Here is a 72,089-nt window from a genome sequence, read left to right on the forward strand (position 1 = left end):
TTCTTTGAGTAACTTACTTCCAACTAATAGAGTATCTTGTTGTTGAGGGGATGTCATGTCTGTCTCTTAAATTATAAAGATTCTCATTGGTCCTGCTAGCAATCTCTCAACAACCAGTTGAGCAGCACTGCAAAGAACAAACATGAACTGGCCATGTCAGGGAGGTCCACAACGCAAAAAGTTGATGGCAGCCTCTGGCCAACAGCCAGCTAGGAATTGAAGTCCTTAATTAAAAAGAACTGAACACTGTGCAAGTGAGCTTAAAACATACATCTTTCCTCAGTCCAGCCTTCAGATGAAACCCCAGCCGTGGTGGGCTCCTTGACTGAAGTCTCATGTGAAATAAAGCAGCAGAGGAACTAGCTAAGTTGTGGCAGGATTCTTCACTCACAGAAAATTTGAGATAACAAATGTGTGTTATTTTAAGCCACTCAGTACTGGAGTAATTTGTTAATAAGGAATAGAGGGTTATAAGATTTTTTTTTTAAACAAATTGGGACTTCCCTGGTGGTCCAGTGGCTAAGCTTCTGAGTTCCCAGTGCAGGGGGCCCGGGTAGGATCTCACAAGCCACAACTAAGACTCAGTGCAGTCAAATAAATATATCCTTTTTAAATAACATTTTTTACTAATATAAAACAGGTGTACGTCACATTCTGGATTGGCCAACACACTTTAAAGTTAATTACATAAAAAAGAAGAGGAAGAAAAAAAAAAAGGAGGGCTTCCCGGGTGGTCCAGTGGTTAACAATTTGCCGTGCAAAACAAGGGACACTGGCTAGATCCCTGGCCCTGGAAGATCCCACATGCTGTGAGGCAACTAAGCCCATGAGCCGCAGTTAATGAGCCCGTGAGCTGCGACTACTGAAGCCCATACATCTAGGAGCCTGTGCTCTGCAAGAAGGCCTCACACTGCAACTGGAAAGTAGGCCCGGCTCGCCTGTGTCAGCAACAAAGACCCACCACAGACAATAAATAAATCTTTAAAAAAAAGAGATATGCTATTGTAGACTGAGACCAAAGAGCTATATAACCAAATAACTAAATACAATACATAAACCTTGATTATTTATTAATAGATTAGAGCCTTTAGAACAAAAATTTAAAAAACATCCTTAGGACAATGAGGAAATTTGAATATGCACCAGATATTAGATATTATGAGATTATTAATTTTAAACATGTAGTATTAATAAGAATATTCTTTGCAATGTTTTTATTCTTAGAAGAAGCCTAATGAAGTATTCAGTTGATAAGTGTTCTTTGTAACTTATTTTTTAAAATGATTTCAAAAGAAAGTATTATCAAGAGAAAAAGCAAATATGGAAAACGTTAACTGCAGAAATCAGTCGGCAAGTCCGAGTGTTCACTGTACTTCAACTTTTCATTAAAAAATTGAAACACGTGGAAAAAATGTGAAAGTGTTCAAAACTGTATCTATAATGACAACTACACTATGTGTTATAGACTGAATGCACCCCCTCAAGATAAGTGAAACAATCCCCTATGTGATGGTGTTTGGAGGTGGCACTTTTGGGAGGTCATTTGATCTGGAAAGTGGAGGATGCATGAATTAGGAGTCTCAGAGAGCTCCCTCCTCCTTCAGCCATGCAAGGACACAGGAAGAAGACAACATCCAAGAGCCAGGAAGATGTCTTGCCAAACTCCAAGTATGTCAGCACCTTTATCTTGGACCACTGAGTCTCCAGAACTGTGACAAGTCACCACATCTATGGTATTTTTGTTGTAGCCGTCCAGACAGATACTGTGTATAGTTTTCTATAGAAGAATGCATTAGAAATTAGAATTATAAATTATTTTAAAAATGACTGAACGTATTTCCTACTCTCAGGTGCAGGTGGATGATTTCTATCTTAAAATCTCTAAGAAGAATGATTATGTCACAATCCTCTATACAGTTTATCATTTTTTCACAAGATAACCATAATACAGTGATAACTGTGAAGGAAGCTACAACCCAGTCTTTTCTTCAGAATTATCTTTGTGAAGAATGTTTTTAGCTATGCCTCTTCAATCATTTAAGATTACAAGATACATAAAAAATTTTTTTGTATTGTTTATAAATTCAGCTAGTCGTGAAGTCATAATAACATACCTATTTATTTTTTTGGCTGCACCATGCGGCATGTGGAATCTTAGTTCCCCTAGATCAAACCCAGTCCCCCTGCAGTGGAAGCATGGAGTCCTAACCACTGGACCAAATGTTAGGGAATTTCCTAACATGTTCTTTTAAAAAAGGTAATGTGAGAATATCCTGCATGCTACAACTAAGATCTAGTGCAGCTAAATAAATAAATGAAATTAAAAAAAATCTAATGCTAGAGGCACTGTAATAGTTATAAACTAGAGGCAAAGATAACTTAGATCTTTTGCAGGCAACTACTTCTAATGCAATATGAAGGACATTAACCACAAGACTTTTATCACTGGAAGTGATTTGACAGCATTTATCAAAGTTTAAAAAATGTGCACTGTCTTGACCCACCCACCACTGTATCCAAGTATACAATGTATCCTAAGGAATTTGCAGGAACTTTGTATTGTCATAGCATTGCTTAATAGTTGGAAATTGGAAACAATGTTAGATAATAGGAAATGGGCACATGGATATAAAATAATATTTATTAAGATGGAAATATGTGTACTAAATGTCAAGTTAAAAAATCAGGTTATTGAACAATGTGTATCATACAATCCTTTTTAAAAAAATAAAACATGTTTACATACCAACTAATATGGCACAAGATGTTAAATAAGAATGGTTTTTCTCCAGGTAGTGGAATTATAGGCAATTATTATTTGATGTGTGAATGTGTATTTTTCTGTTTAGAAAAAAAATAAGGGAATCATGGGAAAAAGTAATTTAGTAATCTATTCTTAACCAAAACTCTACATCCTACAATTATACAAAGGTGCCTAGTATTTCAAAATATTGCAGATAAACTGTACTTAAAATTGCATGTTAAACAAGATATGTTAAAAACAAAGCACTGTATAGTAAACGAACCAGGCTGACCCAGGTTATACTCTTAATGTATACTCTTAATGTCATTTAACCTGGACTTAACCCCTTAAATCCCAATTAAGCAAAAAGCAAAGCATGGGTTACTAACGGAACCAGCAAACAATATTTAAACTCTGGGTACACACCAGAAAATGGCAATTTAATACTTAGCAAAATATATGTCCCTTCAATTTACATTTTACCCATTCTGATATTCCAGAAGTTTTTCCTTGAATTAATCTAGATAATCAAAATGGTTTCCTTCCTTATCTGAGGAAAAATTGTTCTTCTTAGACTACAATGTGGCATTAAGCCAGGAAATTCATGGTTCTATATACCATAAATGTTGACAATAAAGCTCATTATTTTAGATTAGGAATAGTCAAACTTCTCTCAAGAAATTGAAGTCCTCTTAAACAATAAATTAGTAATTAACGGATTGGTTCCTGCTGGCTGTTAGTTGCAAGGATGTTCACAAACTTGTGATATGCTCCTCTCCCCCACTCATTCTCTAGGAAGTATAGAACGGTATGTACTTTTCCCTTTTTCCAATCATGATTCATCCTACCATCTTTACTTCTGAAAACAGAGATAACATTATCCTACACTTAAGGAGATTTGGGGATTAAATATCGAAGTACTGGTCCCAACACAGTACTGGGACCATGTTTAGGGGCTCAAAAATACTAATTTCCAATGACAGTCTCTGGACTTGCAAATAACAGTTTGATGTACTCTTGCTTGCACAACTGTCTGATAATATTCAACACATTCCAAACTCCCTCTGATATATAGAAATAACCAAAAATAAACAATCAGATTATTTTTGAAACTGGAATAATGAAGTTATCCCAAATAGTGAAGGGGAAAAGAAACTGGGTCATGAACTTGTAGTCAATTTGGGGCTTCATATGACTGAATTGATACCTAACAAATTTGCTTTCAAATACCTAACAAATTAGTAACTTGCTCTCAATCATCTAAAAATAAGCCATTAAACAAACTTTCTATTTACAAAGGACTTAAATGAAGAAATTATTTTACATCTCAATATATGGAATAATTTGTAACAAACTTAATTTTAATTCTAAAGCATTTGTCCTAAAACAAGACTTTGAAATCATTCAGTGCTGTTGAATCAAGCAATGAAAATGAGTAGAGTGGAAATTAAATAAAAGACAACCACCAACAAATAACAATCTGGTGTATACAAGTATAATAGCAAAAGCAGATTACATAAATAAAAGCCCTTTTCTTCTAGGTGGCTAATGTAAGGGAATTCTGCCACTGTAGTTGTGTTGTTGGTGGTCATAGCTCATTCTTAATTTATCTCTAAAGCTCTTAAAAACCTGCCCGCATTACACAGGAAAATTTCACAGTTCATCAGTGCAAAAATTTTATTTCCCCTCTCCCCACTACCCCACTTTACAGGATCTGAAATTTTACTTAATCCACAGCATTTGTTTCATCATCTGTTATCAGTCATGTGAAATGTGAAAGAAAAAAACACTCATCAATTTAAAATCTCAGTCCCCTAACCCACTGTTACAGTAAATTTAGGATAAGTCTACAGCATTCACTTACTTTAGCTGGCTCTGATACTGAGGCATACTTTTTTATTTGAGAATCAACACCTAAAGACTTGGCTAATTGTACAGCATTGGAATCATCACTGATAAGTGTCCCAAGAGCCACAAGAAGTCTAAAAGTGGCTTCGAGGTCTTGTACAACTTCTAAGACTGTGCTAATTACTGACAAGCACTGAGCTTTCCCTTCAATGTTATGGTCTTTATGAAAACACACAGAATAGTTCAGGGTCAACGTAGCCAGAGCAATGTGAATGTTCTTATTGCTCCCTGATTTCAGTTCTATTGCATGGGACAACAGTGATTCCCTCTGGGACATCATGAGCTTTTGTCCTGCCTGGCCAACAAAACAATTGCAAAAAGTCCTCAGAGCAAGCAGCTGGTTTGCTGGCTTTCCTCTGGGGTTCAGAAGACTGACGAGATGGCTGCTGAACCGAGTCCCTTCTTTTTCGTTGCAGAAGTTCTCATTCACACTGGGATGTTTAATTGACAGCCGAAGAATGTCAAGGGCAGGAAAGACAATATCTGTGAAAAAGAAAAATTTATTTTTAAAAAATTAAACATGTTAAAAATCATTTGCCTGCTTTACAAATGTGTAATTTCTAAATTTTGTGTTAACTGATTTTTCATATTTATAGAGGCTGTAATTATTGCTGTAAGATCACATCTGTTTTAAAATATAGTAACTCTCCTGGGTTATTAAGATAGCTTGACATACAATGAATATTCAATAAATGTTGTGGAAAAAAATAGGATTGGGAACTCGCTTTTAAAAAAATCCTAAAACAAGACCAAAGAATTGAGGAGGGAAAGTTCTTTTTAAAAGAATTCTAGTTGACAAATGCTAATAGGATGTTTATATATGTTGGTGGAGAGATATACAGTTAAGGGACTGGATAGACACCAAGTGAATGAAAGCTCTTTTCATACTGTTGAGAGCATACTGAGCGTTGAAGAATTGATGCTTTAAAACTACGGTGTTGGAGAAGACTTTTGAGAGTCCTTTGGACTGTAAGGAGATCAAATCAGTCAATCCTAAAGGAAAGTGAAAGTCACTCAGTTGTGTCTGACTCTTTGCGACCTCATGGACTATACAGCCCATGGAACTCCCCAGGCCAGAGTACTGCAGTATTCTCTTCACTCCCTTCTCCAGGGGATCTTCCCAACCCATGGATTGAACCCAGGTCTCCCACATTGCAGGCGGATTCTTTTATCAGCTGAGCCACCACTGGAAGTTGCTGATGCTCAAGTTGAAGCTCCAAAACTTTGGCCACCTGATGTGAAGAGCTGACTCACTGGAGAAGACCCTGATGCTGGGAAATACTGAAGGCAGGAGAAGGGGAAGACAGTGGATGAGACGGCCGAATGGCACCACTGACTCAATGGACCTGACTTTGAGCAAACTGGGAGACCTGGTGAAGGACAGGGAAACCTAGCCTGCTGCAGTCGATGGGGTTGCAGAGTAGGACACAACTGAGCAACTAAACAAGAACGAATGCTCCAAATAATCTTATTATCACTGAAAGTGAGGACAGCAGAAATTATGGGCCCTGTGATATAAAGGTAGTATGCAACGTCATTTATAAAGGACATTCACCTGATAAAAACTACTGAACCAGAATCTAATTATGTCTAACATGAAAAACAAGAGACAGATGGACACATTAAGTGATCAGTCAAATTCAAAACATGGGGAATTCTGCAAGAAAAATGATTTTTTTCCTCCAATAAATCAATCATGAAAAAACAATAGGAAATAGGGTACTTCTGGAATAAAAAAGAATTAAGTAAATTAAATAAGAGGAAAAATACTTGGAGCAAATGTTTGTAGCCTATGGTTAACAGGTCACAAAGAGTTTCATGGATGACTGGCAGGGGATTCACAAATGCTCTGGAAGAGTGTATAAAATGGTCCATGTATGGGGATCATCACACTACCTTCACATTCTCATAAGGTATGTGACCAGAGAAGATTATGGACTAAAGTGGTACAGTGAATCCTGTGAAGTTTTTCTCAATGCAAATTTCAACTACCACCTTAACTTTTATTTAATCTAAAAACACCAGTAGTATGGATAGGAATAAAAAGATACACTCTCTGTTTCCTGGTTACAGTTTTAGAAGTAATTTTTGTACCTTCAGGCCAGTTAACAGCTTTCCATAAAATCTGAAGTTGCTGGGCTGTGGGTTTTTCTGAAGAATTATTACATATTAGAGACAGTATCTTTTCAAGAAGTACCAAGTCATCTTCAGTTAACTTCTTCTCTTCAGATGCAGTTCCATTAAGTTCCTTTAGTTTACCTAGAACCAAATCCAAACCATCAGTATTCTCTAACTGTAATTAGCCACATATAATATACATAAATGCCAACGTTTTCAATAAGAATATGCTACCACACACCATGGGGGAGATAAGATTTTTCACAGCAATTATCAAAGACCATAAAATAAGGCCTGTGAGTATTTTTAAGCTAAGTACAGTATACAAAAAGAAAGGTTACTGTGATAATTTGTTATCCTCTAAGATCTTCGAAGCTTTTTGAGTAAGTTTTTAGGTATACTGTATTTGTTATCATTTTAAATGCTTTTCAGAGCAGTATTAGATAGCACATACAAGTCAATCCCCTACTTTCTCACTGAGAAAATTTATAACTTTTAGCCAACTTACATCAACTTCTATGACGCCAATGATATAGTCAAAAGGCTGTTTGCATGCATGCTAAGCTGCTTCAGTTGTGTCTGACTCTTTGCGACACTACAGATAGTAGCCTGCCAGACTCCTCTGTTCATGGGATTCTCCAGGCAAGAAACCTGGAGTGGATTGCCATGCCCTCCTCCAGAGATGTTCCCAACCCAGGAATTGAACCCGTGTCTCCTGCATCTCCTGCATTGGCAGGAGAGTTCTTTACCACTGGCACCACCTGAGAAGCCCAGTCAAAAGCTAAATGTGTATTTATATTTAATTCACTGACTGAGCTCCATCTGTACATTTGACATCAAATTATTTAAACACATTTAATGGAAATGTTGCCTTTCCCACCATATTCACATTTCATGAAACAATGTCTTTCAAACTCTTCACATGCAACTTCAATATCAGCATCCTTGTCATCATTAATGTTACTTTGAGTCATCTGACATTATTTTGTCAAAAATCTTTATCTCAAAGAATAAACAAGTTAAAATTTCAAAATTTTTACCATTTGTAACTGGAAACTTGGATCTGTTTCATTATTCTTTGGCATTAAAAGCTGTTTAACAGAGTACTAAAACAAATCTTATTTAGGGAATGCAAAAAGTAAGAGGTCTTTTAGATCTCTACAAGAGTTTAAAAATGACAAGTTGCCTAAAAGTGTGTATGCACTTCTTTATTGTTGAAAAAAAAAAGGAATTAAGACCTATGATTTTTATAAAGATGTTATGAAAAATAATGACAAAAAATAAAACAAAGCAAAACAAAAGCCCCCCAGAACAGTAACACCACTGTCATATATTCAGATATGTATGTTATCTCAATAGACTTTTACCATAATCTTTGTGGCAAACAGAGTTAGTAATACTCTTAGTCAAAAGCAAAGAAAAAGAAAAACTTAGTCATTTTGTTTGGAGGAAAATAAATTAACAGAAAAAGTAATCAAAACCAACTGAGCAGTTTCAGATTTACAGACAAGATCTTTGTTTTTTAAATGCTTTGCTGATTTGTTTTCATTATTTTTTTCTGAAAACAGTAAGAATTTAGGGGATAGGATTGATATTTTCCCCTTTAATATTTTTTCTCAGTAAAGTCATTAAAAAGTATTTACTTAGATTTGTGTAAGGTTTCTTATAAAGTGTTAATGTCCATTATCAGATTGTATATCTTTAGTTGACTCAGTTGTGTAATACCAAAATACAAATCTCTATCATGTAAGCACCTGGTTCCCAGCATATGCTTAGGAGAGAAACAGCCTTGAGAGAGCATCTCAGAATCTGTGGATATGTAAGAAAAGTATTTAATTAAAACACACTTACCTAAATGTTGTGTGAAAGTCACTCAGTCCTGTCTGACTCTTTGCAACCCCATGGACTATACAGCCCATGGAATTTTCCAGGCCAGAATACTGGAGTGGGTAGCCTTTCCCTTCTCCAGGGGATCTTCACAACCCAACTGAACCCAGGTCTGCCTCATTGCAGGCAAACTCTTTAGATTTCTGGAGTGGGTAGCCTATGCCTTCCTTCCCCAAAGGATCTTTCTGACCCAGGAATTGAACGGGGGTCTCCTGCATTGCAGGCAGATTCTTTGCCAACTGAGCTATCAGGGTATATGAATGCATATATATGGAATCTAGAGAGATGGTACTAATGGACCCACTTGCAGGGCAGCAATGGAGACACAGTGGGGGAAGAAGAGGGGAGGATGAATAGAGAGAGTAGCGTTGAAACATACACATTATGATACGGGAAACAGATGGCCGCTGGGAATTTGCTGTATGATGCAGTGAGCTCAAACCTGGGTCTCTGTGACAGCCTAGAGGGGTGGGATGGGGAGGAAGGTGGGAAGGAGGTTCAAGAGGGAGGGGTCATATGTATGCCTATGGCTGATTCATGTGGATGTATGGCAGAAACCAACACAATATTGTAAAGCAGTTATCTTCCAATTAAAAATAAATAAATTTAAAAAATAAACTTACCTAATATTTGTGTAGGGTTTGCTTGGTCAAAAGTGACAGCCTCTTTTTTAGGAAAATAAATATTCACTGTCTTAGATGCAGCTGATTGGTAGGCACTGTTTCCTGTTTACAGAATAGAAGGTGAAAATCATTCAGAGTGGCCAAAAAAAAGATTTTTCTGACTTTTGTCATCAAAATTATGATATATAACTATTCAGTGCATGCAATAAAATAACAACCAACTTCAGAAAAAAAAAACAGAAAGAAAACAAATCTCTAAGATTTTATATACTACATATATTTGTTCATATAATAAATTTTAGTTTTGGGAAAGGGAGCTTAAACGAAAAACAAAGCCTTTCCATTTCATATTTTCTACTTCTCTCATATTTTTAAGATTCAATCTAAATTAGAAGTTTTTAAAAGATCAAAGAATACAGAACAATTATGAAACTGTCCAGTTCCTCCTTCTCTAGGCATACTGCTCTCTCTCTTCTCATTCCAAATGATGTAGTAGGCACTGTCATTTTCTCTAATCATTTTCATAAATCCCTCCCAGTTGTAAGTTCCTGAAGGGAATATGTATTTACTTCTTAAATATCCATTATAGTAACACTAACTCTGTATCTGATGATAAACAAAACATAGCCACCAGATGAAAACTCAGTAAATAAAGTTAAATGAAGCTAATTCAACTAAAATATAATTTAAATCTAATTTATGTCTTACTTTCATTCCAAATCTTAATTTATACAACGTTTTTGTTCTGATGCAAAATTAAGGTATTGTGCAAAAATGTGAATAAAACATTTTGATCTTCTGAGTGTATTAGAAGTAGAACGGGGGAAGGTAGATAAATGAAGAATGAGTTAAGTGCACAAAATTAATTCTAATTGCTTCCAAAGATAAAATATTTACTGACATGATCAAAGACACTGCTTGTACTCCTGGTTGTTAAGAGTCTCGTTGTGGTTGCTGCTGCTGCTGCTAAGTCACTTCAGTCGTGTCCGACTCTGTGTGACACCACAGATGGCAGCCTACCAAGCTCCCCGTCCCTGGGATTCTCCAGGCAAGAACACTGGAGTAGGTTGCCATTTCCTTCTCCAATGCATGGGAGTGAAAAGTGAAAGTGAAGTCGCTCAGTCGTGTCCAACTCTTAGTGACCCCACGTACTGCAGCCTACTAGGCTCCTCCGTCCATGGGATTTTCCAGGCAAGAGTATTGGAGTGGGGTGCCATTGCCTTCTCCACTAGATGTGGTAAGGAAATTGCAAATCAAATATCATCCAAACAATTGAGTACAATGAAAAGTTCTCTGGAGGAAAAGTACAGGATGCATTGAGAACCTATGACAGAGTAGAGAATCTAGCAAGAGGCATATATGTGTGCCCAGGAAGTTTCACTAAGGTCATTTAGGAAATACTATTTCAGTTCAGTTCAGTCCCTCAGTCGTGTCCTACTCTTTGCGATCCCATGTATCGCAGCACGCCAGGCCTCCCTGTCCATCACAAATTCCCGGAGTTCACTCAGACTCATGTCCATCGAGTCAGTGATGCCATCCAGCCATCTCATCCTCTGTCATCCCCTTCTCCTCCTGCCCCCAATCCCTCCCAGCATCAGAGTCTTTTCCAATGAGTCAGCTCTTCGCATGAGGTGGCCAAAGTACTGGAGTTTCTGCTTCAGCATCATTCCCTCTAAAGAAATCCCAGGGCTGATCTCCTTCAGAATGGACTGGTTGGATCTCCTTGCAGTCCAAGGGACTCTCAAGAGTCTTCTCCAACACCACAGTTCAAAAGCATCAATTCTCCGGCGCTCAACCTTCTTCACATCCATACATGACCACAGGAAAAACCATAGCCTTGACTAGACAGACCTTTGTTGGCAAAGTAATGTCTCTGCTTTTGAATATGCTATCTAGATTGGTCATAACTTTCCTTCCAAGGAGTAAGCGTCTTTTAATTTCATGGCTGCAGTCACCATCTGCACTGATTTTGGAGCCCCAAAAAATAAAGTCTGACACTGTTTCCACTGTTTCCCCATCTATTTGCCATGAAGTGATGTGAATGTTGAGCTTTAAGCCAACTTTTTCACTCTCCACTTTCACTTTCATCAAGAGGCTTTTTAGTTCCTCTTCACTTTCTGCCATAAGGGTGTCACCTGCATATCTGAGGTGATTGATATTTCTCCCAGCAATCTTGATTCCAGCTTGTGTTTCTTCCAGTCCAGCGTTTCTCATGATGTACTCTGTATATAAGTTAAATAAGCAGGGTGACAATATACAACCTTGATGTATTCCTTTTCCTATTTGGAATCAGTCTGTTGTTCCATGTCCAGTTCTAACCGTTGCTTCCTTACCTGCATACAGATTTCTCAAGAGGCAGATCAGGTGGTCTGGGATTCCCATCTCTTTCAGAATTGTCCACAGTTTATTGTGATCCACACAGTCAAAGGCTTTGGTATAGTCAATAAAGCAGAAAGAGGTTTTTCTGGAACTCTCTTGCTATTTCCATGATCCAACAGATATTGGCAATTTGATCTCTGGTTCCTCTGCCTTTTCTAAAACCAGCTTGAACATCAGGAAGTTCACGGTTCACATATTGCTGAAGCCTGGCTTGCAGAATTTTGAGCATTACTTTACCAGCGTGTGAGATGAGTGCAATTGTACGGTAGTTTGAGCATTCTTTGGCATTGCCTTTCTTTGGGATTGGAATGAAAACTGACCTTTTCCAGTCCTGTGGCCACTGATGAGTTTTCCAAATTTGCTGGCATACTGAGTGCAGCACTTTCACAGCATCATCTTTCAGGATTTGGAATAGCTCAACTGGAATTCCATCACCTCCACTAGCTTTGTTCGTAGTGATGCTTTCTAAGGCCCACTTAACTTCACATTCCAGGATGTCTGGCTCTAGGTCAGTGATCACACCATCGTGATTATCTGGGTCGTGAAGATCTTTTTTGTACAGTTCTTCTGTGTATTCTTGCCATCTCTTCTTAATATCTTCTGCTTCTGTTAGGTCCACACCATTTCTGTCCTTTATTGAGCCCATCTTTGCATGAAATGTTCCCTTGGTATCTCTAATTTTCTTGAAGAGATCTCTAGTCTTTCCCATTCTGTTGTTTTCCTCTATTTCTTTGCATTGATCGCTGAGGAAGGCTTTCTTATCTCTTCTTGCCATTCTTTGGAACTCTGCATTCAGATGCTTATATCTTTCCTTTTCTCCTTTGCTTTTTGCTTCTCTTCTTTCCATAGCTATTTGTACGGCCTCCCCAGACAGCCATTTCGCTTTTTGCAGTGGCCAGGAGGAGCTACCCAACGCCCCCACGCCTGAGGCCAGGGGCGGCAGCCGGGAGGACTAACCCCACCTCCAAGGAGTGGTGGCTGAGCAGGTGCAAGAGCGCCTAGAGAAGCTATCCCACGTTGAAGGTCAGGAAGGGAGGCGGTGAGGAGATACCCCTCGTCCAAAGAAATACTATTTAGGAAATACTATATAGGAAAATTAAATAAAAAGAAAAAGGAGGGGAAAAGCCAAACAACAATTAGTGCTCTAAATAGCAATGCAAAAGGTACAAATATTCCAAAGGAGAACAACATGTACCAAACTCTTGAGGTAGAAAACAGCATGCCACGCTCAAGACACTGAAGCAGGTCAGTATGGCAGAAAAGAGGCAGAAAGGAATGTGATGCAAGGCAAGAGAAAACAGTCAATGGGGAGCTATTACAGTGCTTTAATCATGGGAGGGGCATAAACAGAGGACCACTGTGAGACCAATTCAGGGGCCAGTATTTCATTAGTCTAGGTGAGAGATGACAATGGCTTAGGTAAAGGTTCAGCACCTTTATTCAGCATATAAAAACTGTTAAAAGACTTTAATTTCTGAAAAATGGGAGGAAATATTGTGAACTTTAAGACTCTTTTGTAGTATAACGGGTACAACTAACTTTACTAAGCATTTATTCTGTAGAAAATTATTTATATAAATTTTGTAATTTTAAACTCTTAACTCTAGAAAGTAGATATAATTTTGCAAATGAGAAAAAGACAGGCACAGAAACAAAATGACTTGCTTAAGGTAAAACACATAAAAAGTAGTGGAACTGAGACTTCAATCAAAGCATTCTCACTCCAGAGTCCTTAATCTTAATTAATCACTAAGTTAAACTTCAATACTGCCAGCCAATGTTACTTTTGCAATGAAAAAATAGCTTACAAAATCATATTCCAACTTAGTTCTCAAGTAGAGTGGTGGGTTTATGAATTTTGTATTATGCTTAATAACATGTCACATATATTCTCTATATTTCTCATATAAAATAATAAACAGGTAGAGAATGATACAGAATGAATAAACAAGGTCCTACTGAATGAATAGCACAGGGAACTGTATTCAATACAAAAGAATTATATTCAATAATTCCACTAGGGTGATAGAATATGAAAAAGAACATAAATTGATATATAACTGAATCACTTTGCTATACAGCAGAAGTTATACAACACTGTAAATCAACTATACTTCAATAAAATAAATTTTAAAAAATAATACATAGGGAAATATATATGCCAAGAGATCTCTCAAACTTTCAAGAGGTGAACCATAAACTCAGTTCTGGATTTTACTGGCAGCCAATACAGAGGGAAAAAGCATGCCTGCATGTATTCAACAATGATGAACAAGTAAGATTCGTTGGGGTCTATGCTAGATACTAAGAATAAAAAAAAAAAAAAACTTGCTCCAGGGAAAGCCAAATATTCCAGGCCTAAATGGTAAAAGCAAATTCTTTTCTGAGTCCTCTCAATGTGTAATATAGTAAATAACATTCTAAACACATTATGTAAGAATGAAGGGTAAGACATGGGAACAAACTAAGACTTTGTAAGGATAGTGAGGAAACCAGCCTTAACACAGAACAGCACTTTTCCATCCTGGTTGCATATGAGAAAATTATAAAACTATCCTTGCTAAGACCTCAACCCAGAGCAACGTTAGATCAAGCGAGCATCACTGAGGATGAGGCTGAAGGACTTTGTCTAAGCTACCCAGATGATTCCAGCATGCAGTAATGACACAATTCTGAGAACACTCAAAAAGTCAGGTCAAAAGTTTGGTCTTGATTTACTGTATAAAATGTTTTCCAGCAAGAAAAAGATACCAATTTTCTTAAACTTTTATTACATAAAAGTTCTAATGAATTTTAAAAATCTAAAAACAAGAAAAGGAAGTGAAAAGTGTGTACCTGTAAATGGATCAACTCCAGCCATGGTAGTTCCCATACTTGCAGAGCCTGGTACATACCGACCACCACCTAAAATGCAATAATACTCATAGTAAGCACAGGGTAATGGCAAATTATACTAAAGTTCAAACTGCTCCTTCTTTACACAGAATGACTTATTTTCATTATTAGTTACACTTTCAGAATGACATCTTAATAAATGGGCTTAATAAATGGGTAGTAAATTTAATACAGCAAAATGCTTAGAATAGTGTCAGGCATGTAGCTAGATTCCAATAAACTTAGCCAGGGAAGTTATCCTCAAGTAATTACATGCCTTATATACTATAATTATAGAAGTTTAATGAATTACAAAGGCTATTAGACTGGAGAGAAAGTCACAAGTTTCCACTATGAAAGGTGGACACTATTCTATTGAAATATAGACACAGGATTAGCTGGCATATAAGACAAATGGAAAAGAAACTAGGTAAGAGTCAGAGATACTATGATAATAGCCCAGTCTCACATTTGAGAATACTTGCAGCTGCTTTACTGACAATGGAAAGAAAGAAACAGGAAAAACAAGTATAGAGAATCAGCAGAATTTGGAGATGTTCAGAGTCCTTTTTTAGGACTTCCCACAAATTAGCTTTTGTGGGAAGAAGATGAGCTACTTATTATTCTAGCCCCTCTGATTTTAACGTTCAGGAGTTGGTATAACCAGTGCAACAGAAACAGAAAAAGCAAACAAAGCTACAAAGGTGAATGGGATTCATTAAAATAATGAAGAACACAGAATAAGTGGATTTGCTGAGTTTTCACGATATGCTGGCTAGCAAGCTAAGTATCTTATATGCAGGAATTCATTTAAATATTAATTAGGCATCATTGTTATTCATAAAAATTTAGAAAAGGAAGGCTGAATAATTTGCCCAAGGCATTATGAGGCAGAATGTAGTCCTACAGTGTGCCAAATGTGGTTTTCAGACCAATCTGAATGAGAGTCACTGGTTCAATATGCAGATTCCCAGGGCCTGCCCATAAATGCTTAGTGGTACTCCAAATTAGCTTCATTTTAAAAACCAATGGGGAGCTTTTAAAACTACCTAAACAGCAAACCACATCCAAGACCACTTAATCAGGATCTTCCCTGGTGGTCCAGTGGTTAAGAATTCATCCTGCAAGGGAGGGGATATCGATTTGATCCCTGGTCCAGGAAGATGCCATGGAGCAACTAAGCCCATGTGCCACAACTACTGGGTCTGTCTTCTAGAGCCTGAGAGCTGCTGCAACTACGAGCCCATGTGCCACAATCACTGGAGCCCCACACACCCTAGAGCCCAGCGTGATCTGCAACAGGAGAAGCCACTGCAATGAGAAGCCTGCGCACAGCAACTAGAGAGGAGCCCCCACAGCCCTGCAATTAGAAAAAGCTGATGGACAGTAATGAAGACCCAGCACAGTCAAAAATAAACAAACAAACAAAAAGACCACTTAATCAGAATTCCTGGCTAAGGGGTCAGACTACAATAAGTATTTTTAACCTCCTCACCAATGTAGTGTATCAGAATTTTTGTGGGTGGGACCTTGCAATAACTAACTTAAACAAGCATCCCATAAATAAGGAGAAAAAAAAGAATTAAGATTGACCTTAAGTTGTAAGTAAGATGCAGAAATCTTCTGACCCCAAGGCTACTGGTAAAACTGGAGGGACAATATCAACAATAATAAGAGCTAACATATATTGAGGGTTTAAATATTATTAATATATTCCAGGCATTTTGCTAAACACTTTGTATGTACTACAGGATTTTTTATAACATCTCAATATGGAAATATTGTTATCTATCTTTTGATAACTGTGGTTCAGTTAACCTATTACTTTAGAATTTTCCTGGACTTTTAGTATGCTATCTTGCATATCTCCATAATCAGTGAATCTTCTGAGTTATTGATATTGTGCAACAGTGAGACATGCTTCGGTTACGATGGCCCCAGTTGTTCTCTTGACTTTGTTGGTACTGTTTGAAGCTTGGTATAATAGTCTTTTTGTTCCAAAAAGAGGTGCTAATGAGATTCAGGAACTCTGTTGTTCTAAGTTTCAGGGCATCACTGTGCCCGAGTATGCCGACAGAGAAAGTGATCATCTGATCTACTCTTCAGATCTTTACTACCTTTTCAGGGTCACCAAAGACTTCCTTAATAGCCATCATGCTATCACAACATTTAGCTTGATAGTTGGTTTCTGTAGTACACTGGTACACTGCACAGGGTGGAGCTATTTGCATCTAGGCCACCAATGCATTCTCAGGAGAAGGGAAGCCTACTGAGAGCAGTTCACAGCTTCAGGATATGACCCAAGGTTGCATGTTGGTCCCTTCTATGGTTTAGATAGGACCATACGGTATCACTTTTAGAGCTCACAGTACTAAGTCTGCAGGACCAATAGATACCATAAATGCTATGAATCTCTTCCCAAATTTGGTACATTGTCCAGGAACTCTGGCTGAAGATCCAACAACAGCATCATAAAATACATCAAATGCTATTCTGAAAACAGAGATTTCTTCAGTTGCATTAAAGTCCAATTTTTTTCCAGTAGTGTTGATGCTGAGGCATGCATACCTTTGGTAAATAAAGTCACTTTGAAGAGCTACACCAACACTTCCAGGGCTTCATGAAGGCCATTAATAACTTAGATTAGGAAGACTAATCCTGGGTAGCGGGGTGGACTGTCTCCTTCCATGCTAAAGGCAAAATGTGCCTGGCCAAACTTCTTGACTGCACTGCTCCATCCAACATCCAGGACTCACATGGCTCCTTCTTTGCTCATGATCAGTAGCATCTCGCCAGTGACAGCACTCATGCTGTGTCTTGGGTGGTGGATTCCCCTATTATCTAATTTCACAGATAAAAAAAATAGGCTCAGATAGGTTAAGTAACTTGCCAACTTCTCACAAGTGGTAGAGCCAGATTTTGAACCAAGGTCTGTCTGACTCTAAAATCTAGGCTTTTAATGACGCTACTCTCCTTTTAGGAAGGACCACTGGAGTAAATGATGAATTTTAATAATATGTTTTTAAAAGTCAGGAGGGAAAGCTAGAAAAGTACTCAAGGAAAAAGAAAAAAAGGAAGTTAAAAAGGAGATTCATAAAAATTGGAAATACCGATAAGGGAATTACCACTTATTGGATAATATCTTCAAAATGTTAAGCTACAGAATGCAAAATATTACACATTTTAGGAAGAAAGACATATTGCTCAAAACTGTTTCCCACCTGTAAAAGGATCCGCTGCAGGAAGGGTGTTAGAAGATCCTGATGAAGAGCCTGGAACGTACCGACCGCCACCTGTGCATGTAAACAAAGGAAAATCTGAAGCACGTCAAAATTCTGACTTTCATAAATAGCACACTGCTTACATCAGAAGACTCCAAGTGTGGAGAAAAAAGAGCAAGGCAACAAAAGACAGAATAAGAGGAGTTATCTTAAGAGGGGTTATCATCAGAAGTCTTACAGTTGGTTAGTAAAAAACTAAAATTTCAGCGATTCTCTAAGTTTTGTTTTTGTTAACTTTAATACTTTTTATTATATCTTAGTTTCTGCACTTAAGTAGTAAAATGACTAGGAATTCAAATATAAAAAGATAAATTGCAGTTGGTCTCTGACCTAAATAATATACCACACAATCAGTTTCTGTTCCTATACAAATTCACTAGAATTCCTGCTGTTGTTGCTATCAAAACCACAGGCAGTAAATGTTAATCTTTTAGAGAACCTCCAGGTTCATTAGCTCATGTGTCAAATAGTACATTCAGTGTGGAGATCCAGCAGGGAACAAGATTGCTTGTATCCACTGAAGCTTACAACCTACTGGAGAAGAAAATTACAAAGGGGATGAGTGCTACAAAGGAAACAGATTTCCCATTTATTTCTTTACAAATGTGTGGTGTGTGTGAGTAGGCTTTGTTAGTATCTCTAAGGAAATAATTGGAGGCATCTACCAAAGATGTATCTGAGGATGCTGGTAAGGGTTTCGGAAGAGTAAAAAAGGGGAGACTGTTAGATTTCCAGATACAGACAGCTGCTTTAACATCTGTCCTCTATCTATCCCACAAGACAGCTTATACAATACAGTACTCTTTTGTACTGTAGGCTGATAGTCCAACCAGAAATATCCAGATATAAGCTTTGTTTTCCCTTTTTCTGTCAAGTCTATCTGCGAGGGTTCCATTATTTATAGTTCTGTAGTGATTCAGTCTGATACCTCTGTTTAAATCAACATGCAGCTGAGATTAGCTCTATGATGTGAATGAACAATAGAATTTTGAACTAGAAGGAGAGAAGATGATTTAGGAGTGTCTGTGAGGGAAGAAGGAAAAAAAAAAAAGATCTGAGACAAGAACAGAATGTGCAATGCTTGTAAAAAGGAAGAACACTAGCACATGAAAGATGGGGTCAGAAATGACAGGAACCCATTTAATAATAAAATGTCAATTTCAAAATTTTATTTAGAGCTGGCCCTGTATTTAAGAAAAGAGGGAGAACTGTATTTCCTCCCATACCATAGCCTTGGTTTCCGGGACCTAGAACTCAGGCTAACACTTCTAGAATTAAACTCCACTCAAGGACTCAAGACTAATACTACTGGGGTTATAATACTCCTGGCATGAAAACCTAATCCCATTTATAACACTTTAAACACTGTATACTATGTAATAAACAAGTGACTTAAAATGAACATGACAAATACAAATAACACATGAACTAAAATTACCCACAGTTCAGTTCTAGACTTGATGCATAACTAACCAGTTTAGCCCCATGTGAAACAGAATTTCTATTTAATAAATTTCACCAAAATAACATGAAACAGTAACATGAAGAAACTTACAAGTTTCTTTGCATTTCAAATGGCTGAATTAGTTTCTTAATTTTATTTAGTTTACAGTGTGGCTGTATTTTTGAAAGAGAACAATTTACAATTATTTCTATAAATACAAAATTACTATATAATTTGAAGCTCAAAAATATAAATCTGCTGTAGATCTTATTTTTAATTTTTTTATTTAAATAGTTAATCATAATAGGTGTTTAAATACACACACACACACACACACACAAGATAATCAACTCTGATGGGAGTATTAATATATAAGACTTAATACAAACCCTAACTTACCTGTAAAAGGATCTGAAAAACTGGTGTTTCCGAGTCCCAACATTTGACCTTTTGTGTTATCAATAATAAATTTAGCCACCTGATCCAAAAACATAGGATTCAAATCATTCTTCTGTAAGAAGTTGTATGCAGCTAACCAGGGATCATCAGTGATATTATATGGTAATTTATATGATGGTCCACCTTCATTGACATCAATTGAGAAAACATAATCAAATTCCTTAAATGGGAATATAAAAAGGAGATAAATGATTACTGTCTGTTCATATATATTAAAGGTATATATAACACAGAGTTATTTTAATAATGATAGTGTTAAACTTTCTCCAAAGCACAATGTTAAAACTTCTACTAGGCAGATAATGATTAACAGCAACCATCTGCATGTGCTGTAAGAATGGTAGTTCTCTGGGGTAGACTTAGGGGATGGATTATGACAACACATTAACTATAAAACCAAAGATTGGTTGGCAATTAGCTGATCTCAAGGCCAAAAGTATTAGCTGTTGCAAACATGTTCATAAAACACATGCCGGCATTATAAGCACAGCCTTGCAGGGTCCCTCATGGCCTGTCAAGTTAAATGCAGCTAGGCATGAAGCATGAGAGGAAGGGTAGCATAGAAGTGCCAAACCCAAAACGGTCGGGAATAGCTTATGCATCTAACTACCAAAAGGCAAATCATGGCCAGTGCATCCATCACAAGAGGAGCTCTCTCTGCATGCAAAGATACTTAAAAACAAACAAACAAAAAAAAAACTACTCAAAGACTGAGAATCTCCCCACTGAAATGTATTTTTAAATGTCAAAATACCAAAGAAAATTTTATTAGCATGGGGAAAGGGAAAAAAAACCATTAATTTGTCAAATGCTTTAAGATAATAGTAATTAGAAAGCAGAAGTTGACATACTTTCCCTTCATATAAAACTTTTCCAGACGTTTGCTGACTAGCACCAGAGGAGCCAACAACATCACCAATTTTTATCCACCTCCTTTCATTAATACTCCACTGGTAGGCTTCAACTTTCTCTCCATCTCTGATTAGACGAGTCTGTCCTTCTCTAGTACCTTAAAATAAAAATTGTGTGAGTCAGAGAAAGGCAGAGTAAAATTTACAAACATTTAGATTTAAAATTTTTTAATGTTAAAGTTTATATCTAAAATATTAAATATTTTAAAACATAATTCTACTAGAAAATGGCCAAAAAGAAAATAAGGCTTCAAAGGAAACTCTATTAAATAAAGGATGATTAAAAAGATGTGATTCTACTAAAAAAGTAGCTGGCTAATCAAAAATAAAACGAGTTTTATTAATAAATGTCTTCTGACAATACTTCATTTCAGTAAATGATTCTCCATTCTTCTAGATGATCAGGCCAAAAAGAGTAGAAGAGTGATTCCTTTATCTCAACTCTAATCCTACAGCAAATTCCATCAGCTCTATCATTAAAATATAGCTAGAACAACTAGCTCTTCTCACCATCTCCAATGCTACCTATTGGTACAAGCCACCAGTATTTCTTAGTTGGACTGATTCAATGGCCTTCTAATATAGGCCCTGGAACCCCCTAGAGTCTAAATACACTGGCTGTTTATTGTGCTTATTATATTCTCTACACAGATGTTGGCAAGATTTGCTTCCGACCCTCCTTAGGAACTTTACCTGAAAGTCACATTCTCAGAAGGCCTTCAGTGGCAGAGGCACCTCGCTGTCCTCTAGAAATTCCTGCTCCTATTACAATGGAGTCCCGAGATTACATACTGAGTAATGGTCAGTGGAATCTGGGTGGGTGTGATATCAGTTCAGTTGCTCAGTTGTGTCGGACTCTTTGCGACTCCATGGACTGCAGCAAGCCAGGCTTCCCTTTCCATCACCAACTCTTCAAGCCCACTCAACTCATGTCCATTGAGTTGGTGATGCCATCCAACCATCTCATCCTCTGTCCTCCCCTTCTCCTCCCACCTTCAATCTTTCCCAACATCAGGGTCTTTTCCAATGGGTCAGTTCTTCGTATCAGGTGGTCAAAGTATTGGAGTTTCAGCTTTAGGGTCTGATATATGCTGGTTCCAAACCTAGTCCATCATTTTCTACCCTCCCCTCTTATACTATCTAGTGATTGAATGTCTATAACCAAGGGGACCCTGCAAGCACCTGCTGAAGATGGTGATTTAAGCCTGAGCACCTGAATAACTCAGAGGAGTACATATTCCAGGACACCCTGTCATCAACTGAACTCTAAATGTACAACAAATAAACCTTCTCTTGTGTTAAGCCACTGAGATTTTAGGATTTATCTGTTATAGCAACTAGTGCTATCCTAAGTAGTAAACATTTCCTGACCACTGAATTTATAACTCCTGTTTTGATTTTTATTAAAACTCAACTCCTGCTTTACTTTTCCCATAGAATTTATCATTATCTGACATACTTGTATATCTACTTACTTTTAAATTATCTGCCTCCTCCTGTAGAGTATAAATTTGTGAGAAAAGAATCTGTATTGTGTAGAGTTTAGAACAATGCCAGGTACACAGTAAGTACCTAGTAAATATTTACTGAATGTGTATATATGTATGGACAAAAAGATCACATTTTTGCAAAGAACTATAAGAATATTAAAAACATGAAATGATATGAACGTATTCAAACTCTGGTTTCAGAAACCCAAAGAAATTTTTTTATGTGGGTTGTATCAGTTGATTTACTGAATTTGAAATTAAAAATGAGAAGAATAAAAAATATATTTACTTCATGGAAAACAGTAAGTGATCTCTTTGTTATTGTTGTTTAGTCATTAAGCCATGTCTGAGTCTTTTGCGACCTCATGGACAGTAGCCCACCAGGCTCCTCTGTCCATAGGATTTCCAAGGCAAAAGTACTGGAGTAGATTGCCATTTCCTTCTCTAGGGGATCTTCAGGACCCAGAGATTGAACCTGCATCTCCTGCACTGGCAGGCAGATTCTTTACCACTGAGCCACCAGGGAAGCCCAATAGATCCATTACATATTGAATAAGTAATAGTTTAATGAAAAATTAGTTTTAGAAATTTAGTAAGCAGACTGGCATTGGGCGTTGTTGTATGTTTTCGTAAATCTCTTTACCGTCTCTCTTAATGGAAGAGAGCTGGATTATCATACCTGACCCTGCATTTAACCTTTGTAATTTGTTGTTCGGTTGCAGTATATCAAGAAAATCCCACGTCACACGGATAATACAGTTGAAAAGAGAGGACTGGTCTAACAGCCTTTTCAGAAAAATGTGGATATTCTACATGGGCAGATCCTAAAAGGTTAAAACTTTAGAATCTAAAATCATATCAATGAACTTGTCATGCTCTATTATACTAAAATCCATTGGTCCATCAAACTCTGAACAGTTCTTTTACTCATTTATGATTGTTAGACCACAAACTGGTCATCTGGAAAACACTGATTAAATCACTGATCTATACAGATCTTCCATATGATTACACATTTTATTATTCAATATTAAAAAGTCTCATTTGTTAATATTACTACTGATGTTACAAGTCTTTCAAAATTTCAATTTTCAGTTGGAAGTTTGAATCTTATCTTTGGCAACAAATACTATCAATCGTTTTCCTTAGAGTGACATGCTCATTTCATTCATTTTCAAAAAAAGGCCTGCCAAATATCTAAGTCTGAATAACTACAGCTGTTCTTCGAAATAAAAGTGGCATTCCATGAAAAAAGGGAAAGTTCAGCCTGCAACTCCCATGACTGCAGAAGTACTTAACCCAGAGGCATGTGGCGCTCTGGTATACTGTAGGTGTTCTTTACATCTTGTCAGCCAGAACGTTAAAGACATGTACTAAAGGGCCAAAATGCAATTTTTAATGCTTTTTCAGGAACATTCTTAAGAGCAGATGCATTTTTTCTTAAAAACAATAACTGCATGCCAGTGAAGAACACCATGACCACCTGAACAGTCTGGTGCCACTGCCTTGATCTGTGTACTAAGGAGCCAGCAGTTTTACCCACCACTGCTTTTATACCATTTTGTTAACACAGTGTTAAAAGTCAACTAACATTTTTGTATTACAAAACTAGTTATGACCATATGGATATCCTGAAAGGATCTCAGAACCCCCAGGGATTCATGGATCAAGGGATCACGGATCCATCCAACATAAAGTTTCATTTGAGACAACCACTGTCCTGATTTTAAGCTCAAATGATGCCTAACTCATTAAGCAGACATTCCATTATTTAAACTCATTTTTAGTCTATACAGCCTCTCAGAGAATCAAGTCAACCAAAAGTTATTAAATGATTGACTTCTGAACACCTACCATATACATGAACTAAGTATTAAAAAAAAAAAAAGATTCCTGTTTATGGGGAACTTAGCTCAAAGTCTTTAAAATGATGAGGCAGAGGCAAAAAGAACATGGGTTTCTCATTGTGATTATGCATAATAAAAATTCTCAGAAATTGGTGCCTGGCAATGAAAATAATACTGAATGACTTAACAAAACAATCTTTTTTTCTGTCACTGATTATTCCAAAAGGCAAACATGGTAACGTTTTTTACTACTAGATACATTGAAATATTTACCAGGTTCATTCAGATGTTCCCTCCCAGGAAGTTGTTCAGCATTAATGTCCCCTAAGTCACCAGTTTTGGAATCAATGGTTGCTTGAGAGAGTTCTCTTTCAAAAGCCTTGATTTCCTCAGCACTTGCTGTCCGATCCTCTGATTCTGTAAACACTCTAATAATACCATCACTGTAATGAAACAGAAACTGATTTTAAGTCATTACCACAATGTATTAACATTATCACACTTAAAAGATCCAAAGCAAAAATAATCTGTATATGTGAATATGAAAAATGTTACTACATATTTATTGCTGAATATAGAACTATGCTGATTTCAGCACACTACTCTACACTTTCCAAAGCAACAGAAAGGATGGAAAAAGACTTTTTAAGAAAAAAGTTACTGGCAAAGAACAAAGAGATATATATTTAACACAATTTTCAATTCCAAATTAAATATTTACCATCACAAAAATCTACAGGTATAGTATACACTTTCAAAGTTAGTAGTACACACGTATTACGGTATACAAAAGAGTGGTGAACTGTTTCACTTACAAAGGGCTCAAATGCCCAACATAAGGCTTAGAAAATACTAGATGCTCGATATCCATTCATTAGAAACACATGGAGCCTGTCCCTGCTATTCCATTAATTAGCAATGTTACCCAACAAAACAAAACAAAACAAAAAAACAGCTTCACCTCTGGACTAGATGGCAGGCCCAATTTCTATTCTTGGGAAAATGACTTGGTTTCCATAATTTCTCTTTTCAAAATTTTGTGGTGAGAGAGGCAAGTTACCCACTTTCAACTGTATTAATCTCACTCAGCTCTATAGTGAACTTTCTTACTTAACCTTCTACTAACAGCAAATGTTATCACTTTATTTATTTTTCTTCAGTTTTAAATAAGTTTAGGGTGAAAATAACTAAACCGACATATCAACCCTGACCCAGCCAAGGAGTAACACACACGTGCTTTAGTAGATCCCGTTCTCTTACAGCTGTCACTCTCTTTTTCCTCTTGCCTTCAATGCCAGAGTAGCCTGTGATCCTTTCCTTCATCCATTTCTTCAAAAAAGTCTTTGTCTCCTCTTACTACCGTTTTCTATCATTTTCTATCAAAATGTGATGTCAAAAAGGTCACTACTAACATCTTTCAAAGCAAATCCAAAAGCTTTTCTAACTTTTCATTCCTTAACCCCTCATGTACTTACTGACACTGATCACAATTGGCCTCCAAAATCTCTTTTTTCCAAGTTTGAATTTCAACACCTGGATTGTTTTTTCTTTTTTCGGCTACTGGCTTTTCTTTCTCTATCCACAGTGTAGCATAAATTCAGCCTTTAGTACTGCTCCTTCCCTTCTGTTTCTTCGTTCAGATGCCCTATCCCTGGTCTCTGGAAGTCTGGTGCTAATCTTGATCTTCGGTCCCAGCTGTTACACTGGGATCCAGTCCAACTGCCTGAGTGTGACTTAACAGCACAGATCCCAGGAGGTTATCACCTTTCTCACCAGACCAGTTCTCGCACTTCTCCATTTTTATTCATGTGGACTTCTACTCATTCAAACTTTGAAACTTTATCCTTTTTTTTCATCCCCTTTCTGATCATTTTCCCTCTGCATTATCTCATTTTTTGGTCTTCTATCTATTAATACTGTGGGGGTAATAATATTTCATAACTTTACATCCCACCCCTACAGTTGCTTTTTAATTTGGTTTCCTGTCCATTGTCACCACTAGTTAAATCTAACCTACATATTTAATGATTCCTAAGTTCTGTTCACCACTTCTTACTCAAGAGCTATAACCCTTTAACCCCAAGCACTGAATCTAACAAACGCCGGGCATTCCAGGCTCTTCACGATTAAGCCCCACCCTACCAGCTTACCACTGTCACCCACTGCTCCCTAGAACTGGTCCTCCACCATCTGCCTTTGTCTCCCACACATGTCACTCCTGGTCCCATGCCACACTTTACTTGTACTTCTATTTTTGATAGAAACTTTCTTTGCTGTTTTTATTCATTATCTTTCAAAACCCAATTCAAATTTCTTCTCCAAAAGGTTTGCCCACACCAATTTGTAATTTCTCTCATTTCAAGTTTCAACTGTACAACCTGTAATACAATACTAATGCAATATATATCATGTATCACTAATGCAAAAGCTGTTATACCTACTACTGTTTTGTTTAGTGACACAAATATACCTGTGATCTCCCCAGTTCACCTGAAATTCTATGGCTTATCTCTGTGCTCCCTACCTAAGGCCTAGACACATATCATCGATTGATTGACTAGAATGTGAATACCTCGCACCAACCACAATGTCACCATTGTCCAGCACACAGCAGCACCATATAGACTGAGCTGGAAGTCGGATTGTTTGAGCACATTCCCCATGTTTCCAGATTCTCAGAGATCTGTCTTCTGCTGTTGTCACAAAATCTAAAATTAATGAATATGGGAAAAATTAGCCTGAATAAATAAAATTCAGTATTTATATATACTACCTTTCTAAATAGGCATCAGATCAGATCAGATCAGGTCACTTACTGATATTTAAACCCCAAAGTACTTATAAATTATAGTTCTAAATTTTATGTATATGTCACTTATACCATATACAACTTCAAAAAATTACATTTTTGTATGTTCACATCTTACTAAACTTTACACCAATAAATTGTATGAAATCTTTCTTCAGATGCCCAAGAACCTTTTACAACACAACCATCAAGTCTGAATGAATATAAAGATGATCATAACAGTTTTCTCCTTAGGAAAAATATATTTACAAAATAAAGTTACTAAATTATTCAAGTTACAGTTAGTAAACTGAAAACTGATTTAAACCATTAGCACTCTGCACCACCTCCCAACCTCAAGATGGGACAGAACAACACTCAACACAGAATTTTAAATATGTAGTATAAGACAATCTTACCTTTACAATTTGGAAAGACAGATATGCTATAAATATAATTTGTATGACCATAAAATACTTCAAGACACTCGCCAGTGATTTGCCACCTTCTAATACTAGCATCATTTGCACAGGAGAGAAATTCTGTTTCACTCAAAATTGCCAAGCCTCTTACACAGTCTTCATGCCCTGTATTAAAATATATATATAAATCAATAAGAATGGATCATTTGGTTGATGGCTCTATGTATTTTAACTTACTAACACTATTAAACATACCAGTGAATATTAAAAACTGATTTTCAAGTTAGAGAAATACATTTTTTTCCCCTTAGAAAAGCCTGGTAGCCAAAATTGGTAGTGTAGTTTTGGCAGTATTTTTTAATCACCAGTCTTAGGAAGTTATTTTATATTTATCATATCTTCTCTACATTATTTCTTAAAACCCTCTAGAAATGGGATTTTGATCCATACAATTTTTTTTTTAAAGGAAATCCTTTATTTATTTGTTGGCTGTGTGGCATGCGGGGCCTTAGTTCCCAACCAGGGATCAGACCTGATCACCTGTGGTAGAAGCGTGAAGTCTTAACCACTGGACTGACAGGGAAGTTCCCCCATGATTTTTACTTGAGAATTCATTTCAACTTTTTTTTTCCCAGTAACAAGAGTTATTATTCATAACATACATAATACTCAAATATAACACATGAATAACAAAGTAAATAGCTCCTCAATTTCTCACTACATAATACTAAGATTAGTATTTATAAAGCACCAAGAAAACAAAAACCAGGATTACAAAAAAGATTTCAATTATTTAAGAGTTTGAAATAAAATCTATCATAGGATAAACTTTATTCAAATGTGAAATAGGTTGAGAGAGATTAATTTATCTAAAACCACACAATTAGTGGCAGAACTAAAGCAAGAATTCAAGTTTCCTGCCTCTTATTTCCTACCTCTTTTGATTCAAATAACAACTTCTCTTACTCTTTTGATTCAACCAAAACATATAAAGCTAAACATTGTTGCTTTACCAAGGGAAATATTTCTTAATTTATATAAATGAAGGCATTAAAATGATAAAATAAAAATTAAGCACTTGATTTTTTTAAAAGGGCAAGAATTTACTGAATTAAAACTTGTTATTGTATAGCTAGATTATATATACGTGTATGTATTTATTCCTCTCAAAGGACATTAAATGTTTTTAAAAACATAATAAGATTCAATTTTTTCAATATTAATTGAGGCACTGTAGATGTCGCTACAATGTTTTTTAAAAGGACAAAACATTTTCAGAAGTTTGTAATCTAATAAAGGAGATCAGACATCTAAACCTTTCCCATGCTCAGTATTTGCTGATTTAGATTACCTATAACAGATTAATAAAACTTGACACATATAGTGTATGTATGGAAGCAGAAACAGAGGGATGTTCTGACTCATTGTCCATTTTCCACCTACAGATAGTTTTTTTATCTGCACAAGGGACTTCTTGCAGTATTATCCAAGATGTTGATCAACTTTAAGGAATAAATAGAAGCAAGGAAAAACAAACAAAAATCGCATCAAAAATTTAAGTGCCACACAAATAAATCATCAGTACTAATATTAGACAGCCAATTCCTCATTTTAGGAGTTATTTAATAGCTGAGGTTTTACAAGACTACCCACCTGAAAGTACAACATAAACAAAGCCTGAAAATTCTTATTATTAAACAATGTATTTCAATATTAATAAAAGCATGAGTGAGGTTGTCCACACATATGAAGGTAACTCAATTGACCCACACTTAGTAAGACTTATGCTTGGAAGTTTCAGGCTAAATCGTTCAAATGACAACCAAAACATAACTGAGTACCAAAAATTACATAAATAACGTACATAGAAGCACATAGCCATATTATAGCTTATGAAGTAGCTATTTATTAGCCCATATCTGGTTGTCTTATGACAGATCTCAGCACAGCTTTTAAAAAGATATGACATATTAACTGTCAGAAAATTTATACTCACCCAAATTAAATGGCTGAAATACACTGATGTTTTTCAAGTATCACTTTAAAACTTCTAAATTAAAAAAAAAAAATCACCTGTGCAAATATGAAGCAATGAGATTACAAAAGCTGTCTACTGTGATCTTACCAGAAAAAGTCCTCTCGCATCTTCCAGCTTTCCACAGTTTAATAGTCTTGTCTGCTGATCCAGTTAGCATTAAGCCCTGTTCAGGTAATATCTTTACTGCCCAAACTGCAGCTGTATGACCCTGTGAGGAAAATGGGTATTAAGTTGCCACAGAATCATCATATTTAATTATTTTATCAAATACTTGCACAGAACTACTTTACCTGTAAGGTCATCATGCATTTGTCATTCAGCCAGACTTTAGCAGTTGTGTCCCATGAGCCACTAAGTAATGTCCCAAACTTGCCAGATGAAAGACTACAAACTAAAGGAGAAAAAGGTTAATTAACATATTTGCATAGAGAAAAATGCTCAATCTTGCCAGTTACTAAAACACTACAATTTTAAGTTCACTTTATGAAGTGAGGGTATTTAGCTAATTAAGGCTTAACTCAATGGAAATACAGAAAAGTACAGATTCTAGGGCCAAGCTCCCTGGATCCAAGTCGTAACCATTCCATTTAGGAGCTATCTGACCATAGGGATATTATTTAACATCAGATTCCTCATCTGTAAAAGGAGGGAGCAGGATTAAGTGGGTTGCACAATCCCTTCCAGTTCTAAGAAACTATACAGAAAAATAATGCAAAAGATTTTGGAACACTACATAGTTATTTAGGGTCACACTAGTCAACATGACAAAAAAACTATAGAGTCAAGCTAAGTGTTCAACAGTAATGAGATGGCTAATTAAATGCTTTACCTTGATGTAAAACTGTACAAGCTAAAAATTATAAATATGAAAAATTATCTAAAAACATGGAAACAAAAAAGTCAAGAGTTCTGATTTAAAATGGCAGACTGTCCGCAGTAATGCTATAAACGGTCTTAATTTACAAGGACAAAGAAGACAAAATAATATAACTGACTTAGCAAAAAGGAAGAGGTTACACCGAAAGATATTAGAAGCAGAGTAACTGGCCCCACAAAACTATGAATACTAAATAGTATCCACTAGGTTCCAGAGGATAGGGCTAAGCAGAGAACCTAAGAAATGAGAACAGTGACTCAAAGCCTGTACACAATGCAGTGAAACACCAGAACTCTCCTCTCAGCCTACAGTGTCAGGAAAGCACATCCTCACCCACTGCAGGAAGGAGATAGGAGGTTTATCCTCTGGAGGAACTGCAGCTGAGTTTCTAGACTCAGGTCATCAGGCATAATAAATGGCTGGAATAAGGAGCCCCAAGAAACACAGAATAAGCAGAATAAGCAGAAAGTCTCCATCCTAAAATGTGGTACCTATACCTGCTCCCACAAAACCAGCAGTCAGGCATATATCGATCTCCATTCACCTAGGCAAGAGGCAGGAGCATTCTTAGAGGACTGAATAATGTTCAAGAACTCCAGATGCAGACATTTGAAAGGATTTCCATCTAAAATGTCAGGCCATCAGCTCAACCTCTAACAAAGACCACCAATCACCAAGCTCCATCCACTTGAAAAAGAAAAACCAAAACAAAGAAACAGAAAAATAAGGGGGAAAAGGGCTTGAGATATCCATAAGAAACAAATCCAATTTCAGAAATCAGAAGAAAAATCTTCAATCTGATATTATTTGCAAACAGGTATTATATAAAAAAAGAACTAATGAGAGACCAAGAAAAATAAATGCTAAAAATAGAAGAACCAAACTAAAAAACCAGGGGGAAAAAAGTCTGAGAATTGGTTGGACCCAAACGGCAAAGATATAGAAAACAGGAAAGGATAGTTAAAGTTAGAAAACAATTTTAGAATGTCAAACATCTAAGTAACAGAGATTCCATGAAGAAGTAACTGGGGAAAGAGGAGAAATTGGGGCAGGAAACAAAGAAACAGTATAAGAAAGATTCCCTCAAAGTGAAGGTCAAGATATCCAGACTGAATGAACCTACAGAAGTATCCAGTGAAAGGCACTTTAAGAAACAGAGACAGAGATGCACTGTGGTATTTCATAACATTAGAAATAGAGAAGATCCCAAAAGTTTGGGAAGGGACCAGAAGTGTCCCATAGAAAAGACAGGGGAAATGCATCAAATTTCTAAATAACACCATACACTAAAAGACAATAGAGCAATGCCTTCAAAATTCTGAAGTTAAATGGATTTAACACAGGATTCTACATCTAGCCAAATTAACAGTCAAATATAAGACTAGAATAAAGCTATTTTCCAATATGCAAATACAAAATATATTTAACCCCCATGTTACAGCTTTCTTAGGAAGCTGCAACAGCTGTATTATACTAAAGAGTAAGCTAAGAATGATGTAAACAAGGGATCTAGGAAATAGGGAAATCTGGAGATGACATTAACCCAGGGAGTATGAATGCAACAGGTGACTAAAAGGTACCAAGAGGGAGGTTTCCAGGAAGCACATGGAACATGTAAAGATTTAATGTGCATGGTAGCCATTAGTGATATTCATAAAATATTGTCTGCTCTTTACCTTCTAAGCAAATTATAAGACTGAACTTCTTCAGTTCCTTTGGCCTCAGGCATGTTACATGACTTGTTCTGGCATTGAAAAATTGAGCAGCAATCATGTTATTTCCAGGTGGAAGCTTTAAAAACACGAGCTAAATTAGGCCATGCTCCTCCCCACTGCTCCAGCATCTGTGAAAGCACATGCTGCACTGGAGCCTGTCATCTGGATACCTGCTGCACTGGAGCTATAAGAAGCAAAGCAAGCTGACTGCATTAAGCCACTGTGACCCTGGAGCTGTCTGTTACCACAGTGTCACCTAGCCTACTTCACTGAGTCAGAATTAGCAGCAAAAGTGAGGCACCACTAAAGCAAGTACCTGAAATATATGGGATTAGTTTAACAGACAGGTGATGAGGAGATTGCTAACAGAGAGGAGACCAATGATCCTTATTACATAGTAAGGAACATTTGGTAAAGCTGCCACTGGCATTAACTCAGGACATGATAAATTTGTTTTCTAAGGAAAAGAGGCTGGAAAATGGGACTCCTGCGTTAGGAGTCATTTACTATTGGATGCATCTGGCTAGGTAGTAAAAGAAAGGAATGAGATCAAGAACTGGCTGGCTCCTAAGCAGGAATGAAGAGTCCAAACCTAGGGATTTGCAGAGCTGAAAGAGCCAACTGCTTCTCAAGCCCAGATGAAAAATATAAACCCTAGAAGTCCTTTCAGCACCAAAGGACAAGTGACATCCAGCTACATAACAGGTACAACTCAGAAACACAGCCATCCGTCCTGCACAGTGCCAAACTTCCAAATGGATGTAAAGTATGTTTCAAAGCAAAGAAAATTAAGGTTGTTGCCATGAAAATAAACACTTTCAACCGGGAAAATAGCTCAGGGAAAAGAACCTAAAGGCTCAGCTTTTCCGGTTAACTCATGTCCTTGGAAGGAAAGTTATGACCAACCTAGATAGCATATTAAAAAGCAGAGATATTACTTTGCCAACAAAGGTCCGTCTAGTCAAGGCTATGGTTTTCCCTGTGGTCATGTGTGGATGTGAGAGTTGGACTGTGAAGAAAGCTGAGCGCCGAAGAACTGATGCTTTTGAACTGTGGTGTTGGAGAAGACTCTTGAGAGTCCCTTGGACTGCAAGGAGATCCAACCAGTCCATCCTAAAGGAGATCAGTCCTGGGTGTTCTTTGGAAGGACTGATGCTAAAGCTGAAACTCCAACACTTTGGCCACCTCATGCAAAGAGTTGACTCATTGGAAAAGACTGATGCTGGGAGGGATTGGGGGCAGGAGGAGAAGGGGACGACAGAGGATGACATGGCTGGATGGCATCACCGACTCAATGGACATGAGTCTGAGTGAACTCCGGGAGTTGGTGATGGACAGGGAGGCCTGGCGTGCTGCAATTCATGGGGTCGCAAAGAGTCAGATACAACTGAGTGATGAACTGAGCTGAACTGAATGTAACTGGAAAGTGTTATACATACGTTGACTAAAAAAACAGGACGACTCTACCATTTAGGACACAAAATCTGGGCTAGAAAGCTGACAAAAAAACAACATGACATAAGGATGTCAATCATTAATTTCTTCATCTTCAACTCACTGATGTGGTATTTTTCAAATTAAAAAAGTTAAAAAGAAAGAAATGACACTGGCCCCAAATCATCAAGCAACTTAACAAAATAATAAAAGATAACCTATGATAAACTAGAAATAAAGCAAGCAGAAAAAATACCCTTAAAATATGAAGCAATATTTTTACTGCACAGGTTTCTATGAGAAACACCTTTACAAAATCAAGATACATATGATTACATAAAATAAACCTTTGCATTACAAAAACAGGAAAACAAGAATATAGCTCTCAGGGGGACAAAATGCCAACGAGCCTTCCATATTTAAAAAAATGCCCCCCTCCATAATGAGAGATGCAAATTACCCCATCCTAAAACGTCATTTTGGCAACAATCTAAAAATCTGACAACATATTTGACTGGTAAGGGAAGAAGGGATTCAAAATTGCTGCTGGAAATGCAATAAAGGTTATGACACCAAATTAGGGGGTTTGGCAATAATTAATAAAATTACATATGCATTTACCCTTTGATCCAGAATTGGATATCATACCTAAATTACACTCACACACACATAAAAACCCAACCAAAAGACATTTGTACGAGCAAAAGATTGGAAACTTAGATATCCATCAATAGGAGACCAGTTGAATAAGCTAAAATAGCTTTAGTATAGCTACACAATGAAATATAATGCCACTGTAAAAATGAACGAAGATTTCTATATACAGCAATAAAGTATTCCAGGACAGTATTATCAAGTAAAAATAGCCAGGGTAGAAAACTAAATACAGTATGTTATCTTCTATCTAAGAAAGGGGTAACATAGATATGCTATTTTTTTTGTTTTTTTCCAGAAAGAACAGAGCTATTAATAAAAAACTAGTCACTTACAGGGAGGGGAGATATATATATATATATAATCATGACTGATTCAAATTGCAGAATGGCAGAAACTGACACAACACTGTAAAGCAATTTTCCTCCAATTAACAAAAATTAAAATTTCACATGAAAATAGAATAATACAAAAAATTACTTATAAGAAAAGGACGGTGTGAGAAAGCAACACAGACTTCTCTGAACTCACCGTGTTAAACAGCTTTTTCTTTGTAAACTGTATGTTTAATTACAAAACAAAATTAATTTAAAAAAAAATCCTGGACCACAACTCAAATCGAGGTTTCTAAATACTATCTCCCACTAAAAGAAAAACATAAGGTTCTTGGCAAAATTGTTGACTTCAGGTCTAGAACATTCTATAGTATCTAAAGTAAGGGCTTACCAAGAAGCCACAGGGGTGTGGAAAAAAGGGAATGTTCTTGCACTGTTGGTGGGAATAAAAATTGATACAGCCACTATGGAAGATAGTATGGAGATTCCTTAAAAAACTAGGAATAAAACGACCATATGACCCAGCAATCCCACTCCTAGGCATATACCCTGAAAAAGACACATGTATCCCATTGTTCGCTGAAGCACTATTTACAATAGCTAGAACATGGAAGGAACCTAGATGTCCATCGACAGATGAATGGATAAGGAAGTTGTACATGTACATATATATGATGGAATATTACTCAGCCATAAAAAGGAATGCATTTGAGACAGTTCTGATGCAGTAGATGAACCTAGAATCTATTATACAGAGTGAAGTGAGTCAGAGAGAGAGAGATAAATATTGTATTCTAACGCACATATAAGGAATCTAGAAAAATGGTACTGAAGGATTTATTTACAGGGCAACAATGGAGAAACAGACATAGAGAATAGACTTATCGACATGGGGAGAGGGGAGGAGAGGGTGAGACGTATGGAAAGAGTAACATGGAAACTTACACTACCATACGTAAAATAGATAGCCAATGGGAATTTGCTGTTTGACTCAGGAAACTCAAACAGGGCCTCCGTATCAACCTAGAGGGGTGGGATGGGGAGAGAGATGGGAGGGAGGTTCAAAAGTGAGGGGATATATGTATACCTATGGCTGATTCATGTTGAGGTTTGACAGAAAACAACAAATTCTTTTAAACAATTATCCTTCAATAAAAAAAAAAAAAAAAAAAAAAAAAGAAGACGCCATAGGAACCAATTGTTTAAAGCAGCTTTCAATTGGGACAGTTTGAGAATCAAAAAAGAAAACAAGATGTTAGGGAATCAACTCATTCTGAAACTATCAAAAGAGGTGGGGGAGGGCAGAAGGCAAGCATTTACCTGTCTTTTCTGGGTAAGTGTGCCACAGGGTAAACAAACAGTAGATGTGGTAGGTTCTTAACTAAACATGCTAGGTATTAAATCCAGAAATAATGGCAGAATTAGAGTAAATTTTTTTTTTGAGGGGTCAACAAGCTACGGCCTGTGGGCCACCTGTTTTTGTACGGTGCACAAACTAATAATAGTTTTTATATTTTTAAGTGGATGAGAGGAAAATAAGGCACTTCTTGACATATGAAAATTATATGACATTCATATTTCAGTGTCTATAAATAAAGGTTTACTGAAACACAGACATGTTCACTCATTTACTTACTGTCAATGGCTGCTTCTCCACGCAACAGCAGAGGTGAGCAGTTATGAAAGTGACTGCATGGCCTGCAAATCCTAAAATATTTACTATCTTGCCCTGTACAGACAAAGTTTACCAAACCCTATTATAGTGCTATACATTGAACTATTTACAAATGAAATAGTATATTGGAAATTTCCTTTAAAATAATGTTGTGGAAGGGGCAGAAGATGAAACCAAATAGGCCATATGTTGATAATCCTTAAAGCTATGCAAATACATGGGTGGAAGAGAGCATTATAGTATTTCTCTTAAAATACGTTGTCTCTACTTTTATATACATTTGAGGATGTCCTTTAAAAAAAGTTCTAAAAAAATCTGTATCACTCTGTATTGCAGATTTCCCATACCTACACACAAAGCATTTTGCAAACTCCTTAAAGGAATTCAGTTTAGAATGCTTATGGGCCATACTATTTGTTTACAGATATCCCAAACTATTCCAGACACAACAACAACAAAAAGTACACATACTGTATTGATTAACTGTATCATTTTATAACCAAGAGCTGTTAAGCAATCACAAGTCCAGGAATATAACAGAATCAGAAATATATACAAATCACAGAAAACATTATTCAAAAGTATTAAATACTCTCATATAATGATATCAGATCCCCTACATACATTCCTTCTGAGACTTAATTTGCTGCATAAATACGGAAATAACAGTCCAAAGATAAAGGAAGTGCTCTCAGTTTTCCGGAGTAAATGAATTCCTTACAAAATTTTGGTTGAAAAACCAAAATTACAAAGCTTATAAAACTATAATCTCTCCCTTTTATAACTGAAATCTTTGCTTTTTACGTATATAAGTATGTCAGCCCTTACTGATGACAGTAAGTCTATAACAGAGAATTTATAGAACAATGATGATTCAAAAGGTTTTCTGTATCAAGCCACAGTGATAGGTAATAATAATAATAAAACCAGGGAAAGCTGATGTAAGAATTTTATCTTCAAAAAGACGACACTTATTCAAACAGAAAAATGCCAAAGTGTTACACTCACCAGTGTTTTTGTGACCTTTTAGTACATAAAGTGGTGCTGGACTCTCAAGTGAAAAAACGCAAATATTGTGGTCATTTCCTCCAGTGGCGATTAGTCCATGAGGGTACACGTCACTTGAAGGTATGATGCATACACAAGAGACAAAATTGGAGTGGCCACTCATACAGTGCATTTCTGTAAAGCCCCTGTTAGGACTGGAAAGACATGACAGTTAATAAGATATACACTGGTCCCCTTATTTTATTTCTACTTATCAGCCGTTGTTACCCTAAGAAATTTCTAGTGAAGTGAAACATTCATGCAACTGGGATAATGGAATCTACTATCTATAAGCCTAAAACTACTGAGGACCTTTTTGTACTATGAAACATTAACTTAGTATTCATTAGTATAGATACTAGTACTAAGTAGCTAGACTATCAATCACACTCAATATGTGAACTAAAGGGACTAATACAGGGACATATAAATGACTGCTCTAGGGACACAGGATATTAATAACTGCCTGGGGATTAGAATAATTACCAAACTGTTATACATATCATTTACTTGGCATCACTGCCTTACATAACAAGACAAACAACAGATATATATATATATACACACACACCACGTGGAAGGCAATAAATTAGCTGCTGAGGGGAATTAAAGAATTATATTTCTGACTCAAACTAAATCAAGGAGTTTGTGGTTCAGCTAAAGGAGATAACACAAGTGTACATAAAGAGGGAAGAGTCCTAGATAAATATTGCACACACACTCATTCATTCCTTTTCCAAACACCATTATAACAATACATATTGTTTTGTATAATGCATATTCTGTTTCTATCTATGTTTATTTTAAGAAAGGTATTAAATCCCCAAGGTCAGAAAGAATAAGAAAAAAAAAAAAGGAACAATTATAACACTGAATATGGAAAACTGACAGAAATGTAGTAACAGCCTTAGGATACGTGAATAAAATGAGTTCTAAACAGGAACAGGGAAAGTAAGAGGCCCAATTTACCAATGAACCTCCAAAAGGCTCAAGAATGAGCACCATTACGTATCTCTAGGAAACGGGGACAAAAAAAAGGAGGAACTAGAATTAGGAAAGCTAGTTGAAAGTCTTCAGAGTCAGAAGTGGAATCATTTCAAAAAATCTTCAAAGGAAGGTATTTGGTAGTAGCTATTTTTTTTTTCCTCCAAATCTTTTCTTTTTTTTAAATTTTATTTTAAATTAGAGGATAATTACCTTATGATGATATTGTGATGTTTCTGCCATACATCAACATGAATTGGCCATAGGTATACACATGTAAAATTTTAACTTGTCTATTTTGGTGTGGTTTTTTAAAAATGTGGTTTCAGAACCCATTTTATCAATAAGTCCAAAGAAATGTAAAAGATAAGACATCTTAAAAAGTCTATATTATATAAAGTACTAAATCTACCTAAATGTGCCCCTTAGCACTCTCTAGTATCAATGTTTGTGTGTAGTGTTCTGTGAAGCTCTTAATGGCAGAGTCCAGACTTGGTTTTTCTTTTCATCTTCCTAAATTTGCAGCACAGTGTTTTACATGATAATCATTAAGTACTTCTTGAATCAGTGGGGGGAAAAAATGCATACAGCATCAAGAAAAAACAAACAAACAAACAAACTGCCCCTTGTACCCAGCAAAAGTCAGAAGTTTTTTCTTCAGAAAAGTCTTTGGCTGGAAGGAGAGGGCGGTAACACAGGCACAGTTGAGCCTTGGGGTATGGGTGGTGCATGGGTGAAAAATCCACCTGTGATGCAGAGGCCCTGGGTCAGGAAGATTCCCTGGGCGAGGAAATGACAACGCAGTCCAGTACTTTTCCCTGGAGAATCCCATGGACAGAAGAGCCTGAAGAACTATGATCCATAGGGTCACAGAGTCGACACAACTGAACACACACACACCCTAATACTAAGCACAGGATAAGAATTACTAGACATTTGGGCTAATATAGTGACCAAAACAAACAGGGAGGGGAAACAACCAATTTAGAGGAAACAGACCACTTAGGGAGAAAATAACTTAAAAATAAAAAATCAGCATTAGCATCCTTAGAGATATAAGATATTGCAACCATGAAACAAAAACATAATTTCACAAAAAGTCAAGGCAGTTTTTGAGAAAGTATAGTAGAGAGAGAGAAAAAAAAGAGATACACAGAGAGAAATAAAAAAGCAATTTAAAAACAAGTTCAATATATGAATAAAAAGTTCCATAAAAGAAGACAGATAAAATGGAGACAATAAAACTAAAGAATTTAAGAAAATGTTCCAGAACATATGGACATGAGTTTTCACATTCAAAGAGGCAACATTTAATGAACCTGAAAAATGAATGAATGTAGACTGCCTTCCAGAGAGAAAAAAAAATAGGTCAAGAATCACAATGACTTCAGACTTACTGTAACACAATGAATACAATGGAATAATGGCTTCAAAATTCTGAAGAAAAATTATTTGGAAATTACAATGCTACAAACTTTTAAATTATTATTCAGGTAGCTAGGCAGGCTAAAATCATTTTCCAAATGTAGGTCTTAATACACTATCACTGTGCTGTATTTCAGGAAGCTCCTGGAGGATGTATTCTAATAAGGTGTCAAGGAAGAAAACCAAGAAAGTTTAAGGATAACTGATAGAAGAAATTCAACGCAAGAGTCCAAAAATGGCGTAAGAGGACAGTGAAGGAAGATCCCAGGACTAGTTGTGCACCAGATCAAGTGAGAAAGTGAAACTGTAAAACAACCAGTGTCTAGAGGTCTTGAAAGGAGATTTAGGTGATCAGTAAACAATATAAAGTTGAATTAGTGATGCATTCATAGAAAGTTAAAAACAAAAAACAAGATAATTATTAACTACAAGGAAATCATAAAATTGTTGAGGAAAAGCTACCATAGTTTATTCCACACCTCAGGTGTAGACAGATTCTGTACAGTCACAAAACACTGATTTAGTCTAAATTAAACTATAAGGGTCGAGGCATAGAAAGGATGCCTATTTGAGGTAGATTGGCAGAAAGCAGAAAAGAGAGCTATATTTTCATATTCCCTGATAAGAACTAACAGAAAACACTAAAACAGAGAACTAAAAAAATGTTTAAAGAAATAGCAGTATAGCACTTTATATACAAATATGGAAGAAAAATTAAAAAATAAGCCATTAAAAGAGATGAAAATTTTGCCTCCAAGAAAAGGGAATAGTGGGTTGGAGGGCAGAAAGTAATGGCTCTAATTTCTAAATAAACTCCACTTGACTAAGGACCCAAGTGCTGAGTAAACATGAGGGAGAAGTTACTCCAGCCTTGGCATGGTCAGGGAATATTTAATGAATGAGGCTGAATCTGAAGTTGGAGTCTTTCAAACACGGATAGTTTTCAAAAGGCAAAGCAATCACTGGTGATAGACTTGGGAAATCCAGTTTACTGTGAGGTGGGCTTCTAGAGGCTTGGAGCCATCTGCAATAACGGCATGTTGACTGGTTCAGGTCAATGTACAACCAAAAAATAAAGTCTCCAATCTGAAGCACCTTCAGAAGGCCTGGAGGCTTTCTGGGTTTTCAGAGGGTCCTTGTGAAAGATAAGGTATCAGATTTAGTCCACACTAGAACTATTTTGGGAGAAGGCAATGGCACCCCACTCCAGTACTCTTGCCTAGAAAATCCCATGGACGGAGGAGCCTGGTAGGCTGCAGTCCATGGGGTCGCGAAGAGTCGGACACAACTGAGTGACTTCACTTTCACTTTTCACTTTCATGCATCGGAGAAGGAAATGGCAACCCGCTCCAGTGTTCTTGTCTGGAGAATCCCAGGGAGGGTGGAGCCTCATGGGCTGCTGTCTATGGGGTCGCACAGAGTCGGACACAATTGAAGAGACTTAGCAGCAGAACTATTTTGCCTCCTTGAAACTTAATTTCCCCTTCATTACCAATCCATCCCTACATTACCCTAATCCAGAACCCTATCAACAATGGACATGAGAAAACGAAAATGTGTACTCTTTGGCTCCGAACATTTTACTGCACTTTACTAATTTCATTAATATACCATGAAATAAATAGAAACTGTCAGGATGTCAGCCTTGAGGAGACTTTTCATGACACTAAAGGTATGGCTGAGACACTAGTTCGGCTGCCTGAAGAGTGACTATGAGATGCTCTACTATAGTTCTACAGTTCTCTTGGAACTGAGAGGAAAACCACCTTATCACACCAATCCCACTATTGAGCCCCATGCCTGGAAATAATCAGTGTTAGTCGAAAACCACATGTCTAAAAACAAAAACAAAAGTCTAAAAAACAAAACCAAAAGACAACATGAATTGAGTGAGAAAAACTAGTTATTAAAGAGAAGATCATTTCAGCTCAAAGTTCCTCATGTTTTTGTGATCCAGTGATTTAAGCTCTTGGCAATCTAGCACAGTCCTATAAAACATGTGAAAGTTTAAGGATTCAGCTATCCAACAGATTTCAACGATTACAACAAGCATTCTTCAACGACTCCTTACTGTGGCATTCATAACCTACTGGGCATGTGCTTCTACTGAATTCAACGTTAAATGCAGTTTAGTCAGTAATTGGTACTCAAATACACAAGAAGTTACATATCAGTGTTACCAAGTGGTTTGGCATATCATAAATCTCGAAGTTAGAGAAGACCTGATCCAGTTCAATATAGGAGTTTGCTCTATAAATCCCTAATTTTTCTTGGCTGCATGACTGCAAAAGCCTATAAACAGATCTCTTTCCACATTTATCCCTTTGCAATTCATTCTCCACATGAAGCTAGCAGAAACTTCTCCACAGGTAAATCAAATCATGCTGCTCCCTGCTGAAACTCTTTGGGGGCTTCTACCTACTAGCTCCTTTCCTTAGCCCTCTTCTGGGCACGTCCTGGCTTCTGCCTAAGACCTACCTGCACTTCACAGCTCATTCCCTCCTGCACACAGGGACTTTTCTTCTATTTGGTCCAGAGCTGTGTCTGCTTTTCCTACTGCCTACAATACTCTTCCAATTGACTCACTTCCGTTCCTCATTCCCTTGACTACCTCCAGCTCAGTGCCTTTTAAGAAGAAATAAAAACCCAATACACCTTTCTCAGAGAAGCCTCCTTCTTTAACATCTCTCTCCACTCAACTCTCTATTTGTTTTCTTCACAGTACACATGCCAAAGTGTATTTATTTGGTTGTTTTCTTCATCCATCTTCCCTCCTAGACTGTAGCTAAGATCCATAAACACAGGAAACTAGTCTTATTCTTCTTCTTCAGGATCACAAACAAAAAGGAGGCTCTCAATAAATAGTGATCATCTGAATTTATGGATGAAAATGTATGGTTTCATTGAGTGAAATCTCTGATGTGAGAATTACTACATAAACTCACTCACCTCAATTTTTCCCTTTCTAAAAAGAAATCTGCCTTCTAGGTCTTAAATTTCCTGTTTTGTTCAGTTCACTCAGTCGTGTCCAACTCTTTGCGACCCCATGGACCACAGCACGCCAGGCTTCCCTGTCCATCACCAACTCTTGAAGCCTACTCAAACTCATGTCCATTGAGTCAGCGATGCCATCCAACCATCTGATTCTCTGTCGTCCACTTCTCCTCCCATCTTCAATTTTTCCCAGCATCAGGGTCTTTTCAAATGAGTCAGTTCTTTGCATAAGGTGGCCAAAGTATTGGAGTTTTAGTTTCAACATCCGTCCTTCCAATGAATATTCAGGGCTGATTTCTTTTAGGATGGACTGGTTGGATCTCCTTGTAGCCCCAGGGACTCTCAAGAGTCTTCTCCAACACCACAGCTCAAAAGCATCAATTCTTCGGCACTCAGCTTTCTTTATAGTCCAATACTCTCACGTGAAAACCCACAGCTTTGACTAGACGAACCTTTGTTGGCAAAGTAATGTCTCTGTTTTTTAATATGCTGTCTAGGTTGGTCATAACTTTTCTCCCAAGGAGTAAGCATCTTTTAATTTCATGGCTGCAGTCACCATTTGCAGTGGTCTTGGAGCCCCCCAAAATAAAATCTCTCGCTGTTTCCGTTGTTTCCCCATCTATTTGCCATGAAGTGATGGGATCAGATGCCATGATCTTAGTTTTCTGAATGCTGAGCTTTAAGCCAACTTTTTCACTCTCCTCTTTCACATTCATCAAGAGGCTCGTCAGTTCTTCTTTGCTTTCTGCCATAAGTGTGTCATCTGAATAATGGAGGTTATTGATACTTCTGGCAATCTTGATTTCAGCTTGTGCTTCATCCAGCCTGGAGTTTCGCACGATGTACTACACGGAATATAAGTTAAATAAGCAGGGTGACAAAATACAGCCTTGCGGTACTCTTTTCCCAATTTGGAACCAGCCTGTTGTTCCATGTCCAGTTCTAACTGTTGCTTCCTGACCTGCATACAGATTTCTCAGGAGGCAGGTCAGGTGGGCTGGTATTACCATCTCTTTCAGAATTTTCCAGTTTGTTGTGATCCACACAGCCAAAGGCTTTGGCATAGTCAATAAAGCAGAAGTAGATGTTTTTCTGGAACTCTCTTGCTTTTTCTGCGATCCAACAAATGTTGGCCATTTCAAAATCCAGCTTGAACATCTGGAAGTTCACTATCCACGTACTGTTGAAGCATTTCCTGTTACAACCAGCTAAATCAGGGCTAAACCCTTGAACCTGATTAATCTCTTGAAAATCTTTTGAAGGCAATGGGTTTTCTCTCAAGAAAACACCCTCTCCCCACATCCATAAAACAGTTGAGGAGTTTCCTCCCCTCCACTCAAGTCCATCACCTAACTCGGACTAAGAAACTCTGCGTTGGATAATGTGGAGAGGAGCCAAGGCAACTTCCTGCAATGCAATTTTTGAGAACCTTAGTTCTCAAATTTGAGGGAAGACTACAGAGCAAATTCTTAGTAAAGAAGAGGATTTACTTCAATCACATGCCAGATGCCTTCACACTACCTCATTAATGAGGGTTCACCTGGCATCAAAAAATTTTCAAATCGAACACACGGCAAAATCATCGTTCACAAACTGAAGCCACAAAAAATAAAAGGATCGTCCAAGGTCACTCACTTTTTCAGTGGTCAAGTTAGGACAAGAAAGTAGGTCTCTATTTCCCTAACCTAGCACTCTTTCCACATAAATCTCACAGGTTTCTTACACGGCGTACCCAGAGAGCCAGTTATCTCAGAACTGGGAGGGAGCGCGGATCGCAGGGAAGGCCAGGAAAAGAGAGGGAAGGGGCACTCTCTTCCTGGACTCCGCAGGAAGCCTGCAGCACAACTGGGGGCTAACGGGACTCGGGGCGCTCACCTGTTTGGGACCCAGAGGCGGGTGGTGCGATCTCGGGACACGGACACAAAAGCCCCCGGTGGATAGAGGCAGCATACCAGGCCCCTCACGTCCAGCTCGTGGCCCGAGAGCGAGCAGCTCAGCCGGTATCTGCAGGAGCCGCTCGCCATGGCCCTGGTGGGTCCGGCGCCCGGGGCCGGGGCACCGCGCGAGCTCGGTCAGTCGGCGAGGCCCGGCGGGCGGCTGGAGAGCGCCTGCAAGTGAGGGACGCCGGGCCCGGAAGAACCCAAGGGCCGGTGCGGAAGGGCGGCAGGGAAGGGGCGCGCCGAGCGGGCCGAGTGACACAGCAACCCTGACATGCACACCGGAATTCATCATCGGCCTCAGCCCGCCATGACGCAGAGTGTGTGCGTCCTGACTGCTGAGGCCGAGACGGAGACGACTGTCGCTTGGACCGCCAGCTGAGGAACAGATACCACCGCTGGCCTCTTCGTCTGGCCGCCCGAATCTGGTTCCTTTCCGAGCCCGAGTCCTCTCCGAGCCCTAGCTGAGCTTTCTATTTTGATACCGGATGTGGTCCGAACTACAAATCCCAGAATGCCATGCGTCAGCGGGGCGTGAGTCACAGGAGCGCCAAATCCGGGTGTTTTAAATCTTGGTCCGCCCGGCTGATTTGAGTTTTAAATGTTGGTCCGCCTGGCTAATTGAGTTCGCTTCGCGTGTTGTCTTGGGAGCAATCTTACTCCGATTTCCCCAACACTGCGTTGTCTCATGAAGTGTTGTTGTTTTTTTTTGTTGGTTTGTTTTTTAATGTAAGACGAGAGAGCTTGGGACTAAACTGGAAACAATCACTTGCCTTAAATTCTGTGAATACTAAACCGGGTTCTTAGTATTTTAGAGAATGTTTTGTTTTTTTAAGATTTTCTCTCAAACTGTCACAGCTCTATACAAATGGCAAATGTTGGGTCTCCCTTATGTCTGAAAACACCGACGGAAAAGGCATGTCAGTAGATTCTCTATGAGACCATATGAAATAGTTGGACATTAGAAGTTGAAGGTTTTTCTTTCTAGCGTTTCTGCTGGGGCTCTGTAGTAAAAAAGATTAAGAACGGAAAAACGTTTTTGTTGTTACGTGTATTATATATAATCAAAGAGAAATTCAGAAACGAATAGTTCGGTGACTAGATTTTGGGCTTATACAGCATCTTAACAAAGGAACAATAAGTTTCTACACAAGTGATAAAAGTCAAGGCAATTAGATGGGAAACTAACAGTAAAGCCTAATCAGTTAATTTTTTTTTTTTTATTAGATTCCTCTGGTGCAGTCTCCAGGCTGATAAAGGTCTCCAATGATTAACTTTTGCCCTTCTGTTTAAGAGGCAAGGAAGGGCGACTTTGAAATTTTATGTTCTCCTTGGACTTCCTGGTGGCTCAGAGGGTAAAGCATCTGTCTACAATGCAAGGAGACCCAGGTTCGAGCCCTGGGTTGGGAAGATCCCCTGGAGAAGGAAAAGGCGATATTTACTCTAGAACTATTGCCTGGAAAATCCCATGGACAGAGGAGCCTTGTAGGCTACAGCCTATAGGGTCGCAAAGAGTCGGACACGACTGAGCGACTTCACTTTCACTTTACGCAAATAGCGGAATGGAGAGCTTTTCTTGTATCTTACATCTTTTCAATTGCCTTCCACTCAAAATAAGCCTTTTACCAATGTGGCATACTTTGGGATGGCAAATTCTACTTCCCTTTACTGCTGCTAAGTCGCTTCAGTCGTGTCCGACTCTGTGTCCCAGGCTCCCCCGTCCCTGGGATTCTCCAGGCAAGAACACTGGAGTGGGTTGCCATTTCCTTCTCCAATGCGTGAAAGTGAAAAGTGAAGGTGAAGTCGCTCAGTCGTGTCCGACTCTTCGCGACCCCATGCACTGCAGCCCACCAGGCTCCTCTGTCCATGGGATTTTCCAGGCAAGAGTACTGGAGTGGGGTGCCATTGCCTTCTCCGACTTCCCTTTTCTGCAGTGACCCTAAAGACAACAAATGACTACTACAAATATGTTGATCTCAAGTGGAGTAATTACACGAAAATGTTTTACAAACTTCGAGAACTCAGTCACAGAACAGTATTTCATTTTGTATTGCACTGATTTAACCTACTTGAAAGCAGGCTGCTGCTGCTGCTGCTAAGTCGCTTTAGTCGTGTCCGACTCTGTGCGACCCCATAGACGGCAGCCCACCAGGCTCCCCCGTCCCTGGGATTCTCCAGGCAAGAACACTGGAGTGGGTTGCCATTTCCTTCTCCTTGAAAGCAGGCATACAACAGTAAACTGGACATAAAGAATATATGCAAGATGGAAACAATGTGAAAATGTTAAAAGTTATATATATATATATATTTATGCACACACACACACATATATATATAATTAGAGCTCCCATCACATTTAAGCTGACTATAGGAAAACTGGAAAAAAAAACTTAAAAGTTCCCTTTATTAGAGAAGTAGGATTTGAGATGACGTAGTCTCATTTTTAATTAAAAACATTGATATTAAAATAATTCTTTTAAGCCAATTCGCTGTAAATTCAGTCCTCACAGAATCACTCTGAAAGGAAGCCTAAAGGTATAAAGCCTTCAATGAAGTGAGAACATATGCTTCCAGAATCGCATCGGGACTTAATGCTGTATTTAATGTGTTGTGTTCCTTCCTTCTAATGAAAAGAAAACTACCGCTAATTAGAAGTAAAAAGACTACCACGAATGCTGCCTACCACGGAACAACTTGAAATAATTCTCATTAAAAAGTTTGACGTACTACAAGTGACGTTACACAGCGATATAATAAAACTCGCCGGAGTGAGTTCACCTCATGTACACAGAGAGATTATTCTGATTATAAAGAAAACGAGTTTCCAAATAAAATATTCATTCCTAGCCAAAATGCCGTTTCCTGTCTCTTCCAGAAAAGCTCTGAGGTATCGAGGGTACGAGTAGTCCAGTCGTCAAATATCGCGAGAACATTTCACTCTCGCTTCTCTCAGCTGAGGCCGAGGATTGGCCAATCAGATGGAGGTACCCCGCCCCCTGTTGCCGGGCGACGGAAAGGCTCGCGGCTACCAGTGATTAGGCTTTGAGGGCCTAGGAAAGGTGCACGTAGGTGAACCTGGCTTTTCCTGTTAGGGAGCGGGTTCGCGGGGCGACCGGTGGGCTACGCGGTGGTGGAGGGCTCGCAAGAAGTTCGAGTGCCCCTGGGTGGTGCGACCGCGCTCCTTTCGCACCCCTCAGCGCCGGCTGAGGTGAGAAATCCCCGGTCCCAACTTTCTCCTTGCCTCCCTTACTGGTTATCTTAGCTTGGGCGATGCTGATGCACTTCAAACAAAATAAACCCGGCTCTTAGGAGTTCTCCAGCCCGACGCCGAGCTAAGGAAGGCCCATTTTTAGTCCTGCAGAACATGAGAAGAGATTTTCTCACACAGTCCCCTAAGCAGACCTGCCAGGGGACCAGAGGGAACGACCCGAGCGCCTCAGAAAATTAACTGTGGGCTGAATTTTGCTCGAAGTAATAATAGCTGTCTGTCTGTTGGTCATAGCACAAGGGACTTAGCAACTTTCCGCTTCTTCACATATATTAAAACGGTTGGTTTGGGGAGGATAATGATTGTGATAATAATTAGGAGCCAGGTATTTCAGTATCTGAAATCGTCACAAAGACAGCAAGCTGGAGCTCTCGCCATGCTATAGTAAGAAAACACGCCCTGAGGGTGTACGGCTGGTAACTGTCGGAGCTCCGTTAGTTTCCCTAATCTTTCTGGAACCTCTCTAGTTGTGTGAATAACCCCTTAGATTATGCGAATATTTGAAAGACTAACCCCGAAATTAGTGGCATGTTTGTTACTAGTGCTTCTCCCTTGTATTTTACCCCATGGAACTGATCAAATGTTAACTAAAATTTTTCCCCCGCTGTAATAAAACAGTGGCAAAGAAAATCAGGTGGAATTCTATGTATTGTCCATTTTCTTAAAGTTTTCAGGAAAGCTAGAGTAACCCCAACTATTTTTCCTGAATAAAGGAAGGTTTATTGTCTTAACTTTCTCTGAGAGGAAACCGTTTTTTTCCCCCTTGCCACTGCCTTAGTTCCAACACCAGGGATGGAACTGGCGGCCCCTGTAGTGGAAACACAGAGAGTTAACCACTGGACTGCCCGGGAAGTCCCTGGGAGAAACTGTCTGGACTATAGACCTTGTCTGCCTTTGAAAAAGTCATTTTATAAAACTTACTTTTCCATTTGAAATAATAGTAATAATTCTGTTACTTTGTCCGAAGAGTTCAAAATGGCCAGAAAATAGAACCACGGAGCTAGTTGGAATGGGAAGATTCTAAGTCTGCTGTGAACATATTAAATGTAAAGTAATAATGGGATATCTGAATAGAAATCCACCTTCCCCCCCAATAGTTGAAAACTCAGAATTGATGTCCAGTTTTAAGGACAGAACTGGAGATACTGATTTATCAGTCATCAGCCTAGTTAGAGTTATATGAAAACAAAATATTACGGAGAGGAGAGAAACAATTCCAGGATTGATCATGAATAATGCCAAGGAAACCCAGACAAGAAGTACTGGGCAGGGGCTATAGAAATTGAGAAGCCGTTTTGGTTCAAGAAGTGATTTATTTTCTTTTTGATAATTTAGTAAATGTTTGTAGCTGGTTTTTTTAGCTGGCAATGCCTTCATGTGGGAGGAAATTCAGAAGGTACAAAATAAAACAAAGGTTTTGCCTGGCACTGAGATTAATGCTGGGGATATAAAGATGAATAAGATCCAGCTCTTGCCTTCAAGGTGGAAAAGTATTTAAGCAGATTGGTGTGATAGGTCCTGGGATAGATATGTATACAGATGCGTAGTAGCAGTTCAGACAGACCTGTAAATTCAAATAGAAGAAGGTAGGGTGGTTATGAACTGGTGGTTGATGGATTCCTAGGGAGAATAACAGGCAAGATGTGTGTTATGCAAGGGACTAGTCAGGAGGCCAATATAATAATCGACTTGAGTCCATGAGGCTCTAAACAGTATAATAGCAATGGAGAGGAAGTTATATTTTAAACATTTAGAAATAAAAGTAGGATTATGTGATTAACCATGGGAAATGAGGGAGAGGGGGAAATCAAGGACTAAATTTCTGGCTTGTGTGATTAGGAGGTACACCAGGAGGAAGAGTAAATTCAGGAGAGATGACAGTGAGTTTACATTTTCATTTATTTTGAAATGTTGACACTATATTGAAGTGAAAATGGCAAGTAATTATTTGGATATAAACACCTCAGAGGGAGTGTGAGGAGTCAGGACTGGAGATTCAGTATTGTGAGTCATCAGCTTATTAATTGCTCAAACCCTGAGTATAGATGAGGTGGATCAATGAGAGGGTAGAGAGGAAAAAGAAAAATAGACTGGTTCATATCTTGAGAAATACTACAATAGAGGCAGGTAGAATAAAATGAAGGAGACTGAAAGAGGAGAAACAGAAGAGGGGAGTATCACAGAGATGGTTGCAATATTTTAGAATTTGCCTGTGTAGAAAAAGAATATATAGGACAGAATTAAAGGTGGTTTAAGAATCAAGAAATTAGTTTTTAGGGTTAGGAAAGAATGGAACATGACACCAGACTCAAAGAAAGGAGAAAGTTTAAAGACATAGTCAATCAGTTCAGTTGCTCAAAGAGCCCGACTCTTTGTGATCCCATGGACTGCAGCACGCCAGTTTCCCCTGTCCATCACCAACTCTTGGAGCTTGCTCAAACTCAAGTCCATTGAGTCGGTGATGCCATCCAACCATCTCTTCCTCTGCTGTCCCCTTCTCAGGAGCTGGATAATGCTCCGAAGGAGCTTGGGGCAGGGGTTAGGGAGAAGGAGTTTGGCAAGGAGAGGGAAGCTAATGTCCCAGAGGTGTGGGATTAAGAGGATAAATCAGAATAGAGAATGATCTTGAATGAGAGAAGTCATGGCTATTGAGATTGGAAGGCAGCATTGATATAGGTAAGTTGATTTGCTCCAAATATGATGGATTTCACATCTTAATTTTCTTAATTACAAAATTGAGTTATCTGCTGAAAGAGGCAGGAGTAGAAAAGTTGTTAAGAATTGGAATCATCAAGGACAGTAGCTTATCAAGGATAAATAAAATAATTTCAGAGATATGAAGATCCATCTAAACTTGGTGACTATGACTTTGCAGTTCTCCATTATATACAGCTGTGAGATTTCCATCAGCGGTGTTCAGCAGTCCAGGTTGAATGTAGAGAATAGTTTCTGATTTGTGAAATGGGTTGAAGAAGTGTTCAAGGATGCAAATTAGTTGATGGTGCTCATGAAACAGTAATTTAATGTTGAGAAGGAAAGGAATTCTTGAAAATGACCATCATGGTCACTAATGTCTTCTTCAATAGGGATTTCTATGGACATTTCAGTGTTCATCTTACTTGAATTCCCAGAAGAAAGTGTCATGGCTGACCATTCTTGCCTTCTCTTGGCATCTCTGACACACTCCTGGCTTTTCTGTTAGCTTTCTGAGTCTTTGTTTTCCGTCTCTTATACAAGCTTTCCCTCTTCTGTGCAACCTGTATATATTTACATTCCTCAGGCCAGAGTCTTGGGTACTCTTTTTCTCCATATTCTTTCTCTAGTTCAGAATCTTTAAAACTTTTGAACATTACCCATAATAGGACATATATCTTACGTTATAGACCCGTGTACACATTTGTGTAAATTTACACAAATATAACAGAAACAAATATTTAATGAAACAGTACCCTTTCTATGTGCAGTGAAACCTCTTATATCTTCTGTTCTATTTCATATTTAACCCATATTGGTCATAACCCTCTAAATTGTTTTTATAAGATACTAATAGATTATGACCATAATTTTAAAATGCTATTTTAAATAGTCAAAATTTTAAATGATATTTTATTCTGCTGAGTACAAGAGAGGGCTGATAAACTAGGAGAGAATGAATGAAGGCAATAGTTTAAGGGGAGGTGTTCAGTTCAGTCGCTCAGTCGTGTCTGACTCTTTGCGACCCCATGAACTGCAGCACGCCAGGCCTCCCTGTCCATTACCAACTGCTGGAGTCTAACCAAACCCATGTCCATTGAGTCGGTGATGCCACCCAACCATCTCATCCTCTGTCGTCCCCTTCTCTTCCTGCCCTCATCTTTCCCAGCATCAGGGTCTTTTGTGAGAATAAAGGTGAGAAAAAGGTAGAAGGAGAGGAAATTAAGGCCAGAGAATAAAGTATTTCATTAAGGTATTTGAGATGAAGCAATTCCAGATGATGATAAGCTCCAGCTCTGGCCATGGCCAGGAATTAGAATTGAAATGGTTGCTGAAATTTGGGTCATGGAACTGTGAAGCAAGAATGTTACATATTGAATCCAATATCCATATGGAAATCATCCAGGTTGTTGGTGGTACTTGAATGGAGAAACTGAATAAGATATACAAGACTTTAGTAAATATGGGGGAGAGATTAGGTGGCTCGTATATAAAAGCAACCAGGAAAGATCCAAGGCAATGTAGTTGCATTACTTGGTCCTCAACGGAAGAGAATCCTGTTGTTTATTACTTTTTTTAAACTTTGAAGGATGATGTTTGCCAGTTACACTGTGGAGCAAGGAGAGTGCCATGTATTCATTCTTTGCCTTGGACAAGAAACTAAGATAGCCTTCACTACCAAAAGTTTTTTCAGAAGACAGGATCCTGTTAAGTTGACGAGTACAAGGAAGTATTTATAACAGGGTTGAGAATATAAGGGAATTTACTATAGACTAGAAAGCACAGATAAAAATAGTCAGAGAAGAAAGATACTGGTTTTGCAAGGAGAGAGAAAACTTAACTAGAGTATGAGTGAGAGCCCAGGAGAGAAAGGTAAGTAGAGGGACTTGCATTTTGATAAGATAATAGGGAAATGAGGAGGGCATGTTATAATAAATGATTCCATGGTTCTGAATGGAACAGTTCTGTCAAAACTGAACAAAATTAAAGCAGGCTTAACCTTGTACATAGTGGTACCTACAATAGCAATTTGCAAGAAAAGTCACAGTGGATTAAATGTTTGAAAGGATATGTGGTTCACTCCTGTCTTGCTATAGGAGGTATCAAAGGAGAATTAAATTATTCTTGTTTCCAAGCAGTGGTTAAACTGAGCAAATAATGGCCAGTAATCACAAACCTTCAGCAGTTCGCCCTGTTTCTCGAGGTGGGATTGGATTGACAGGAAGGCCTCCTTCTGGAATACGACCCCCATCAGGAAATATTCGAGTGGCAACTGGTGTAAGTTTAAAACAAATTGTTGAACTATTATTTGTATATCCTGGTAGAATTTGAAAAGCCTGTCTATAATAAATAGAGATTCTTTGTTTTTCTTTATGCTATAAGCATACTATTATATGTCTGGTGTTTTTTTTTTTAAACATCTAGAAGTATAAAGAGCTTCCCTGGTAGCTCAGTTGGTAAAGAATCTGCCTGCAATGCAGAAGACCCTGGTTCGATTCCTGGGTTGGGAAGATCCACTGGAGAAGGGATAGGCTATCCCCTCCAGTATTCTTGGGATTCCCTGGTAGATCAGCTGGTAAAGAACCCACCTGCAATATGGGAGACCTGGGTTCAACCCCTGGGTTGGGAAGATCCCCTGGAGAAGGGAAAGACTACCCACTCCAGTATTCTGGCCTGGAGAATACCATAGACTGTATAGTCCATGGTGTTGTAAAGAGTTAGACACGATTGTATCAATGTTAAGAGACGATGCGTACTCATACTCATACTCATACTGAAATTTATTTTAAAGCTACACCAATTTAGGGGCATACCGTATTGGTGCCAAAACCAAGTGAAATGGAATAGACCAGAAATGGAATTAGGCAAGTAAGAATTTAATTAGTGATGAAGGTTGCATTTCAAATTAGTAGGAAAGCATGGAATATTCGGTACTGCTGAATAATTGGTAAACCATTTGTTTTAATAAACCAGTTTCCTCCCTCACACAGAATCCTAGATATTTTCAAAATTTTATACTAAAAAATGAAATTTAAATGTATTAGCAGAAAATGTAGACAAGTATATTGTATAAACTCACGATCTCCCAAAGTTTGCTCAAGTTCATGTCCATTGACTGGTGATACCATCCAGCTACCTCCTCTTCTCCCTCTGCCCTCACTCTTACTCAGCATCAGACATTTTTCAATTAGTTGGTCTTTCACATCAGATGACCAAAATATTGGAGCTTCAGCTTCACCATTAGTCCTGTTGTTAAATAAGGACAAATATATGGACATTTTGTTCCTTTACAGATTGGAAGTGGTATAAATATGTCTAACACATACGATACATTTTAAAGAAAAATATTACTTATCATTAATTTTAGATATTTTATTTACTATTTTAAACATTTTAAAATGTAAGGAAAGTTTTACATATTATATAGAATATTAGTTTTATTTTTGATATTCTTTTTATAGTGTTAATATTAAAGGCTCAGTATTTCTCTATTTTATTGAAACTGAATCTTGTCATTTAGATGCCACCTGGAACAGCAAGACCAGGCTCTCGTGGTGGTCCCATAGGGACAGGAGGAGTTCTGTCTTCTCAAATCAAAGTTGCTGATCGTCCTGTAACACAGCAAGGTTTGAGTGGGATGAAAACTGGTATGAAAGGTAACTATTTTAAGAAGATGAACATATTTTGTATAAGAAGTATTATAGTATATCAGTGCTACGTCACTTCAGTCATGTCTGACTCTGCAACCACATGGACTGTAGCCCGCCAGGTTCTTCTGTCCATGGGATTTTCCAGGCAAGAGTACTGGAGTGGCTTGCCCTTCCCTTCTCCAGGGAATCTTCCTGACCCTAGATGTTAGAGATGGAACCCTCATTTCTTAACATCCTGTGTTGGCAGACAGGTTCTTTACCACTAGCGCCACCTGGGAGCTATTACAGTGTATTGCTAAATCAGAATTACGCAGTGAAAGAGGCTGTTTTACTCAAGATTCTTACTCCTTGATTCAACAATTTTGAGGGTTAAGTAAGAGAATGACTGTGAGAATTCATTGTGAACTAGGGAGTTATATACATGTATTAGCTATTTTAGTCATTTTTCTGGTGAACTTTCCTATAACTTAAAAATGGAAGTATAGTTGATTTACAGTATTATGTTAGTTTCAGGTGTACAGAACAGTGATTCAGTTATATATACATATACATGTATATATTTCTTTTCAAATTATTTTCCCTTTTGGTTATTATAAAATATTGAGTATAGTTTTCTATGCTATAGAGTAAGTAGGTCCTTATTGGTACTATAATTTCTTTGAAGAAATTTGAAATAATTTGAAGGAAAACTCAAATGAAAATTAGATTTCTAGTACTATATAGAAATATTCTGAAATAGTTTTTCTTGGTTTCCATATCAAATGACTATGGTAGGTATTTGTATATTTATGAGAAGTGAGACCAGAAGTGTTACTTTTGGTAATAATTTTTATTCCATTATGATGCTTAAGTAAGGAAGTGGGGCTAACATATAGATTTTATACTACATCTCTCCTTATGTCTCTATGTGTTTAGAAATGCATAATAACACTATATGTTTTGATTCAAAAAGTTGGTCTATTATATATATATATAAATCAAAACATAGGGAACTGTTTCATATTGAGTTTTTAAATTTTCTGTATATGTTCAAATTACTTATCAGGGATGAACATACTAGTACAAAATTAATTATAAGATGATATACCGACTTCTATAATATAATATATCCTACCTTTCAGCAAATTTAATTTTCTTACTTATGATACAACTTATTTCACTAAATATTGAAAACCAGTTGGTTATTGGACTTCCCTAGTGGTTCAGTAGTTAAGACTCTGCACTTCTGATGCAGGGGCCACAGTATTTGATCCCTGGTTGAATAGGACCCATGTGCCATGCAGGGTGGCCAAAGGATGAAAAAAAATCAGTTGTTTAGAAATGCTTGCTTAATAATTATCAATGCTGTGGAGGAAAATGACTCAAAATTTTGTAGTTATTTAGTCTTTAAAACTGTATTCACAGAATCGTTTATGTGTTTACTATTTCTTATTTAAAGACCTTAAGGGCAGAAACCTTAAGGGTGCAATTCTAAGAGAACTCATCAAATTTTATTACTGTATTAATTTCTCCTTTAAAACAGAACCAGTATTATTAATTATTTAATAATTAAATATTATTTAATTATTTAAGATTAAATAAGATTCTTATTTAAAAAGAACCAGTATTGTTTAAATAATAACCGGTATTATTCAATATTTAATACTTAAATATTAAGTATTAAGTATTATTTTGGAGAAGGCAATGGCACCCCACTCCAGTACTCTTGCCTGGAAAATCCCATGGACGGAGGAGCCTGGTAGGCTGCGGTCCATGGGGTCACGAAGAGTCAGACACTTACTGAGCAACTTCACTTTCACTTTTCACTTTCCTGCATTGAGAAGGAAATGGCAACCCACTCCAGTGTTCTTGCCTGGAGAATCCCAGGGATGGCAGAGCCTGGTGGGCTGCCATCTACGGGGTCGCACAGAGTTGGACATGACTGAAGCGACTTAGCAGCAGCAGCAACAAATATTATTTAATAATTTAAGTATTATTTAAGAAAAGAGTCATTTTCTACAAATATAGTTCAAAACCTTATATGAAAAGTTCTGTTACCAGCATGTACCACTATCTGCTGTGACTTTTGCTGTTACCTGTTCCAGTGCCTCATTTCCCATTCTAGTGAGACATTCTCTCCCTCTTTTCAGCATGGATTTCAGTCAATATTTCCTAGGCTTTTCTCTTATGCCATGCAGGGCACTTCACCTCTCTCAAGGTTTGGGACATTTAACCTATGGATGCTTTTTTAGTCCTACTGAAATGAAATGTAAGATTGTGTTCCTAAAAAGTCTCTGACAAATTATATAAAATCATAATCTCTTGCCTACATTGAGAAATTTATAGTCTAAACCTATGCTGTCCATTGTGATAGCCAATAGCTATTTGTATTTTAATATAAATTATTTGTATTTTTACAAATACAAATATTTGTGATTATTTAAATTAATTAAAATTAGTTAAAATAAAAGTATTTTACCAGTTCAGTTGCTTAGTTGTGTCTGACTCTTTGCGACCCCATGAACCGAAGCACGCCAGGCCTCCCTGTCCATCACCAACTCCCAGAGTTCACCCAAACCCGTGTCCGTTGTGTCGGTGATGCCATCCAACCATCTCATCCTCTCTTGTCCCCTTCTCATCCTGCCCTAAATCTTTCCCAGCATCAGGGTCTTTTCAAATGAGTCAGCTGTCTGCATCGAGTGGTCTAAGTATTGGAGTTTCAGCTTCAATATCAGTCCCTCCAATGAACACCCAGGACTGATCTCCTTTAGGATGGACTAGTTGGATCTCCTTGCAGTCTAAGGGACTCTCAAGAGTCTTCTCCAACACCACAGTACAAAAGCATCAATTCTTCGGCACTCAGCTTTCTTTATAGTCCAACTCTCATATCCATACAAGACTACTGGAAAAATCATAGCTTTCACCAGATGGACGTTTGTTGACAAAGTAATGTCTCTGCTTTTTAATATGCTGTCTAGGTTGGTCATAACTTTCCTTCCAAGGAGCAAGCGTCTTTGAATTTCATGGCTGAAATCACCATCCACAGTGATTTTGGAGCCCAAAAAAAGAAAGTCAGCCACTGTTTCCACTGTTACCCCATCTATTTGCTCTGAAGTGATGGGACCAGATGCCATGATCTTAGTTTTCTGAATGTTGAGTTTTAAGCCAACTTTTTCATTCTCTTCTTTCACTTTCATCAAGAGGCTCTTTAGTTCTTCACTTTCTGCCATAAGGGTGGTGTCATCTGCATATCTGAGGTTATTGATATTTCTCCCGGCAATCTTGATTCCAGCTTGTGCTTCATCCAGTCCAGCATTTCTCATGATGTACTCTGCATATAAGTTAAATAAGCAGGGTGACAATATACAGCCTTGACGTACTCCTTTTCCCGATTTGGAACCAGTCTGTTGTTCCACGTCCAGTTCTAACTGTTGCTTCCTGACCTGTATACAGATTTCTGAAGAGGCAGGTCAGGTGGTCTGGTATTCCCATCTCTTTCAGAATTTTCCAGAGTTTATTGTGATTCACCCAGTCAAAGGCTTTGGCATAGTCAATAAAGCAGAAATAGAGGTTTTTCTGGAACTCTCTTGCTTTTTCCATGATCCAGCGGATGTTGGCAATTTGATCTCTGGTTCCTCTGCCTTCTCTAAAACCAGCTTGAACATCTGGAAGTTCACGGTTCACATATTGCTGAAACTGGGCTTGGAGAATTTTGAGCATTACTTTACTAGCGTGTGAGATGAGTGCAATTGTGCGGTAATTCTTTGGCATTGCCTTTCTTTGGGATTGGAATGAAAACTGACCTTTTCCAGTCCCATGGCCACTGCTGAGTTTTCCAAATTTGCTGACATATTGAGTGCAGCACTTTCACAGCATCATCTTTTAGAATTTGAAATAGCTCAACTGGAATTCCATCTTCTCACTAGCTTTGTTCATAGTGATGCTTCCTAAGGCCCACCTGACTTCACATTCCAGGATGTCCAGCTCTAGGTGAGTGTGAGTGATCACACCTTCATGATTATCTGGGTCATGAAGATCTTTTTTGTACAGTTCTGTGTATTCTTGCCACCTCTTCTTAGGTCCATACCGTTTCTGTCCCTTATTAAGCCCATCTTTGCATGAAATGTTCCCTTGGTATCTCTCATTTTCTTGAAGAGATCTCTAATCTTTCCTATTCTATTGTTTTCCTCTATTTCTTTGCATTGATCGCTGAGGAAGGCTTTCTTATTTCTTCTTGCTATTCTTTGGAACTCTGCATTCAGATGCTTATATCTTTCCTTTTCTCTTTGCTTCTCTTCTTTTCACATACCACCAGCCATGTTTCATATGGTCAGTATTCCCATGTAGCTACTTTATTGGACAATGCTGCTATAGAATATTTCCATCGTTGCACAACATTCTCTTGGTTAGTCCTGTTCTAGACCCCGTTAGTCCCAGTTTCCATTCAGTCACCCTAACCAGTAGAGTCCAGTGTTTTTGTTGGTTGTTTTTGAATCCACTCTTAACAGCCCAACGTCTAGTCCCATCTTTGTCATCTTAATTCAGGCTTCCATTACGTCATGATGCTAAGATATTAGTTCTCTTTTCTATTTCATTGCTTCTTTCAGATTTTTAGACTTACTGGGACGTTTGTAAGAGCTATTAGAAAATTGCTGAGTGTAATTCTGATTGTGCTTTGGATTTGCTAATGTGGTGACATTTTCAAACTGAACACTAATACCTAAAAATTTTTTTTAGGTCCCCAGAGGCAAATTTTAGACAAATCTTACTATCTTGGACTTCTTCGGTATGTTATATACTTTTTTTTTTTCCTATGAATGATCGTGAAGTTTTAACTATAGTACTTACTGAGATAATTAGATATGTTAATTCTTAAGATTATTTTGTATTTTGACATAATTTATGGTTAATTTGGCTCTAAATAGATGTCGTCACAAATGGTGGTGGTATAGTTAGGCTGAGATTTTAAATTTTATGTATTAGAATGGATGTGAGCTATATATTTCCAGTTCACTGTTTTTCATCTAATGAGAAGAATATTTTATGCTTCTTTCACTAAGTATTCTGAAATTATTCATAGATATGTATGTGAATGATAAAATGTATATGCATGTCTGCTAAATTGCTTTAGTCATGTGCGACTCTGCAATCCCTTGGACTGTATGTAGCCCACCAGGCTCCTCTGTCCGTGGGACTCTCCTGGTGAGAATACTGGAGTGGGTTGCCATTTCCTTCTCCATAAAATACATATACTTATTTATAATAATTACTGCAGAGTTTTACATAAGTATATATTTAGTCAGTTGCTATAACTGTGGCCTATTTAATTCATAAGTTTGTTATATATCTCTTAAGTATGCAGCTCTAAATTAAGAACTCTTTTCTCTCTCTACCTACTTTTTTCTCTGCTCAGATGCCCTGCTAGCCTATCTCCATTTTTCCATTTTACTGTATTTTCTGGTTGGTTCATCCTCTGTGTCTTCTTTCCCTCTTACTTGCATTCTATTTAATGCATCCTTCTATTGTATCCTGAAATCTCTGTTTTCTTTCTTTTAGTCCTTCTTAATTCTTTTGCTGTTCAGTTACTTGAATCCTTTTGATCCTCAAATTCCTAGAAGTTAGTAAGAGAAGGGAAGGTTTTCTCCCATCTGTCCTCAAAGCTGACGTCAGTAAGAATGAGAGTGAGGCCATAGGTTTTGATATCTAGTCACTTTTTAATCAAAAGAAGGAAAGGTGATAGAGCCATTTCTCACCATCACATTGCCTCTCTTCTCCAAGATTTGTGCTTCTGTACTAAAAATTACAATTACCTACTTATGTCAAGTGAATGAAGAACAGTGGTTCTCTACTGGCAGTGATTTTGCCCCCTCAAGGAATATTTGGCAATTTTTAGACTCATTTTTTGTTGTCATAACTGGATTTGGGTGATGTGTTGTTGGCATCCACGCCAGAGAGACGGTTAAGGATCTTACAGTGCACAGACAGTATTGTTTTAAGTATTATTCAAAGACCTAAAATGTCCATAGTGCTGCTCTTGAAAAACTCTATTCTAGAGGGTAGCAAGAACTGTGAGAGTGACAGGCATTTACTTCTGTCTATAGATTGTGCCAGTTTGTCCAGGTTCCCATTCTAATACTGTTTCATCTTTTTTAATGAGTAGAGAACTTTTATCAATTTCTCAGTTGGAGTATACCACTGTAATCAAATAAGCTGCTTAAATTGTTTTTCTTTTTGTAGTGAAATTTCACAAAACCGTTTATATTGTTGTTACACATTTATGAAAAATTTATTTTGTTTAACTAGAGAGACTGTTTTCTGAATTGGAAGCATTACTAATTTCTTTATTTCTTTCCATTAGAAGTAAAATAAGTGAACTCACAACAGAAATCAATAAACTTCAGAAAGAAATAGAAATGTACAATCAAGAGAATTCAGTGTATTTGTCATATGAAAAGAGGTGAGTAATTTTGCAGTTAAAGTATGCAAGGTATATTTTTATTATGAGTAACATTTGATATAATATGTTTCAGAATTTTAGTACTAAATTTGTAGTTAAACATAATATTCATAATGCTCATCTGCCTATTTATGTATTTATGAATGTATTTTATATTTACAGAGCTGAGACTTTAGCTGTTGAAATAAAAGAGTTTCAAGGACAACTAGCAGACTACAACATGGTATTTGGTCTTTTCTGAGAGAATTTCTTTTGAATATTTTCATTGCTTTTTACCACTTTAGAAAATGCTATAACATGTTAATGTTAAATACCAAATAATGCATGAATACATACATAGCGAGAAAGATTGAAACCATAGCAAGTGTAAGGATTAAAGTATATATTTGCTTTCTCCCTACTTTCCCTCCCAAGAAATATTTTGCCTTTACAGGTTAATAGGTATTCTTCCAGCCTTTAAAAGAAAAACACTTAAAAATATAGAACATGCATACTTTTTTTCCCTAACAATTTAAAAATAATATTTTTTGGAGTATATAAAATGTATTGAGTACTAGCAATGTCACTGCTTTAGAAATACTTTTATCTTTCTACAGAGTGTTGTCATCATGATGTTTTAAAAATTTACTTAGTACCAAACTTGCCTTTATCCTTCCATTTCATTCAAAATACAGTGTTTGTCTTCTGTCACAATAAGGCATCTAATATAATCACAGTTTTGCTTCCTAATGTGGACTTCCAGAAGAAGCTTCCTAGTGTGGATTTCCAGAAGAAATGATCTTGTTTTCAGTGTTGATTACTGGCTCAGTCTTTGGAGTAGTCTTGGCCCCATGAAAATTTCTAATGTTTCAGAATTTTCTTTCTTCCTGCTCTGTGGGTACTTTAGGCAGCAGTGGTCTCTGAACTTACTGAAAACTTGTATCTCTCTTCTCCAATTTAAAAAGAGTGATATACAAAGTAAGAAACATGGCTCCATAATGATTAGGTACATTATAATAAACCTACTTGATGTTGTTATATTGTACTGATAAACAGAATTTCTGACTATATTAATAGTATATTTTCACACTATAATCCATACTGTTCTGTGCAACTTTTTTAGTAAATAATCTTCTAAATATGAGAAAAATAATTTTTTATAAAATACAAAAAGACAGATGAAAGGGATTTTTAGTTACATGAGAATAAATTATGCAAGTTACTTAATATAAAAATATTAATAGTATGTAAAATATGCTGTTTGTAGGTTTTTCTCTAATACAGAGAAAGCACTTAGTTAGCCAGTTATCTAACACAGAGTAAGGTGTTAGTAAATATTAGATCTTATTAGCATTATTATCCAAAAAGTTAAGGTCATGGCATCTGGTCCCATCACTTCATGGGAAATAGATGGAGAAGCAATGGAAATAGTGAAAGACTTTATTTTTTGGGGCTCCAAAATCACTGCAGATGGTGACTGCAGCCATGAAATTAAAAGACACCTGCTCCTTGGAAGAAAAGCTATGACCAACCTAGACAGTGTATTAAAAAGCAGAGACATAACCTTGCCGACAAAGGTCCTTGTAGTCAAAGCTGTGGTTTTTCCAGTAGTCTTGTATGGATGTGAGAGTTGGAGCATAAAGAAGGTGGAGCACTGAAGAACTGATGCTTTTGAACTGTGGTGTTGGAGAAGACTCTTGAGAGTCCCTTGGATAGCAAGGAGATGAAACCAGTCAATTCTAAAGGAAATGAACTCTGAATATTCATTGGAAGGACTGATGCTAAAGCTGAAGCTCTAATACTTGGGCCAGCTGATGCAAAGACTGACTCATTGGAAAAGACCCTGATGCTGGGATAGATTGAAGGCAGGAGGAGAAAGGGATGACAGGATGAGATGGTTGCATGGCATCACCGACTCAATATACCTGAGGTGGAGCAAACTGTGGAAGATGGTAAATGCCAGGGAATCCTGGCATTCTGCAGTCCATGGTGTTGCAAAGAGTCAGACACAACTGAACAATAACAATAACAAGAGCACTTATCCATATCACAATTGAAAATGTTATATATAGTAATATATATTACATTAGGAAAGGTTAGTCTCTTAGAGTCAATTACATCCAGGTAGTTTGCTTTTAGTAGCCTTCCTGTTCAAATTCTGCTTGGACAACTTGCTAAATTTTCGTATCTGCAAAATGTAGATAATAATATCTACTTCATAGTGTACTTGTGATAATTAAGTGAAACAATACATATAATAGGCTCAAAACAAGGTTTGGCACAAGGTAAGTAGATAAATATATTTGCTGTTGCTGTCGCTGCCTAACTTTTTTTTTGCCTGACTTTTTGAAGTAGGCTTCTGTTTGAAGTGTTCTGTTTGTGCCTTGCCCTGTAGATTTTTTTTTCAATTTAATTTTTTAATAATTTTTAAAAGATTAAATCATTTAACATTTTCAGTGGTGTAAATTTGTAAATCCATTAACATTTCTTCCCCCTGGGGAAAAAAAGGAGAAAGATCTTCCCCCAAATTTTGTCTTCTCAACATCCTTCTTTATAAGCTTAGACATCTCTTCAGAGAAGGCAAAGCTCTTTGAGGTGCTGTCTGCAGGAAAAATAGTTCTTTACTGCTTACTTTTCCTTCCTAAAAATGTAGTTTGTTGATTGCCCTAATGCATAGAATGTGCTTATTTAAGTAGCTCAATATTTGTTTTGTCTTGGAAGTAGTAATACTTAAATAACTACTTATTTGTAAGATTGAATACCTGTATTATGGATTATAGAATTTATGAAGACTAATAGAATTTTCTTTTTGCACTTTTGTTTTTAGTTGGCAGATAAACTTAATACCAATACTGAAATGGAAGAAGTAATGAATGATTACAACATGGTAAGAAAATTTATAAGCAGTTGATCTACATAGCCTCTAAAATAAAGCATTTATATCTGGAAGTAACTTGATAAAACCTTATGTACCATGAAGATAGGTATTACTCTGATCCTAAATACTACTGTTATATTTGAGTTCCCTTAGTTGCTCTTTTAAAATTTCTTCCTGTTGGTTGACTCTCTCAAGTGGATGCTGTAGTGTCTTTCTACAAGGCTGTGTTCGAACTGGTCTCTCATTCAGTATTAGTTAGGGAGTCCCATCCATATATCCTTGTATATAAATTAGTTTGCAATCCTTCTGGTTTAATATTTGTGCACATGGAGCTGAGTACTCAGTGAAGAGTTGTATTAGAAAAGGAGAAAATGAATAATGGCCATATGATGCCAGACATAACAGTACTTTTGATTACTAAATGAGAAATTGTATTCAGTGTTCTTAATGAGTATTTGGTAGAAAATAATAAAATTATAATAGCTAGCTTAATTGATTATAAATATTTGGAAGAAAATAAATAAAATTTATATAGTTTATTGTTTATTTATACAAAGACTATAAAAGTATAGGATTTATAAAATGACTCTTCTAAATTTTGGGGCTTCCCTGGTAGCTCAGCTGGTAAAGAACCCGCCGGCGATGTGGGAGAACTGGGTTCGATCCCTGGGTTGGGAAGATCCCCTGGAGGAGGGCATGGCAATCCACTCTAGTATTCCTCCCTGGCGAGTTCCCATGGACAGAGTAGCCTGGTGGGCTATAGTCCATGGGATCGCAGAGTTGGACACGACTGAGCAAATAAGTACAAAAGCAATAATAATGTAGTGAAGTTCTTAACTTCTTAACTTTAAAACACAGGAGAATTCTCAATTTAAAAACTGTATTTTTAATGCCAAATATAAACAGTGAAAACTTTGTGTTCTTATAGTTATGAGAAAGAAAGTGAAAGTGAAGTCGCTCAGTTGTGTCCGACTCTTTGCCACCCCATAGACTGTAGCCTACTAGGCTCCTCTGTCCATGGGGTTTTCCAGGCAATAGTACTGGAGTGGACCGCCATTTCCTTCTCCAGGGGGTCTTCCCAACCCAGGGCTTGAACCTGGGTCTCCTGCATTGTAGACAGACACTTTATCCAAAGTCTAGACTGACTATGCGCAGGTTGAGTCAAATAGGAGTACTCAGGTAAAATCCTGAATGATTTAAGAATAAAACTTGTGTTGGGTCTAGATTTGACATATTATACTAATCAACTATTGAACACATAATGAAATCTTGAAATTCTGTTTACATAAGTAAAGTTTACATTAGATTACTTAACAGGTCAGTAAACAATGAATATTTTTGGTGTGAGATTATAATGCCTGTGAAAAAGAGTGTTTCTTTGTATTTGGTGTTGGTAGTGGTTTGTTAAATAAAGCATATGCATTTTTTAAAACTTTGCCTGTGGCATTAGGATTATTTTTATAATCTCTAATTGATTTCATAATCAGAATGAGCTTTAAAGAGATAGTTTGGCTTAATGGTAATTTTTTATCACTAACTTTTCAGTTAACTCTTTTTTCAGCTTAAAGCTCAAAATGATCGAGAAACACAAAGTATGGATATTATATTCACCGAAAGACAAGCGTGAGTACAATCCATTTAGAAATCAAACAGATTTATAAGTGACCTGTATAGGTAGTTTAACTTCTGAACCATTTATTTCTTTATAGTTTTGTTCATTGTTTTTCCCTGTTGCATTTTTAAATTTTAAAATGTTGAATATTTGCAATACAGACTACATTGTTAATGTATCTGTTGTCTTCATTTAGATAAAATTTCTACCTCTCTGAGTTTTAAATCTAAGGTGGATAAGAACATCTCTACCATTTGCAATTTTAACTTGAACTTCTTAACTAATTCAAATTATGAGATTTAAGCCCCAGTCTAATGAAATGCACTTTATTATTCCATGGGCTATTTATATTATTTTATTATTCACTTACTAATTGATAATTAATTGTTATATTAGTAATCTACTTTATAGATGTAGGTTGTATATGCATCTTTATATATATAACCTGGTTAAAGACCAAATACCAGGTAACTTTTGTTTTTAAATCTTTTTTTTTCAATAATTTTATTTATTTTTGGCTGTCCTGAGTCTTTGTTGCTGTGTGGACATTTGTCCAGTTGCAGCAAATGAGGGGTGCTCCCTAGTTGTGCTTCTCATGTGGTGGCTTCTCTTATTGGGGAACACAGGCTCTATGGCATGCAGGCTTCAGTAGTCGTGGCACTTGGGCTCAGTAATTGTTGCTCTTAGGTTCTAGAGCACAGGCTCAATAGTTGTGGTGCGTGGGCTTATTTGCTCTATGGCATGTGGGATCTCCGCAAATCAGAGATTGAACCCAGGTCTCCTGCATTGGCAGGCAGATTCTTTACTACTGAGCCACCCAGGAAGCTCCCAAGTAACTTTGACTTTGATGATAAGGTAAATGTGGCAGTGACAGTAATGCTTACAAAGATAGTGGAAGTTATAGTGACCTTAGTCCATTTGGGCCACTGTAACAAAATATCATAGACTTGGTAACTTATAAACAACAGGAATGTACTGCTCAGGGTTCTGAAGGCTGGGATGTCCAAGATCAAGGCAGCAGTATAGTCCTGTTATGGTGAAGGCCCTCTTACTGGTTCATACCTTCTTGTGGTATCATCACATGGTAGACAGAGCTAGGAAGCTCTTTGGAATCTCTTATAAGGGGTACTTACTAATCCCATTCATGAGGACTATACCCTCATGACCTAATCACCTCCCAACCTTTACACCATTACCTTGGTTCAACATATGAATCTTGGAGGGACACAAATATCCAGACATTATCAGTAGTTAACATAATTATTCTTTATTGACTTTTTGACTTTAAGTATTGTCTAAAGCAGCGCAAACAGAAGATGAGCTATTTTGTACAAACACTGTACACATTTTGTTCCATAAACTTATCAATATTAATTTCCTTGAGAGCAAGGATAATAATTAACCCAAATAACCAAAATTCTATAACATCAAAAATACTGTCATATTACCTCCGCATGTACAGTAAATACTTGATGAAAAATAGGATGTTAAAATATAAGGATGAATTATTTGAAAGGTAAAGGAAGGTAATTTTCTTTTCATTAAAAACAAAGAAATCTCTTTCCCCTGTCTATCATTTGCTGCTCCTATAAAGTGCTATCTTAAATTACAAATATACTGGAAGTCTCTTCCCTTTTACAAAGAAAATCCCATATTCGTGGTAACCAGACACATACTTGAAAACTTTCTTTTTGTTGCTCTGGTTTTAGACCAGTTAACAAATATTCATGATTTACTACATATAAAATACTTTCTTAGGTATCTAAAAAATAAGATATAATAAACTATAACCCACTGAGAACCTTATATAGTTTAGAACATTTCAGTTCAGTTCAGTCACTCAGTCATGTCCGACTCTTTGCAACCCCATGGACTGCAGCACACTGGACCTCCCTGTCTATCACCAACTCCCAGAGCTTGCTCAAACTCATGTCCATCAAGTCGGTGATGCCATCCAACCCTCTCATGCTCTGTCGTCTCCTTCTCCTCCTGCCTTTAATCTTTCCCAGCATCAGGGTCTTTTCCAGTGAGTCAGTTCTTCACGTCAGGTGGCCAAAGTATTGAAGCTTCAACTCCAAGAAAGCATTAGAACATTTAGTCCTCATTTATTTTTTCATTTATCTACAAACCTATGTAATGCACCTGTCAGATTTGTAAATGTTATATGTATGTGTTTTATAGATATTTTATCCAAAAAGATAACTCACAGATTATAAATTTAATGATGATGTAGGTTTCTATGTCTATTTGGTTCATTGATTAAGGAAAATGTTCTTAAAATATGGTACTTTGTCCTGAAAATGTTAGCAGTTTCAAAACTTAATATCTATTGTAACTAAGGCTGAGTGAGATAGGGTCCCCTGACCCTTTAAGAGGAATTTTAAATTAAAGACAAATTATTTTTGTAAAGTTTATTTTTATATGTACCAGGAGGATAGATTTATTTCATGTGTTCAATCAGATGGCCAACATTTTAATAATGCAAGAATTTACCTTATGTTATCCTATACATTTAAAGGGAGCAGGAAATGCCATACTTTGAGAAAGCAGGTATAAAAAAACCTATGTTTTCTTTCTCTTCTCTTTTAGTACCACCATTTACTGTGGCATGAGACCATATGTTTTATTATGGAACACCTACTTATGAAGTGGTTATAGTATATAGACTCAATATGTTACTATGGTATCTGGCTTTAATTCAGTTTCACACACCTACTTGACCTGATTTTCTTCCATTTCTAATGTCTATACTTTTCTGGTTTGGTATTAGCCAAAATCATTTATCCCTTAAAAATATACATAATTATAATTTTAAACCCATTTATTTTTCTTTGTTTAATCAGTTATCTATTGAATACCCAATATTTAATTATGAGTCTTTTGAATATAAGAGATTTGATGTAGTCTTTGATATTTTTCATAGTTATATTTCATTTTTACTATATTTATAAAATATGAACATTTGCCTCTTTAATTAGGAAATGATATTTGGTAAAATGATAGGTTAGTAGAAAAAAATGCCTTATGTTTATATAGTTATCTCACTCTTATAATTGAGATTTAAAATTATAACATTTATATAATTTATGTTATCTATTAGGAAATACTACACATAAAGCATTTGTATCCTTTATTGAAAACATGTTCCTATAAATACAAGCAAATATGCTTTACAAATGATTCAGTTATTTTATTTCACAGAGTGTATCATCCTAAACAATTTTTATTTTCCTCAGTACACATTTGAACTGAATTTACTATTTATATAACCTTAAAAATGACTATTGTTAGAAAATAATGTACATCTACATTATTTTTAGTCTCTTTTTTCTAAGGAACTATCAGTTATACACAGTTTAGAAACTTTACGTTACAGAGAAATTTGAACATACACAAAAATAAAATAACATACTCCTAAGCACCCATCTCCATCAACTTTTATCCAGCCCTGCTCCATGTACACCACTGGATGCTGTTCTCTTGTATAATGAAGAAACTCTAAAACACCATATTATTTAATCCGTAAATATATTTGTGTTTTAGAAATTTTTTTCTAATATATATAGATAAATAGTGTATATTAAATTGTTCCACATATGAAAAGTAAAAATGATGGATTTTTTTTTTTACAGTTTTTAGTGCCACTATTTACATTAACTTGTTAAAATTATAATTATAGCCAATTGATGATAAAGAATTAGCAAATAATTCACTTTAGACTTTTCTTGTAATAGTTTCAAAGCCAGTGTTCTTTGGACCATTATTGTGCTATGACCTGTTAGTAGCCATGCATCAAAGAAAAGGTTTTGTTGTCAAGAAATTTGGCAAATTCTTAATATTATGCTCTTGAAGAGTAGAAAGCGGTTTAGCTTAGTAAAGTCTTGGGTAGCAAAGTCCTTTCTTACCATAAGTCCTATAGTAAAGAAGCTTGTTTGACTTTGTTTAAACCCTGTATTTTCTCGTAATTCTATAATAGTTTCCACCTGCAATGCGGGAGACCTGGGATCAATCCCTGGGTTGGGAAGATCCCCTGGAGAAGGAACATCTACCCAGTCCGGTATTTTGGCCTGGAGAATTCCTTGGACAGCATAGTCCATGGGTTGCAAAGGGTTGGACACGACTGAGCGACTTTCACTTTGACCATGTATCTTTTAATCCTCCATCCTGTAAATCCTGTAATGTCTCTCCGGAAGTTAATGTTCTAGAAAACAAGTTTGGAAACATGGCTGGCTCTGCCTACAGCATCCCAAAGAACTAACCATAGGCTAACTGAAGATTCCTTAGCTCCAGAACAGAATCATTTGAATAAAAATGTCCCCCAAAGGAGCAGAATAGGTATTTTTTTAAACAAGATGCATAGATAATTTCCACTTTGGAAGTTACTATATTATTCAGTTGTGACATTAATTTTGATGACAGTCTTTCTTCATAACTGAAATCGAGAGATTGTGCCTGACGTTATGCCTGTGCTTTAAATTGCTGCTAAATTTTCAGAAATTTGTTGTGCCAATTCAGGAAGCATTTAAAAAGATTTAAAAAGCATTTTCCAATTTCATGAATTCATTCTATGGGCATAAAATCAATCTTAGTGTGTTGTCAGTTTAAACTATCTCTGTTTTTCACTTCAACTCATGATAAAATTCCAAAAGTTTTATTTCTTTACTGATTCCAATCAGTAAAACTTTAATAGGTGTTACATCAAATATCTGGCTAATACGAAAATCTGTTCACTTTAATTAAAGAATAATGTAGATTTGTTTCCTACTATTATTTTGGGTCTCATATATACTGCTGAGAATAGTAATGCTAGTATTTTAACTGTTAGGTATCAAGGAGTGGCAGTTACTGTATTTGGACCTTCTTGCACAAAGCCAATGAGAAGAGTGTAATTTTATGATATTTATGTGTTGCAATTAATATGATGGTCTACTGGCCATAGTTCAGTGTATCATTGATCAAAATTTCCATGCGTAAAATGTGAGTGAGCTGGTAACATTTTTTTAAAAATCAAATATTGAAAGAAATTAATTTTCTTCACGTAATTCGTGAGTATCTATATATTTGTCTTCAATAAACCCATCATCATCTACCACAAATGAATGTAGTTGATCAAATATTACTGTAGTTTCTTCAGAGTTTGTGTCTGGTATCTGTGAAGGAGAACTTGGATTTCCAGTAAAACTATCTTCATAGGTTTCTGCTTCATGCTCTTCCAGACGATGATGATTATAACTAAGCAGAAAATTATACCATACTGGACATTTGATAGCAATTGAAATGAGTAGTGAAGTCATCACTACAGCGACAACAACACCGACAAGAAAAGCCCAGCTTTTTCCATGAGATTCATGTTCTTAAATGGAATAACGAGAAAGAAAGGGTAGGAGAGGAATTTTGTTAAATTGACAAAAATAAAATAATCATAATTACATGTCCTAATAACTCCCCAATATTGGTATTAGAAATAAATATCCATAATCTATAAGCAAAAGTTACTAAAACTGCAGTAAATAAAGATATTTCATATTGTGGTGCAAGAATACCTTTTTTCAAAATAACTACCTATCTTTGCATTGTTTATCCATTCGCTCAGAAACATTATTGATTTATACCTGTTAAGTATTGTGACTTAACTAGTTAATACCAAGGCTCAGAGAAGTAAAATAATTTGCATAATGGCATTTGACTAATAACTAGCAGAGCCTACTTAAGAAACCCAATATTTTGTTAATCATTTCTTGAGTGGAGGAATTGTTCTTTTACACTGTTTCGAGAAATTTAAAATGCAGAAAAATGAGAACTATCTGTTTATTTAGTATGCTATCCTCAGCATTATTAATATTCAAAACAAATTACCTGAATTTCTTGTCAAGTTGTTCAAAGAGTTATTAAATGTTGAATTGCTAATGGACTGAAAAGGAATGTGAAGGTCTTCAGTTATAGATGAAGGAAATTTTGAGTAGCATTCAGCCTTGTAAGGTACTGTTTTGATATTGTAGCACTTCAGGATATCTGGATAGCTACACATGGTGATGCTCTCATTTTCTAGTAAAATAGAAAAAAATAAGATTTATTATGGAAAATAAGATTATTATGGTTAATAAATTATTATGGTTAACAACATCTTATAATTTTTTATCTGGAACTTTTTTGACATATCTATCTGTGATTAAAGGTGTAAGAAAGAAGCTAATTATATTTGTCTAGCAACAAAATGTGGAGAAGGCAATGGCCACCCACTTCAGTACTCTTGCCTGGAAAATCCCATGGACGGAGGAGCCTGGTAGGCTGCAGTCCATGGGGTCCCGAAGAGTCAGACAACTGAGCGACTTCACTTTCACTTTTCACTTTCATTTTTCACTTTCATACATTGTAGAAGGAAATGACAACCCACTCCAGTGTTCTTGCCTAGAGAATCCCAGGGACGGGGGAGCCTGGTGGGCTGCCGTCTATGGGGTCACACAGAGTTGGAGATGACTGAAGTGACTTAGCAGCAGCGGCAGCAGCAGCAACAACAAAATGAAGAAAGATGCCTATTTCTGTTTATTAAGTTATTTTATAAATACAGTTTAAGTTTAGTTCTTGTGTATTGTTCAGTTTGTCTGTGTTAGTAAAGTAAAGATGTTATGATTTAGATTGTGGTAAACATCTGGACCATGGTATATAGTTTAGAAAATAGGGTACCTACTTCCACCTACTCTCTGACAGGATATCCTTAGAAAAGAAGTACTTTTAAAAATGACAATAGTTAGGACATGGAAACAACCTAGATGTCCATTGGCAGATGAATGGATAAAGAAATTGTGAGATATATATCTATATATATATAGATATATAGATATATATAATGGAATATTACTCAGCCATAAAAAGGAATGCATTTGAGTCAGTTCTAGTGAGGTGGATGAACCTAGAGCTTATTATACAGAGTGAAGTAAGTCAGAAAGAGGAAAATAAATTTCGCATATTAACGCATATATACAGAATGTAGAAAAATGGTATTTTCAGGGTAGGAATAGAGACATAGACATAGAGAACAGACTTTAGACATAGCAGGAGAAGGAGAGTGTGGGACAAATCGAGAGAGTGGCACTGACATATATTCACCACCATGTGTAAAATAGATAGCCAGTGGGAAGCTGCTGTATGGGCACAGGGAGCTCAACCTGGTGCTCTGTGACAGCCTAGAGGGGTGGAATGGAATGGGGGTAGGGGGAGGTTCAGGAGGGAGGGGACGTATGTGTATTTGTGGATGATTCACCCTGTTGTATGGCAGAAGCCAA

General features: G+C 37.0%; 3 protein-coding genes and 1 non-coding gene across 10 annotated transcripts in view; 2 read left to right on the plus strand and 2 right to left on the minus strand.

Moving 5' to 3' along the window:
• Nucleotides 1–2,627: 2,627 nt before the first annotated feature.
• Nucleotides 2,628–44,797, minus strand: PLAA (phospholipase A2-activating protein). 2 transcript variants are annotated; one of them, XM_010853324.1, is made up of 14 exons: nucleotides 44,228–44,796; nucleotides 36,911–37,104; nucleotides 29,503–29,603; nucleotides 29,300–29,420; nucleotides 27,172–27,339; nucleotides 26,537–26,672; nucleotides 24,238–24,407; nucleotides 20,568–20,725; nucleotides 19,657–19,876; nucleotides 17,754–17,825; nucleotides 14,494–14,562; nucleotides 9,280–9,381; nucleotides 6,746–6,910; nucleotides 2,628–5,134 (listed from the first exon to the last, which is right to left on the minus strand). In XM_010853324.1, the coding sequence occupies exons 1-14, from the start codon at nucleotides 44,374–44,376 to the stop codon at nucleotides 4,569–4,571; spliced, it is 2,391 nt and encodes a 796-aa protein (XP_010851626.1). In that variant the 5' UTR covers nucleotides 44,377–44,796; the 3' UTR covers nucleotides 2,628–4,568. The 2 variants fall into 2 exon arrangements, with proteins under 2 accessions (XP_010851626.1, XP_010851627.1); XM_010853325.1 differs by lacking the exon at nucleotides 17,754–17,825 and having other exon boundaries at nucleotides 44,228–44,797.
• A 2,480-nt stretch (nucleotides 44,798–47,277) lies between these two features.
• IFT74 (intraflagellar transport 74) overlaps nucleotides 47,278–72,089 on the plus strand; it is a 94,268-nt gene continuing 69,456 nt past the window's right edge. For both annotated transcript variants that reach the window (XM_010853331.1, XM_010853332.1), the window contains exons 1-8: nucleotides 47,278–47,497; nucleotides 52,390–52,528; nucleotides 53,772–53,907; nucleotides 58,618–58,666; nucleotides 60,239–60,337; nucleotides 60,500–60,560; nucleotides 63,144–63,203; nucleotides 64,756–64,817. In XM_010853331.1, coding sequence (XP_010851633.1) covers nucleotides 52,409–52,528; nucleotides 53,772–53,907; nucleotides 58,618–58,666; nucleotides 60,239–60,337; nucleotides 60,500–60,560; nucleotides 63,144–63,203; nucleotides 64,756–64,817 — 587 coding nt within the window. In that variant the 5' untranslated portion in view covers nucleotides 47,278–47,497; nucleotides 52,390–52,408. The remainder of the gene's footprint in view (nucleotides 47,498–52,389; nucleotides 52,529–53,771; nucleotides 53,908–58,617; nucleotides 58,667–60,238; nucleotides 60,338–60,499; nucleotides 60,561–63,143; nucleotides 63,204–64,755; nucleotides 64,818–72,089) is intronic.
• TRNAC-GCA lies at nucleotides 52,690–52,761 on the plus strand. Its single transcript has one exon. It is a non-coding gene; the product is annotated as a tRNA-Cys (tRNA).
• The window catches only part of LRRC19 (leucine rich repeat containing 19), a 28,343-nt gene continuing 10,054 nt past the window's right edge, over nucleotides 53,801–72,089 (minus strand). For 4 of the 5 annotated variants that reach the window (XM_010853329.1, XM_010853328.1, XM_010853327.1 and 1 more), the window contains 2 exons: nucleotides 70,663–70,851; nucleotides 69,755–70,159 (listed from right to left, as the gene is read on the minus strand). In XM_010853329.1, coding sequence (XP_010851631.1) covers nucleotides 69,831–70,159; nucleotides 70,663–70,851 — 518 coding nt within the window. In that variant the 3' untranslated portion in view covers nucleotides 69,755–69,830. Of the gene's footprint in view, nucleotides 53,863–69,754; nucleotides 70,160–70,662; nucleotides 70,852–72,089 lie in introns of those variants that run through there. The other variant, XM_010853330.1, reaches the window with a different exon arrangement.

Source organism: Bison bison, unplaced genomic scaffold (assembly GCF_000754665.1).
Source record: "Bison bison bison isolate TAMUID 2011002044 unplaced genomic scaffold, Bison_UMD1.0 scf7180017864326, whole genome shotgun sequence".
Taxonomy (NCBI): Eukaryota; Metazoa; Chordata; class Mammalia; order Artiodactyla; family Bovidae; genus Bison; species Bison bison.

Coding starts and splice junctions, on each gene's coding strand:
- PLAA (XM_010853324.1), bottom strand. CDS start 44,376: ATGGCGAGCGGCTCCTGCAGATACCGGCTGAGCTGCTCGCTCTCGGGC. Junction 17,826..19,656: donor TTTTTCAGATCCTTTTACAG/GTAAGTTAGGGT, acceptor TTACATGCACAG/GTGGCGGTCGGTACGTTCCA. Junction 14,563..17,753: donor TGCAGCGGATCCTTTTACAG/GTGGGAAACAGT, acceptor ATTGCATTTTAG/GTGGTGGTCGGTATGTACCA.